At 40.5% G+C, this 72,089-nt stretch overlaps 4 protein-coding genes across 8 annotated transcripts in view; 3 read left to right on the forward strand and 1 right to left on the reverse strand.

Annotated features, from left to right (window-relative positions):
* The first annotated feature begins 245 nt into the window (after window positions 1-245).
* On the forward strand, window positions 246-21,301 carry LOC311081724 (guanylate-binding protein 4-like). Of its 2 annotated transcripts, none has more exons than XM_084112340.1 (10): window positions 246-466; window positions 1,097-1,289; window positions 1,413-1,540; window positions 16,814-16,923; window positions 17,261-17,457; window positions 17,654-17,896; window positions 18,005-18,285; window positions 18,530-18,742; window positions 18,853-18,955; window positions 20,532-21,301. In XM_084112340.1, exons 2-10 carry the CDS (start codon window positions 1,115-1,117, stop codon window positions 20,972-20,974), a joined length of 1,893 nt encoding a protein of 630 aa, XP_083968466.1. In that variant the 5' UTR covers window positions 246-466; window positions 1,097-1,114; the 3' UTR covers window positions 20,975-21,301. The 2 variants fall into 2 exon arrangements, with proteins under 2 accessions (XP_083968466.1, XP_083968467.1); XM_084112341.1 differs by lacking the exon at window positions 20,532-21,301 and adding an exon at window positions 20,209-20,512 and having other exon boundaries at window positions 18,853-19,054.
* LOC311081408 (guanylate-binding protein 4-like) lies at window positions 3,747-14,145 on the forward strand (the record flags this gene model as incomplete). Its single annotated transcript, XM_084111947.1, has 8 exons — window positions 3,747-3,948; window positions 4,845-5,087; window positions 5,296-5,576; window positions 6,518-6,730; window positions 6,907-7,009; window positions 7,302-9,430; window positions 10,907-11,014; window positions 11,374-14,145. Coding segments are annotated over 6 exons (1,488 nt in total), but the record flags the coding sequence as incomplete, so codon positions are not given.
* LOC311081723 (guanylate-binding protein 4-like) lies at window positions 16,583-40,237 on the forward strand. Of its 3 annotated transcripts, XM_084112339.1 has the most exons (11): window positions 28,430-28,578; window positions 29,232-29,424; window positions 30,159-30,286; window positions 30,592-30,701; window positions 34,823-35,010; window positions 35,299-35,541; window positions 36,014-36,294; window positions 37,586-37,798; window positions 38,674-38,776; window positions 39,343-39,825; window positions 40,123-40,237. In XM_084112339.1, the coding sequence occupies exons 2-11, from the start codon at window positions 29,250-29,252 to the stop codon at window positions 40,125-40,127; spliced, it is 1,929 nt and encodes a 642-aa protein (XP_083968465.1). In that variant the 5' UTR covers window positions 28,430-28,578; window positions 29,232-29,249; the 3' UTR covers window positions 40,128-40,237. The 3 variants fall into 3 exon arrangements, with proteins under 3 accessions (XP_083968464.1, XP_083968465.1, XP_083968463.1); XM_084112338.1 differs by lacking the exons at window positions 28,430-28,578; window positions 40,123-40,237 and adding an exon at window positions 16,583-16,663 and having other exon boundaries at window positions 39,343-40,106; XM_084112337.1 differs by lacking the exon at window positions 40,123-40,237 and having other exon boundaries at window positions 39,343-40,105.
* Window positions 40,238-70,560: 30,323 nt separating this feature from the next.
* The window catches only part of LOC311081291 (uncharacterized protein), an 8,224-nt gene continuing 6,695 nt past the window's right edge, over window positions 70,561-72,089 (reverse strand). For both annotated transcript variants that reach the window (XM_084111763.1, XM_084111764.1), the window contains one exon: window positions 70,561-72,089. This exon is cut by the window's right edge and continues 2,507 nt beyond it. The gene's annotated coding sequence lies outside the window, so the exon portion shown is untranslated.

Here is a 72,089-nt window from a genome sequence, read left to right on the forward strand (position 1 = left end):
TTGCACTGTTATCAGCATGCTCTACTGATTGAGCCATAAGTAAACATATTTTACCCAATGTTTTCATGATACCCAGGAGAAAGTCAGACATTGTTGGGAATTCCCAGTCAATTTCATTAGAAAAAAGCCCACGACAGACTAACAATGACAACGTGGTTACATATTCTGGGAAGACTCCAAGTTTCTTGTATCTGCTAACACGTTGCAGTTGCTGATTTTAAAAGTGAAACCAAAAGTTAAACTGCACATTGTTATTTGCTCAGTCAATAAAAGTGGATGTGAGTCAGCCACAGGGAATAACCAGAGAGATATTAAGAGACCAGGAACATCCCCTAACTTACTCTAGACCAATTAGCTTTAAGAGCCCGGACCTGAAGGAGTGTCTAAGATATACAGATAGAATGTGAGGAAGCTACAACATGTGTACAACTCAGATCAAGCTGCTGAAGTCAAGTAAAGCAAAAGGGTAAGTGATGTTCTTTCATCCATGGGTTATACAACAGATAATAAATATCATTAGCTCGGCATAAAAACTATTTCACAAGGAGAGTCACCAAAAGCCATATATGTATGTGTGTGTGTGTGTGTGTGTGTGTGTGTGTGAGACATGAAACTCTACACCTTGACATGTCTTGATAAAGTTTAGGATCATGTCTTGCTACAGCTTCAAATTACTTTGTTCATCAACTAAACCCAGTAAAGTTATAGACCAGAGGAGTTTGAATTGGGGCTGATATTTTAGCTGGACACAAACAAAGCTTACAGCATTTTAGTCTCATTCAGTGTGCTTGTGTCATTTGTGATGAACGTGTATGTGTGCATTAGGATGTTTGCATGTGTTGAAAGATATGGTTTATATTGGAATTTTTAATATGTGTAAGTCAGTATATTCTGTGGCTTTTGTCTGTTTCTCTTTCCACCTCTGTATGTGTTAAGCCGACATATTTTACAGAAACTTCCCCAAACAGAAAAGGAAAACCTGCTCATCTGGTGTTGTGTACTGTAGAATTACTGGAGTATTTCTCCATCTTAGACTTTTACTTCTAGTACACTGCAATAGCTTGAAGGATGTTAAATGTGTGTATCTGTTGTACAGCTGTATTCTCCAGTGATCATGGATGAACCAGTCTGCTTGATTGACACTGGGTCAGAAGGGAAGCTGTGTGTGCAGGAGTCAGCACTACAGATACTGCAGAAGATCCAGGAGCCAGTGGTGGTGGTGGCCGTGGTGGGTCTCTACCGCACCGGGAAGTCCTATCTGATGAATCGCCTCGCAGGGAAACAAACAGGTTAGAGCAGGCAGTGCTGGTAGGATCCAAAAGCTTGAGAGAAACAACATGCAGTTACATGCATAAAAGTCAATGTGGTGTTTTTTTTTTGTTTTTTTGTTTTTTCTCGTGTGGCATTATCAGGATTTGCGTTGGGCAGCACCATCGAGTCCAAGACGAAGGGCATCTGGATGTGGTGTGTGTCTCACCCCACTAAAGCAGGAACCACTCTGGTGCTGCTGGACACTGAAGGACTCGGAGACGTGGACAAGGTGACTGCCAAACTAGTTTCATCATGTAGTATCTATCTATTCATCTATTGTAGCAAATTAGCTCAAAAAGGGAAATATTAATAATTATTATTATGATTATTATGAACATTTGGATCAGTTAATCGGATTAACTTGATATAGTTATATTTAATATTACAATCAATTAATCATTTCGTCCTATGAACACTCAATATTGATGATTAATTAATTAATAGAAATTTTATTTTCTGGGGTTGGGAAATAATTGTCTTACTGTACAGTGCTATGCAAAGAATGTAGTTAGAATCTGGAATCATTAAATTGACTTTGTTTGCAAGGCAGAGAATCAGAACCAAATATGTCTTGTGCACAAATTTTATGAACTAAATAACAAACACCACTAATCTAAACACACATTGCAGTTGAAGCAGTGTGTGACATCTTTGAAGAAGATCTCATTGGTTCCGTGAGTCAATAGTTGGAGTAGCGATTAACTTCTGCATTGAATGAAGAAATTGTGCTGATGTTGTCCTTGACTGTTGTGGTTGAGAGAGTCCTCTCTCTCCTGAATGAGCACATGGCTGGTTGGGAGTCAAGGCCTGATGAGGCCATACAGGACAGCAACCCCAACATACCGAGAAGGCCAAGAGAGGGAAGGGCTTGTGTAGAGGCTAAATAAAGCCTGAGAAAGGTCCCACCCCTCTGGGTTTTCTTGACCAATGAGAAAGGTGGAATTTCCAAGCAGTAAAATTCCTCTGTTGGAGATTTATGGCTCTTTGTTTCAAGCGTGCCCATTTGCATGTGCAGCTGGATTGGTTGCTGATGAAGAAACTATTAAAGATTCTTGTAATACTAATATGTTGCGCAGCTATTGTAATATCATATACACAATCATTTCGATCTTCAAAGTACCAATTTATAGAGACCAAAACATGTTATAGATGAGGTTACATTGACCGTTGGCTCTATCATAAAATACATAGTATCAAAAAAAAAAAATAGTATCAAGACACTACACAATACAGTAATAATCATTCGCACAATGTCCTGGGGTGCATGTTCATTTATAGGTCAGTTTGTCAATAAATAAATGCAGGAAAGTCTGTTTTAAGGGCTGTTAATCTATCTCTCCATTCACACAGAACTGTGATTGCATAAATTGCTGGAGAGTCTTCTGTGTGAATGCAGGATGAACCTGGAATGCTACAAAATTCAGTCCCAGGACCAGAACCTATTAACATTACAATCAATCCCAGAACGCTTCTGTTTGAACAAGAGCCAGAGCCGATGCTGGGTATTGTGTGTCGTAGCGATGACTTTAGTTATTATATTTACCCGGGGAAAGAAGAATGAGTGAGTCTGTATACAGACAAAGATGCTCACGATCAAGGAGCTACTCTCCATCCATACAGATGGTGAAATAAACTGTGATAAAAGCAGCATGAGAATCAATATCTTCAGGATCTTAAATATCATATTTTACACCAATCTCACAATCACACGTCAATCTTAAGAGCACCATTCAATAAAATGTCAGGCATTGTGTCTCTATTATGGTCTCATGTCAAATCACCACATCCTATTTATCTCAGGGGGACTCAAAGCATGATACCAAGATCTTCTCTCTGGCCGTTCTTCTCAGTAGCACTCTAGTCCTGAACAGCCGAGGAACTATCGACAACAGGGCCGTAGAGGAAATGCAGTATCCTTCTGATCATATTTTGAATTTCATTGTCAATTTGCCCTTGTAAAAAAGCAGGAACTTAGAAATATATTGTTTTTGTTTATGACTGTCAGTATAATAATATTTCTCACTGATAAAAAATATTTTCTGGATTTACTTGTACTTAGCATGTTGGAAAAATGGTGCATGTATATTTAAAATAAATTCAAAGTAATTTGATGTAAAATGAATAGATGTACACATTTATATATTAATATTGATATATACATAAATATGAGCTGGATAATAATGACCATGCATCTGCCTCATACTATGTTACCAGGGTTAAGCAACAAGTGTAGTCACAATTCCTCTGTTTAATTTTAGAGCTTGCAGATTATATTTCAAAAAGATTTTCTTGCATTTAAATTACAAAGACTCAATATCATTATGGCCTTCATATTATGTATTTTGGAATTTGGCCATTGGCTAGATTTGGTAAATAACAACAGATTTTATATATGGTCCCTGGCTCATAGTGAATCTATCTAATCAGTTCTTTAACTCACAGTAAACATATATGTCACTGAGCTAACAGAGTACATCAAGATCAAATCACCTGATGAAGTTGTAGAGGATTCAGAGTTTGTGAAGTTCTTCCCTAGTTTCATCTGGGCTGTGAGGGACTTCACTCTGCAGCTAAAAATCAATGGCCAAGACGCAACAGAGGATGAATATCTAGAGTTTGCTCTGAAGCTAAAACTAGGTAATATTTAAAGCCTGTAAGTTTTTTTTTGTTATGCCTGGCTCACACTACAGGAGTTTTAAAATCCTAACCGATTGTAAAATCTGGTTGCAGCACACACTTAAGGAGAATCTTTGCAGATGTTCTTCCCTCAAATCTTAAACATGCTCACACTACAAGATTTGAAAATCGGGGCGCATCACACACTACAAAATGTTATTAAGATTATCGTGCCAGAGGAAGCACCTTCCTGATCTCACACAGCAGATCTGAAGCGGAAAAAGCATGTAAACACAATATCTGTCATATCAAGTCATATTTGTGAAAAGGTAGCCATGACCAAGAAAAGCGAGCCAAGATTGCTGCTCAGCTGAGTCTTGTAAAGTGGATCTCAAAGTTCAAATTAAATATTAAAATAATTAACACCTTGTTTCATTACATCTATCTTTGAATGAATCCGCTTTTTTTTTACATTTCCGTTGAATGAACAGTTTAATGACTCACTCAAAGACTGTCCCTTCCCGCCACCTGGTGGCGTAACAATGTAACTGGACTGAGTGACGGCCTGTCTAGAATGCGCAGAGACTATCAATGCCAATACTGGTGAAATATCAGCAGAAAGCCTCTCGTAAAGTGAGATTCGAGGAACTAACTGTTATATAGCAATGGCCTAACAAGCTCATTGTCAGGTTTATGTTGTGTTTAATATACAGAACAGAACTGTTAGCAAACAAAACCTTGCCAGTTTCAAAAATAGATTTTAGCTTCCTGTGTTTATCTACAGTCTATTGGTCATTATCATTTATTTATTTTTTGTAGATAAATTGGAGGCTTACAGTTTCTTTGATTTTAAAGAATTAATTTTGTACACTGTGTATCATTTGACTGAAGGAAAGCTTTGTGTTGTTCTTTTGAAGGTAACTCGAGTCAAGTGAATAATTACAACCTTCCAAGAGAGTGCATTCGTAAATATTTCCCTTCACGGAAATGTTTCACCTTCCCATTCCCAACCAATCCAGACAATGTCTCTTATCTGGAGACACTGGACCCAGCTGAGATTTCAAAACAATTCTTGGAGGTCACTGATCATTTCTGCCAGTTTATCTTTGACCAGAGCCAAGTGAAAAATCTGAAAGATGGACACACGGTCACTGGAAGAGGTAAATCAGGAAGCCTCAATGTTTTGGATTGCCCTTTTTTTATGGTGGGCAGTGTTTCCTATTTTTGCACATTTTATTCACCAACATCTTTGTGACATGATGCTTGAAAGATCAAAAACAGCTTCAGAAATTAAACTCTAAGTAGCCAGTGTCCATTTATTGTGACCTTTTTTAATTCTTTGTGTTTGACCCCTCTGCCTCCCTAAAGTTTTGGGTCATCTTGTGAAAACGTATGTGGACACCATCTCCAGTGGGGCTGTGCCGTGTCTGGAGAATGCTGTGATCGCCATGTCAATGATTGAGAATGAGGCTGCAGTGAAGGAGGGGCTTGAGGTTTACCAGAGTGGAATGGAGAAGCTGAAGGAATCCTTCCCTGTGGAACTGAATGAAATCACCCTGGAACACCAGTGTTTCAGCCTCATGGCCACACAAACCTTCATGAAACGCTCCTTCAGGGACCATGATGGGAAGTACTTGACATCTTTAGAGGTAGGTGGGAGTTGCCATACCAAATTATACCATGGCCTGTTTGAATACTTTGATTGGCTGGAAGGTGTGTAATAAAATCGTTTATTGCACAGGTAGTTCCAAGTCTACGAATCACCGTTCTATATTAATATACTGTTTTCATTGAAGCACACACGCACACACACACACACACACACACACACACACACACACACGCAAACGTCACTCTGAGATCGTGCTGCATACAAACATAAACATTCAGGATCACAGAAACTTGTATTAATAAAATAGGTTTACTATTGAATTGCTACATAATATTTCTCAATAATTAGGGGATAAAGTCACAAACAATGTGTTTGACTTGATTGTCCTTGTTATCTGTCTGTTATGTGCTTGTAGTTTTGTAGGACAGGTAGATATCTTTATCTGGACAAAGTTGTTCCAAACAGTGTCCAGTTTTTCCTATTAATCCCTTTCAAGTTTTTCTTTTTAACCAAATCCAAGAAAGCAAAGGGAAAGGAAAAATAGAAATTTCCATCCATCCATCCATTTTCCAAACCGCTTGAACTATGTAGGGCTGCAGGGATGCTGGAGTCTAACCCTGATGGATGGCCAGTCTATCACAGGGCTAAATATAATTTTATTTTATTTTATTGTTTAATTTATAAACATCTAAATCTTACTTAGAAAACAGTGGCTCAGGGTGTAGAGAAATTCACTGATAATCAAAAGGTTCCTGGTTCAAACCCTGGTGCATCCTGGCTATATACATGTATATATCAAGTGTCCTTGGGCAAGACACTGAACCCCTACTTGTTCCCAGTGGTAGGTAGAGTAGGTAGATATGACTTGTAAGTTGCTTTGGATAAAAGCATCTGCTAAATGATTAGATGGATAATGTGCAAAATAACCCAAATAATGAGCATTAAGTATCCTTCCTGTTTTTCTGTCTGCTGTGTTAGGAAGCCATCAATCGTCAGTTTGATGCGTATCTCTGGGACAATGAGAAGACTTCTGAGGCAAAATGTGAAAGTCTTATGTCAGTTCTCTCTGACCCAATGACAGAAAGAATCAATCAAGGATTTTATGCCAAAGCTGGTGGTTACGATCTCTTCTGCCAGGACCTGGAGGACATTGTGTATCAGTACAATACACTGGCCTGCAAAGAAGTCAAGGTCATAAATGTTAAATCATACAAATTATGACAATCGTATTTTCAATATTATTTAATATTAGTTGAAATGCAGCAAACCATAATTATGCAATAACAATATTGTGGTATATATTTTGAATGTAAAGTGATATTATATTTTTAACACCACTTTTACTCTTCCCTTGTGTGTCCTCATAGATTGCTGAGGTGTTGGAGAAGTTTCTACAGGAAAAGGTTGCAGTGACCACAGCCATTCTGCAAGCTGATGATAAACTAACTGAAAATGAAAGAAGGATTTGTGGTAAAAGCTTTGTGTTTTCAACATAGTAGACACACATGATGTGGTGAATAGCACCATCCCAGTTGTACAGTTGTCGTTTTCTTCAATAAAAAATGCTAGTCAATGGCCAAGAGAATCTGAGGCAATCTCGATCCATATCCACAATGTTTTGAGTTCTGCAGTTTTCAGTGTACTCATTGTAAACATGTGGGATGACACTGTAGTTGATCTATGTTAGATTGTCTCCATGATTGGACTCTTGTCTCTTCATCATCTTTAATTCACTCCTCCTTCCTTCTTTTTTGGCTCCCAGAGGAGAGAGAAAGGGCAGTCCTTCTGGAACAGGAAATTATAGCCCAGGAAGAGAGGCAGCGTCAACTGGAGGAGAAGATGGAGACTGAACAACAGAATAATGAAGAGAGGGTGAGACAGGTTATTGAAAGGATGGAAGAGGAGATGTCCCGTCAACAACAGGAGACAAAGCGTGCAATGGAGAGTAAGCTGAGGGAGCAGTCTGCCCTGATGGAGAAGGGCTTTCAGGAGAAAGCTGACAGGATGACGTGGGAAATAAATGAGTTGAAGAGAAAGAATGCAGAGGTAGAGGAGAGTGCATCGAGAAAGTATGCACAGATGATATCAGATCAGCAGCGAAGAAATGAACAGAACATGGAAGTACTGAGGCAGCAGCACAGTCAGCAGATGCAAGCAATAAATAGCAGACCAAGACCCGCATCTCGATCCTCCTGTTCTATACAGTGAAATGTGTTGAAAGATGTAGATCACTGCTTTTACAGATTTCTGAATTTGTAATTACTATAATCTCACTGCATTTGATGTGACTTTTTGTTGTTTTGAAATCATAGCTATAAACTTTTAGCTAAACTATAAACTTTTAGCTGTTTCAAGTTCTGCGTTTTGTCAATTTAATATGGTAATGTTTGGTAGCTGATCATCCATTTATGTAAATTACATAGTATTTTTAGGCTGATTTTGGAATTTAGAATCTGACAGAAACATATCTGATAGCATTAGCATTGTAGCCACTGTCTAAATGATTACGTTTGGCTTGATAAGTATTAGATTTAATTTAGCAGTAAAAACTTCATAGGCTGAATGTGAGGGTTCTGTCTAGTTTATATCTTGGTTTGGTGACAGAGCTCTGACACTCCCGGTTTGTCATAGTCCTGTTTGTTGTGAGCACATGGCTTGTCTTGTGTTTCCTTGTGCCATGTTCTCTCTCGTCAATTGTCTTACCCTTTCCATCTTGTTTCCTGATTATTGATTAATTTGCCCCACCTGCCTTCCCTCGTTACCCTCATTTTGTTTGCTTCCCTATTTATGTTTGCAGTCCTGGGCTGCGTTCTAGTCCACTTTTAGACACGCACTTGCGAACTTCCCTAAGCACTTCCCCTCGGGGGAATCCCTGCCGCCCAGTGGTGTATTCGGGGCCATACGCACGTATACTCCGTATGCTTACTTTTTCCCCAGGGCTGTTTGCGTATTACAACTTCTGAGGATCAATATTAGCGTATACCCTCCGTATACTCACTTGTTTTGCTGATTAAGACGTCCCTAATCTACTCCTGTTTTAGCGTCCCCTTTAACTGTATCCCAAGTGTTTTTTTTTAACTCGCGAACGTTTGTTGTAATTGGTGCATTTTTGTTTGAATTCTGTCGTTCCCCGCCCCCGACGACGCCGTTATCGAGCATCATTCGCAGGATGCCAGCGAGCGAGCACAGTGTTCATCGATTGACGACGGAAGATGGTTTCACGTTGAGGCAGTCAGGTAATAAACGTATTTGAAATTAGTTTAATTACAGCTACCGGTAATTACAGTCTGTTATGCCGTTGCTGATTTATGATGCCTTTGCCTCATCATGATTTCGTATATGGCAGAAATATAACGTTATTCAAGCAGCACAGGATTTTTGAAGTTATAAACATTTCAACTTGATAAAGAAGCATATACATGAATCAGAAATTGATCAGAAATTATGTTTAAAGTAGCTAACAAGCCACAGACAGAAAGTCAAATACACAAAAAATACTAAAATTGCCATCATGATGAATATTTGCATAAAACAGTCTGTTAACGTTATGTGTTAAATAAATGCAGCATTTGGGATAAAATCAGAAGGCTGCTTTGGGATTTGTGCATCTGCTACTGACTGTCATTTAATGTTTATCCAACAACAAATTTAAATTAAATAAAAATTGTAATGACACATTACGAGGTTATCCCACTGCAAATACCTTTTAAAAAGCAAACATTTGTGATGTGTTATCTTATGTCTTATGACAAAGTAAAGACTTGGGTAGATTATGCGACCCATGTTAGTTTAATGATGCATAATTCAAGTCTATCTCTGTCTCTATCTCATCTAGAAAATGGTTGGAAGAGGAGAGAAAAGGAAAGTCAGTCTAACTGACTATTTTGGAAGGTAGGCCAACTAAAGGAAATTTCATAGTGTCCCACTTGTAAGGGTAAATGTTGGCTTTTGACCTGTCAGCCAACAGCAAAGGTAATGATTACTTTTTTACTTTTAGTGTGCAGAGTAAGAGAAGCCATGTAGGCCAGTTCTACTCAAAAACCAGCACAAACCCAAGTCAGACCAGCACAGCCCAGACCTCCAGCACAGGCCATTATCAGACCAGCACAGGTCCAAGTCAGACCAGCACAGACCAGACCTCCAGCACAGGCCCAAGTCAGACCAGCACAGACCAGACCTCCAGCACAGGCCCAAGTCAGACCAGCACAGCCCAGACCTCCAGCACAGGCCATTATCAGACCAGCACAGACAGCTCAGGTCTTTCCAAAGTCATAATAGGAAAATGCTTACTATAGTGATTTAATATTTAGTAGAGTAGAAAGTAGGTTAGTATTATGTGTCACTCAGTTATAGTCTTTTGTTTGCTCATAATTTGATGGGCATCTCACAATGTGGCTGGATTTATAACCTGCTCAAGACTAGTAGTTCACTATTAGGATTAGTTCACTTTCAGAGACTAATATGTCATTTTTGTAAAACACATAATTGCAATTGTTAAAGGGATAGTTCACCCAAAAATAAAAATCCTATCATTAATTATTCACACTAATATTATTCCAAACCCACAAGACTTTTGTTGATTTTCACAACACAATTTAAAATATTTTGCATTAAAGGTTGTATCAGCGATTTCTAGCCTAAAACATAAAGTGTCAATTTCAGCTGACCTTTCTGCACGATCCGCTCGCTGCCTGCCCTATAAATTGTCTGTGAAAAAAACGCGTCTCTCTGGTCAGCCTAGGGTCCGAGATATGCCAAAAAAACAATCGGCACTACCAACCTTTCCACACATAAACAAATAGTGTTCCAACCAATCAGCGTCAGGGGTTTGGTGTTGTGGACTTTCCTACTGGTGCTGGGATGTGAGGGAGGCGGAGCGAAAGTCCAAAACACTAAACCCCGGACGCTGATTGGTTGGAACACTGTTTGTTTACGTGTGGAAAGGATGGTAGTGCCGATTGTTTTTTTGGCATATCTCGGACCCTAGGCTGACCAGAGAGACGCGTTTTTTTCACAGACAATTTATAGGGCAGGCAGCGAGCGGATCGTGAAGAAAGGTCAGCTGAAATTGACACTTTATGTTTTAGGCTAGAAATCGCTGATACAACCTTTAAAAGGTGTACACTGTATTGTCCATTACTTTCAGATGATTCAATCCAAAATATATTCATTAGTGTTTTGAACCTTACAGAGAGCCTTACAGGTTTGGAATGACATGAGAAGGAGGAAATAATGGCAGGATTTTCATTTTTAAGTGAACTATCACTTTAACATTAGTCTGTTATTTATGAAATTATAAAGCACATCAGTCTTATAGGGTAGGCTTTACATTAAAATTGTGTGCAATGAAATCATGTTTTTGTTTAGGTCCTGGCATACCATGTACTGAAGATTGGCCGGACATTTGGAGTAAAAGCCAATGGGAAGCTTTTAAATCAAAGAACCCTTGGTTGGGGTGCAAGAATAAGAGGCTTGGTATGTGATTGTTCAATCTGACTTTAATTCATATGAGCTTTTACTTTTTTCACAATTTGTAAAATAAAAGCAGAGACTATTGTTCAAGTTAAATTAATATTAAAATGACTATAGCATAACATATATAACATGGAGTTTTTTAAGGCCTATGTTTGTTTGTTTTTCTTATTCTTTTAAAGATTTTTTAAACATTTTATGCTAACAACATGAAATTCTTGACCTAGCTGTCTTTGAATGAAGCATGGTTTATGGCATTTGTGGTAATAAATTTAAAAAATGCAGCTAAAATCTAAAATAAACAAATGACAACTGAAATTAATGGCATACAACTAATTCCATTTTTACTTTCTTAATTACAGGATGCCTGGTCTGCTGTAATGCAGGATCAACAGGGGTCTTTAAAGAACAAGGTGTCCAGATTTCCATGGAGTGGTCTACATTTCAAATTCAAGGTTCTATCAATGAAAACAGGGACACTGTTTTATGTTCATTAAGGAACAAAATCAAAAGACATTATTGCTCAAAAGCACATGCTCATGCTGAAAATATAGAAAACTTAAAAAAAAAAGATGTGCTGGGAAAAAATGTGGACACAATGAACTTGTCGTTACTAAAAGAGACTTACTCAGTGTTCAGAACTGCATATTACCTAGCCAAAAATAATTGTCCCTTCACAGATCACGAAACGCTCGTATAACTCCAGCAGCTAAATGGAGTCAAAATGGGACACATTCTGCACTCTCGTTTCAGTGCCACCAACATTATTGAAAGCATTGCGAAAGAAATGCAGTGTTCAATTGTGAATAACATTATTAGATCCTCAAGCAAACTAGCTGTACTAATAGATGAGGCTTCCACCTTGAGTAGAAGAACCACCTTGATTGTTAACATCAAAACCTCTGTGCTAGGTGAACCGCCAGAGTTCATATTTCTTGATCTAGTGGAACTTAAGGACCAGACATCTGAAGGAATAACTGATGCTTTAATGAGTTGCCTAACAAAAGCAGGATTCACAGAGGAGTGGCTAAAACAAAACTGGGTATCTTTTGTCTCAGATGGTGCTAGTGTAATGTTAGGAAAACACTCTGGTGTGTCAACTAAATTGAAAATGAGATTTCCAAACCTGCTCACTTGGCACTGCATGAATCATAGGTTAGAACTGGCAGTTTCTGATGCTGTAGATAAAGTTACTGCTATAAATCACTTCAGAGTCTTTGTTGAAAAATTGCACAACATCTATAGCAAATCAAACAAAAACCAAAGAGAGCTTTTAGAATCAGCAGCTGAGGTTGGCTCTCAGGTTCTCAAAATTGGCAGAATCTTAGATGTTAGATGGGTTGCCAGCAGTTTTCGGACCGTTCGGGCTGTCTGGACCTCTTTTACTGCTCTTGCCAGACACTTTGAAAAGGCCTCCAATGATGACCAGAGGACCTGCACTGAGAGACAGACATACAGAGGCTTGTGTGACAGACTGAAGAGCCCAGAATTTCTCTGTGATCTTGGTTTGATGTATGATACCTTGCATGAACTGTCCATTGTCTCTGAGGAACTACAAGCTCAAACTATGACCCTACTCAGAGCAGATCTTCTTGTGAAAAGAGCAATCAGAGTTTTAACATCATTTAAAACTCAACCAGGAGAGAAACTATCAGCTGCCCTGGAAGCAAAGGATCATGGCACATTTAAAGATGTGCACTTGAAGTCAAACCCTAAGATGAAGTCCATTAACACTGAGGAATTCTTGCAAAGGCTAATTGACAGTCTACAGAAACGTCTTCCTTTTGAAGAAGACATTCTCAAAGATTTAAGTATTCTTGACACAAGCAGGTGGCCATCAGAGCCTAGCATTCGTTATGGTGAAGCAGAGATTTGTAGGCTTTGTGCACGTTTTAATGTGTGCCCTGACCAGGCCATTAAGGGAATGCGAGACTTAATTGAATCTCCCCAAACTGAAAGTCAGAATTTGAAACCCCTTAAGAACTGCATGCAGACTTTTCCTGTAAGTACTGCAGAATGTGAAAGAGGTTTCAGTCTGATGAATACCATCTTGACCAACAAGAGGTCTTTGCTTCTTGTTTCACATGTTTCAAATTTAATGATGATCAACCTGAATGGCCCACCAATTTCACTGTTCAACCCAGAGAAATATGTTAATTCCTGGGCAAGACATCATCGCACTGCAAATGACCCTCAGTCACGTCAATGTAAATCTGTAAATATAACAAAAAATAGTAAATCTGTTTGGAACGTACTGTAAAAAAAATGCATAATAGATAAATGTAAATAAAAAAAACGCCAGATTGTAAATGTAGTTTTAAATGTATATATTCCTAATTAACAAAAAAAACAATGACTTGTAAATTGATATAAATGTATATGAATTGATATATACCTAATAAACAATGACTTCTGACATGTTTTTGCCTTTAATTATTTTTTTCTCTGGGGGGGTGTAGTAAACCACTTTTTTTTTTAGGACTACACCACTGCTGCCGCCATTTTGAAGTGCGTTCCACTTCGTGAAGTGGACGAGGGAAGTTTATATGGACAGACCCTCGTTCCCTCGATTTTGACAGAGGGAGCGAGTCTACTTCATATGTACATTTCAGACACCTATATGTCCCACAATGCAGAATGATTGTGACGTCCCCACAGATCTCATCTAATCACCACCACAACAAACAACTCTATGATATATTAATTCTAATTATTTTTTTTTTAAACAACCCAAACACACCTATAAACATTTGGATGCTGCATTAAACAAATTCTTAAAGGGAAAAATAAATAAATAAATAAATAAACTCCACAGCTGATTCCAAGTGATCAAGGGCTTAGGTCGTTCCATTTCAGCCCATTGCAGTTTCCGCCAGTAGTGGGCACTCGTGCAACGTAAGCAATGACATACATCCGAGTGAACGAGACGGAGGGAAGTTAGCGAGTGAAGGGCATGACAATTTTGGACTGGAACGCAGCACTGTGCTAGTTCAATGTCTATGTTCCCTCCTGTTTCCTGTTTCCTGCCATAGTTCTGTTGAGCTTGATGCCTGCCTTGTTTTCCCCCACGGGGAGTTTTTTGTTTGTATTTTTGTTTTATTTTTAACACTCAATAAATACCCATTGTTCCTGCACTTGAGTCCTCGTTCCTTTCATCAACCCAGACCGTGACACAGGGGGTGCTTCTCAATTCTTATTTGTGCATCCTCGTTTCCTTTCCCCGCGTCTCAGCTCCTCCCCCTGTAGGATGCGAGGGAAGGACGCAAGGAAAGAAAAGGAGGACGGAGGAATCGAATGAAAGCTTTTTTTATACATTGGAATACTTGATCACTCGAGCGTCACTTCACTGCGTCATTGGCAGCGCTCAAATTATCTGCCCTTATGTTGTTGAAGTTTGGTTATTTAAGAAATTCATAATAAATAATAAAGCAAGATACCCTGTTGAAGTATGTGAGATGTGTGGTTTATATGAACTGCAAAGGTAAAGTATAAATGAAAATGATTGTGACCGATGTGAAGGGGGAGGAGAATTTATACGTGCGTCACAGTCTATGCGACGGCTCTGCATGGAATCCCCAGTTATAAATGTAAAGTGTATATAATCAGTAAATAATACTGATTTTTTTTAGTGATTGTAAAATAAAATACATTATATATTCTAAAGATGATCTACTTTACAGAGGTGCTGATTCTGCCTGACACACATCTCACGGGCAATGACTGTCACAATCAATCCTCTACAAACCTTTGTAACAAAACTTCCCCCACTGCCTGTAGGAGGTAGACTGGATAAACCCAGCCCGATCTGCTGGCGATTTGATTTCGCCCTGCAGTTAAGACTGGAAACCTGTACATTTATTTCTCCTGCTTCGGTTACAAATTTGTGGGAACCAATCACAAACTGGCTTATCCACTCGGCGCGCTATTGGCGGGTTTAACCCAATGACGATAGAGAAGCACACACTCTATCTGATTTACCCATCTCTCGCACCACAAACGTCAGTCCAATTCCTTTTAACCTCTTGACGATGCTCATGGCTTCTTTAGTTTAGCAAACAAATCGCTCGATTGGATGTAAATACCACTCACTTTCATGTTTTTTTTTTGCACAACCTGCAAAAATTGCTCGATGCCATTGCTGCTTCTGCAAATCGCTAATCAATGCTCCAAACCAACACGTTTGTTGACACGTGTTGCCTGGAGTTTTGCCTGGAGTTTTGCAACTCCTGCCTGGAGTTTTCGCGTCACTGATTGGTTGAAGGACTATCCAATTGCGTACAGAATTTTTTTGGGGCGGCAGTGGCTCAGTGGTTCATGTAGGTTGTCTACAAACCGAAAGGTTGGTGGTTCAATCCCCGGTTCCACTTGACCAAGTGTCGAGGTGTCCATGAGCAAGACACCTAACCCCAGCTGCTCCCGACGAGCTGGATGGCGCCTTGCATGGCTGACACCGCCGTCGGTGTATGAATGAGTGAGTGAATGGGTGAATGTGAGGCAATGTAAAGCGCTTTGGTGGCCATAGGTCTGTGAAAGCGCTATATAAAATGCAGTCCATTTACCATTTACAGAGTCATTTGAACTATGCCCGTTGATCACGCCTCTTGTACAGTAGAAAATACATAGCAGACTCCCCAGACTAATGTTCAATCTTAAAAGATTGAGCTTGGTCTGGTGATAGCCATACTATGTAGGAGGAGCACACACTAACTAAACTACCTACTTATCAAAGTTTCATGTTTAGTTTAAATAAACAAAAAGATTATATATTGCGTCTACAAAGTGATATTAGTTAACATTTGTGCTACATATGATGTAGGCAAACATATGATGTTTAATAATCAGAGTGTTAAAATCTACTCCCCAAAATCACTTACATTAGCTTTAATTTGATATCTTCTTGAACAGTTGTATGTTATTTTTTCAATATGTCAACACTGCTGAAATCACAGAAAATTCACTTATACCTTGTTCTAGAGGAAGAATCTGACAGAGAATGAGTCATTCCCTCACCTACTTTTGACCATTAAAAGGATCTGCTATCATGAGTTGCTACAGGCACGGTTTATTTACTCTTTCAAATGTTTTTTTTATCCAAACTAACTAATACATTTCTCTGGTAGAAAGTGTTTGAGTATAAGAGCTTCCTGGACATTGGACTCTTGACCTTTGCATTGTTTTACCATCAGGCTCTCCTGATTGAGTCACAGAGGTAAACATATTTCCCCAATGTTTTCATGATATCTGATACCCAGGATAAAGTCAGATATTGTTGGGAATTCCCAGTCAGTTTCATTTGGAGGGAGAAAAATAAAAACACTAAAGATTAACCGTGAGAATGTGGTTACTCATTCTGGGAAGACTCCCAGTTCTTGTATCTGCTAACACATGATAAAGCTGCTGATTTTGAAAGCGAAACCAAAAGTTAAACTGCACATTGTTATTTGCTCAGTCAATAAAAGTGGATGTAAGTCAGCCACAGGGAATAAACAGAGATAAACTGAGAGACAAGGGAAATCCCTTAACTTACTCTAGACCAATTAGCTTTAAGAGGCCGGACCTGAAGGAGTGTCTAAGATATACAGATAGAATATGAGGAAGCTACAACATGTATACAACTCAGATCGAGCTGCTGAAGTCAAGTAAAGCAAAAGAGTAAGTGATGTTCCTATGATCGTTAGCTCAGGTTAAAAGCTATTACACATAGGGAGAGTCACCATAAGCCATATATAAATTTGTGTGTGTCTATAAATAGAGCAGCTTTCTTTGAGATTAATCTCCAGTGATTGTCTTTCTCTTTCTCAGGGAGACTCAAAGCATGACACTAACATCTTCTGTCTGGCTGTGTTACTGAGCAGCACTCTGGTCTACAACAGTCGAGGGACGATTGACAACAGGGCTGTAGAGGAACTACAGTATCCTTCTGACAGTCTAGATAACTATTATGTCATTTAGCTGATGTTTTTACAAATGAAAACAAATACAGCACAACTTAGTAGTCAAAACAAGGAGACGTCCCTTTTTGTAAGGTGCTAAAATACATTTTATTTTCATCTACTTACCTATATCTACACCTACTTATCTACATCTAACTGCTTCCTTCATAGCTAGGCTATGAATACATAGATATTAAAGTATTTAACACCGGTGTTGAGAATTTGCTTAGTGCTTCATTGAATGACAAACTTTTGTTAGACTATAAATTGTGTTGTTTGACTGTCTCTTTGTGTTCACACCTAAACAAACTGTCAGATATGTTACTGAACTAACAGAGTGCATTAAGGTCAAATCATCAGATACCAATGAGGATGTCGACGATTCAAGCGAGTTTGTCAAGTTCTTCCCTAGTTTCATCTGGGCTGTGAGGGACTTCACCCTTGAGCGAAAGATCGATGGCAAAGACGCAACAGAGAATGAGTACCTAGAGTTTGCTCTGAAGCTCAAACATGGTAATTTAATAATAGTACAAAAAGATTATTTTAAGAGTCCTCACAATCACTATCATAATCATAATGAGTTTGTGACTAGATTTTGTCAACAGATCTTTTGTATTACTCTTTTAAAATTCATAATTTATTGGATAATACTTATGGTTTAATAATACTTGAATTGAAAGGAGCTACAGCATGTGCTTATTTGTTTCAGGCACATCAAAAAAAGTGATGGAGTTCAACTTGCCCAGGGAGTGCATCCAAAAATTCTTCCCTTCCAGGACATGCTTCACTTTCCCGTTTCCAACCGCCCCAGAGAATGTGTCTCGTTTGGAGAGCTTGGATCCTGCTGATCTTTCCTCTGAGTTCCTGGAGGTCACAGATCGTTTCTGCAATTTTGTTTTTCACGAGAGCCATGTGAAGAAGCTGAAGGATGGAATCACAGTCAATGGCAGAGGTTACTCAAAATGAAATCTGTTTAGAGTTAGCATGTACTTACAGATTACTGCCTGTTGTGCAATACATTTCCCCTATCATGTTGTTTGACTTCTTTCCTTCTCTGAAGTTCTGAGTCATTTGGTGAAAATGTATGTGGACACCATCTCCAGTGGGGCTGTGCCGTGTCTGGAGAATGCTGTGATCGCCATGTCAATGATTGAGAATGAGGCTGCAGTGAAGGAGGGGCTTCAGGTTTACCAGAGTGGAATGGAGAAGCTGAAGGACTCCTTCCCTCTGGAACTGAAGGATGTGTCCTCAGAACACCAACGTCTCAGCAGTATGGCGACACAAACCTTCATGAAGCGTTCCTTCAGGGACACTGACGGGAAGTACCTGAAATCTCTAGAGGTAGACCGAATCTCTTCACAGATTTTCAGTTTCAGTTAATTTAGGATGATGCTGTGAACTGTTGACTCAGTAACACTGGGCAACCAACTGAAAAATGCAATCTCTCTTCTGGCCCTTTATTGGTTCTGAATTCAAACCCAATAATCAGTGTGATTATTTCACTGTCCTCTCCTGGGGTTCAGTGGTATGAAGAGAAGTCAGAGTATACGTAGATGAAATCTCTGGTGCATGTTGTGTTTTTTAGGAAAACATTAATAAACTCTTTGATGGATACCTGTGCCAAAATGAGCAAGCTTCAAAGAGACGATGTGAGGATCTCTTGTCATCGCTCTCGGAAACAATGACAGAAAAACTCAAGCAGGGTTTCTATGCCAAACCTGGTGGCTATGATCTCTTCTGCAAGGATCTGGAGGACACTGTGAAGAATTATAACAACCAGGCCAATAAAGAAGTCAAGGTCTTGCCCATTTTACACTTATTACACTTCTATCCACATACTGCACATTACAGAAATATGATCATCATCATACTTATCCATTTTTTTTTCAATGTGTCTGTATGTAATAGGCTGAAGAGGTCCTGGAGGAGTTTCTGAAGCAGAAGTCTGTGGAATCAAAAGCAATTCTGCAGGCTGACAAAAAACTGACAGAGAAGGAAAAAATTATTAAAGGTGAGAGTCTTAAGCCTTTAAATCCCATTTTCCCTGTTTGTAAGCTCATACCAGACTCCTTTTGAAAGAGGTGCTCAAAGGTTTAGGTACTTGTGAGCAGTGTTTGGAATAACGCCGTTTAAAAGAACGGCGTTAGGTAACGACGTTATTTTTTTAGTAACGGGGTAATCTAACTAATTACTTTTCCCGTCGTTACAACGCCGTTAACCTTACTGGACTTTAAAGTCGTTGCGTTACTATGCATTGATTGAATAAACTGTGCAATCCGAACGCACCCCTGGCTCGCACAGCTAGTGAGGAGGTGGGTTAATAACGAGTTAAGCGATTATGATTGGCTAAGGCAGAGTCATGCGTTTCATGGTAGCCAATCAGAGCCAGTGTTTTTACACACATGCCAGCACACGCGCCACAGAGGGAGAGAGAGAGAGAGAGAGAGAGAGAGAGAGAGAGAGAGAGAGAGAGAGGCGCGGGCGCGATCGAAAAGGCGCAAAGTGTTTACATTTGTGTGTGTGTGTGTATGTGCGTGCGTGCGTGCGTGTGTGTGAGGTGCGGACGCGATCGAACCCTATGGATCGAACAGTGGAAACATAAAAACATACTCCGTAATTTTGTTTATGGATATTCAAACTGCAAAGTGTTTAAGTTACTGCTAATTAAAATGTTAAGGAAAACAAATATAACGTTATTAATCTGAAATGTAGCAAATTAATTTTCAATTCATTCAGGTACAATTACCAAACATATCTCAAGGTCCTTTTGTCTTTTTATTAATTTAATTAATGAACTAATTATATAAAACTATTGTCAGTGCACTACAAATAAACTGGTTCTATGCCTTTACTTTATTAATAAAACTTTTAATAAAAAGTTGAGAGCGGTTGATTTAATTTGCTAGAGTTAAATGCACTTTATATGGTGTAACTGTTTACTTTTCTTACAAAGATAATGCTTGAAGTGCAGGATAAACCTCTTGCTGTCTGTCGACATGCAATAAATATCGAAAGTTATGCACAAACACCTGTCTGTTCTACTCATTTCAACTGACTTGTGAAAACTGCTAAAAAAAAATCCAAATTCTTTGACATATAGCAACTTTTTTTTAACAGTAACGCAAATAGTTACTTTCGCTGGTAACGAGTTACTTTTATTTTATAGTAATTCAGTTACTAACTCAGTTACTTTTTGGAACAAGTAGTGAGTAACTATAACTAATTACTTTTTTAAAGTAACGTTCCCAACACTGCTTGTGAGAGTGCTGCTGGACACTGAAGGACACATGGACAAGATGAAGTAACAGCCTCTTATTTTGGTACAAGCTGTTTCAAGGGTCCAAGAATTGCACCCTGCAATAACAACTGCAGCCCATGTTTTTGAAAACAGTGCAACTTAGATGAAAATAATCTCTTTGGAAGTTGAAAGTGGAAGGAAGTGTTCCTCTTAAAAGGTGTATTAGTATGTGAATCATATATTAAATCAATATCTTATGTCTTACACCAGAATAGACTCTTAATCACATAGTTTGAGTCTCTATAATACATCTCTTTCCCTTTTTTTCTTTTTGTCAATGAATGACCAGAGGAAACAGAGAAAGCGACCCTCCTGAAGCAGGAAATCAAAGCTAAAGAGGAGAAGCAGCGACAACTTGAAGAGAAGATGGAAGCAGAGAGACGGAGTAACGAAGAGAGGATGATACAGATGAAAGAGAAGATGGATGAGGAGATGAGGCTCCAGAGAGAGGAGGCTGAGCGTGCCATGGACAGCAAACTGAGGGAGCAGGCTGATCTGCTGGAGAAGGGCTTTAAGGAGAAGGCAGACAGAATGAGCCAGGAGATGGAAGAGTTCAAGAGACAGAATGCTGAAGCTGAGAGTAATAGAGCTAGAGAGTTTGCAGAGATGTTAGAAAACTCCAACAAGAGACATGAGGAGTCTATGGCTATGATGATGCAGCAAAGCAGAGAACAGATGGAGGCCATCCAGCGGATGAATGCACGCTCTTCAGGCGGATGTTGTATCTTGTGAAATCACTCATCAGAATTTACTTATCAGAGGCATATAATTGCAGAGTGAAATCACAGTATATATATTATATAGTATATAGTATCTAACAATCTATCTTTGCACAAACTTCAGTGATAGATTAGGAAAATTACATTTCATTTTTGTATATTTTGTGTGTCCAGTGTAAATGATCCATGATCTATCATAATTATGTTTATTTGACATTGCTAAGTAATTATAAACAGTGACAAATAAGCTTAATTAGTGGTTCAACTTTATCTGGCATTCCAAGTAAGCATCAAATAAACAGATGGTATTTGTAAAAAATAAAATAAAAAATAAACAGTGTGTGTGCTTGTGTATACTGTATGTGGCAGAGGAGTGGTTAAAAATCTGAGTACTACTAACTATCAATATTCAGACAAGTAACTGAGACAAATAATGAAGTAATTAGATTTCTCCATTTCTCTTCAATGAAATTGTGCCATATCTATGCCCCACTAAACTATACAAACATTTACTTTGCAATATGCTATACATTAATATCTATATGTTATATTAAATAGTGCCCAACTCTATAAGCCCTTTAGGCTCATGATATAAAAAGAGAAAGTTAATGAGAGGGACTGAAAAGAAAAGAGAAACTATAATTGTATGTGACTGCATTGGTGGGTGTAAATAAGGCCCTGGTATTAAGATGTGCTTTAGTCATTTGGATCACAAGTGGATGATGCTAAATACAGGTGTAAATAGAGTCTAAAATGTTTTGAGCTTGTCCACTACCGACCACTTCCAGAGGTAGACAAAAACACATTTGACAGGATTGCTTTCGTAGTGTAGACGCTCACGTGGTTGAATGCATTCGAAGAGCCATAAAAGACCTAGGCCGTTTCTCAATATGCGTTATTGTCTGTACTTGTGTTCTTGTGGACTTGTGAAACGTCATCAGTCGCTGCCCAAGTACTGTCCCAATACACAAGTTTGCATTTTGGCAAGAACGGTTAAAAATCCCGGAAGTGTTCTTGACACACCCATTTTACCGAGGATGCAATGGTTGGTAACTTGTGTGAACTTGACGGCAGAAATATCCCAGCATTCATTTCGGCATTCGAGGAAGGAGTGGCAGGTCAATACAAGTCGTTTTTCTACAATTTCGTATGCTATTTCATAACTAAATTCACTTCTGAGAACATTTGATGCGAGTAATCAACTGTGTAGATTTCAAATATTGGCATTTTTACGAAAATTTATGGCGAATCGAAAATGTGCTCAAACATTTTCGGAAGTGAGAATCTCCATAAGCGCCCGTGGGTGTTAAGTTAGCTAGCGAGCCAACCGGCCAGTCTGCTCACAGACTCGTTGGGCGATAAAGCTGTTATCGTCAATAATTCTCGTTATGTTTGGGTACTGCAGATGGCGTCTGTGCGGGGGTATTATTGCGCAATACCAGCAAGAACACATCGTCTCAAACTGTCAGCAGCGTTCTGTGTGCTCGTCACCTTGTGAGTTTATTCTTCCAAGATCAACTAGCAAGAGCGTTCTCCCCAAGAACACAAGTCATTCTTGGTTTTGAGAAACACCCCTACTCTCCACCTACTGGCCAAATGAGTAAACATTATGGGAAGCGCGCTAGCCAGACGAGATTTAAACTTTGTCGGCTGAATACCCAAGTTTGGTTTGAAGATAAAAAACGTACCAAGCACAATTTTCTCACCATTCCTGATTTCCAACAAACACACTCAGCATTCGGTGTGGTCTTGTGGCTGTCAGGCTATATCTTTAACACCAAGCATATCTATTGATTTTGTTGATTTTCTCCTTGATTCTTTTATCTCAAAAGTTAAAAGTGTAATTGATTATATTGCTCCTGTGAAAGTCAGGAAGAAGAGTGGCAGACAAAAAGCACACTGGAGAAAGTCAACAGCAGTGCAAAATATGAAGACAATGCAGAAAAGCAGAGCGCATGTGGTGGTACACACTCTGTATGTACTTAAAGGTCCCATGACATGCTACTTTTTGTAGGCTTAAATATAGTCCTTAGTGGTCCTTAGTACTGTATCTGAAATCTCTTTCCAAAAATTCAGCCTCGGTGCAGAATTATAGCCACTACAAGCCAGTCCCAGAATGAGCTTCCTTCAGACAGGCCGTTTCGGTGTCTGTAGCCTTAAATGATAATGAGGAGGAGAAAGGCAGCGCAAGGTGGAGGGTGGGTGTGGCCTATGGCCATCTTGCTCAACGGGACCATGCATGTTTGTTTATGTTGGATATTGCAATGGCACGAAGACACGCAGTCATTCAAGCATTTCAGTTTGACCCAGAATCTGATCCAGATGGAGAAGCAACGGATGAAGAAGTTGCAACGTTTCCGAATGGTTAGTTTAAAATATTATGTCTGGATACGGTACTTTACTCGGATGGTTTACAGTTATCATGTAGCTAACGCGAACCTACAGTTGCCTTTTCATGAGAGATCTGTAACGTCTGTAATTTATCTTATTACAATTACATCAAGCTCTGCGATCTTGAAATGCGGATATCGCGCGCGCCATTTAACCAACAGGAAAACGGTTATCCAAATAACAAAGAAATGTACAACACTCGCGTTACAGTATGCATAACTCGAGGCTGTCTACCTTTACATTAGCGCAAGTAACTGCATAGCTAATGTGACAGCCACATTCTACGTGTAACAAGCTAGGTAACCATAAACAGTAAAGCAACACACTATATCATTTGTTGACTTACTTGTCCGACGTTCAGCAAGCCCAGCTCTGTATTGACCATTCAATGTTCATTTGTACATCCAATTATTGAGCAATTATTATGCTTCGCTCGCTCAAAAGCCATGATATCTCTCGTGGACAAACTAAAATCGCACGCGCGCGTTCTACTTTCTATTTTCCGCCCATTTTCTCATGGGCGGAAAATATTCTCTGAGCGGGCAAAGCAGAGAAAGGGGAGGAAACATTTCTCCTTATAACGTCATAAGGAGGAGATTCAAGATCAGCCCGGTTGAGCTTCCATTTTCTCAAAGGCAGAGAAAAATAGCAAAAGCTCGATTTACACCGATTAAAATTTCTAGAAACTTGGGGACCATATACAGGCTAGGGGAACTCATATTAATGTTAAAAAACCCCAGAAAGTGGAAATTTCATGTCATGGGACCTTTAAGGGAAAGTGTATACTTTAGATACTGTAACTGGTCACCATTTTTTTATCACATTTTAAATGGTTCTGCAGCATAAAAAAAGTATAAAACAATTAAAATTACAAAAAGTCACTTAAACTAAGAAAAATATAAAACTTAGTTGTGTAAAAATAATAATTAAACTTTAGCAGAAAATCTACTTGCTATTAAATGTCAAAACTAAATGGAAAATAAAATGGAACTAATTCAACTAATTCTTTGCCTTTATTACTATGAAAATAGCAGCTAAACATCTATGAGGAGCTTCTATGAAAGCAGACCTTCTTCTGGTGTCTCTGCTCCATTTCTACCAGGTGACTCTGGTGCTCACACAAGATCTGCATATCCAGCAGGTTGTCCTTCTCCTGCTTCAGCTCATCTGCAGCGTCGCACTGGTGGTCTTGCAGACTACAACCTCTGGTTCAGGTGAAAGGAAATTAGTTAACTGATAATTATAATAAACTGAACAAAAAAGAAAAAAAAAGAAAAGAAAAACATACAATATACTGACTTCTAAACCTACTTATAAAATTATTATTTGCCATATGTCATACACCGATGTTTTTAACAAAATTAACAAAAATGCAATTTTCAGTCGATATTTATTTGCGGCCGAAATTTCACTGCATCCCTACTAAATATAATTTCTTACTCTATATCTCCCAATAATACGTCTTAGTAAATGCCTCACATTCCCAGATAATCTGGGCCAAACAAACCAAAATGCCTTGAAATTACTTTTTGCAGGTTGGAAATTCTGCATTCCAGACGAAACTGGACAAGTGGTCGGATTCAAATCCATCTCGAATGCGTTTCGGAGGGCATTTACACCTGGCCTTTTCACGATCGGATAGCTATCCAATCACAGAAAACGCATGAAGTGGCCAGGTGTAAACAGCCCCGTAGAGGAGTGTCATGGGATAGGTTAGTTGTCACACCACTGTATGAACGAGGACACAGAGATAATGATAACAAAGGTTTATTTAGACACTGTATGCAGCTCCAGATAGCAAGGAAGCATAAAAGGTCAAACTCAGGGAATATAACGTTGAACTTAGAGTCTTGAGAATGCATGAAACAGATATAGTCACTCAGGGCATAGAACAGGGAATAATGAAGCTTCGCTGGTAGAGACAAACAGGACTGGTCTTGATCTTGAGGTATTCCAGGTAATCACTGATCACTGATACTGACAGAGAACACACAGAGAGTTATGAAGGTCTTGAACTTGAGAATACTTGCGGGATAACTGGGTCGTATGGGAATAGCGCTGGGGAGTCACAGACGTCTGAAGACGAGACCGGACAGTGAACTGTGAGGTGACTGGGGTTTATATCCAGAGTGAGCGTGGCATGTGAAGTGATGAGCTGCAGGTGCTGTGAATCAGAATTCGGGTGAGTGTGATCGGGACCAGGTGTGCTGAGTTGACGCTGGCTGAGGTGTGCTGAGTGAATCCGTGACATAAGTATTATTTTGCAAACAAGAGTTTTTATTTAGTGATTTCTGCCCACAGATCTGTTCTACTTTGATGTGTAATGTATAGGTGTAAGAGAGGTGTTATGTTTCTGCAAATAAATAAAACTTTGTCTAAAAACAATTTTTGTGATGGTTTGTATTTTTTGTGCACTTTATGGAACATCAATGCCTCTTTAAGTGATTAACTCCATTACTTGTGTGTGTTTTCAGGGATGATAACAGACGTTTTATACTTGCGCTACAACTGTTTGGCCTGTGCTACAAAACTTTCAACCTCTGTAGCACCAGTGCTATGTGCAAACAAAGTAAAAAAAAAGTGTGTGAGAGAGACAGAGAGAACGGTAAAATAGTAAAAATTACGCATGTAACAAATTGTGTAAAAAATAAATATATAAATAAACTGTGAGAACACCTAGTCAATGACCTTCTTCATCCTTCATCCTTGTACCTTGTGAAAACCTTGTACCTTTTTTTTGTACCGCTTTTTGAACATTGTCATGCTTGGACATTGTTTGAGCACTGAACTTAATCTGTTCCACAGCTTCACTCCACATATAGAAATACAATTTTTATTTTATTTTGTACGGACACAGAAATGTTTAAAGTTGCACTCACTCCTAAAATTATTCCTCCCTTCTCTATTAAAAAACAGTTTTTGAATATTGCCAGGAAGTTTCTTTATACATTATTTGTGCTGTTTGAACATGAACCAGATCAGTGAATTTCAATGTCTTTGATTTTAAAAAATATAACTGGTATTATGAATTATCCTTATGGCTATTTTTTGCAACATAGATACAGATGATAGTCTGCATTTATAAGTATTACCCCAAACCTCCGCACAGTAATTTAGATATGGTAATATCAGCGCACAATAAAGAATGTGGAGTGATTTGTGGTCCAGAACATGTTTTGCTTTATTCAGTACTGAAATACTTCTTGAAAGTTTATTGTGTACATGTTTTATGTGAAATTTCCAACATATTTTGTCATCTATTATCACCCCAAGAACCTTATTTTCATTAACCCTATGTCCACACCATCTACCTGTATCTAGACTTGTGTACTCTTTTTACAGTTACCAAATAGCATGAATTTGGTTTTATAAACGTTTAATGATAATTTATATCTATCAAACCATCTTTTTAATTTACACATTTCTGAAGTAGTAGTCTCCAAAAAGCTCCTGTAATTTCTCGCCAGAACAAAAGATATAAGTATCATCTGCGAATAGATCTTTCTATGTAATTCGAAGGCTTAGAATAGACCCTATACTTAAAATCGTTTTTTTTTTTTCTCTTCTTGGGCAACCAACCAATCACAGTCGTCAAAAGATTGTGTCATACGTAGCAACGGGTTCAGCCTCGCCTTCTCACTAAGATAAAAGTTTTTGTCTTTTCCTTGCTCAGAGTTGCTCTTAGATCGGTCCCAAATCGCTCTTAAGCTAAAGTCCGCGTGAACCGGAAGTTGCAAACGACTTTTCTCCAGTGTTGTGACGTATTTCCCAGTGAAAAGGAATATTGAACAGAGGGCAGACTAACGGTTTGAGAGGAGTGGTTAAGCGTTTCCCAACCCAAGTCCTCAAACCTACGTCATCAGGTAAGGTCCTCCAATGCAGAGGGGAGGGGCATTTTCAGATTTTGATTAAAGATTACAAAGCCAAACATTTTTTTTGTGTGGATTGACTTGCATGGATGAATTGTTCACCACAAAACGATCAATTTAGGCAAACAAAGTAAATATGGTCAATTTTGATTTCATGTGGACTTTAAGCTAAGACTCCTACGTAGAAGTTTTTAAGCAAAATTAGGAGTTTTCTGAGAGGATTCTTAGAAGCTTTAAGAATACGGGCCCAGGTCTTTAGCATCTATACACTATCGACACCCTACTGGGAGTACGCAGATGCGTCACGTAGGCATTAACACTTAACTCAAGAGTGCAGGACTTAGTCGTCCAACACAACCACTCAGTTGTGATCATCTGGGAGTAAAATCTTTAGTACTTCTGTTTCCAAGCTGCAGCATTCAAGAATACACTCTCAAGTTGCTCTTTGCAGGAGCAAAGTTTTATTTGACAACGGCCAGGAGCATTCAGTCACAACAACCGAAAGACTCCCAGGACAGAAAAATACACACATATCCATACCTTACAGTGGAGTCAAAAAAGAAAACAGTGTTACACGTCTTCTTCACTGTGATTGGTTATACTGATCTGGTGATTGGTTTGTAATGATCTAAGCTAATCATACGGCTGTTAGCTCTACTGTGCTAAGCGTTTTTGTTAGTCTGGTCAGATAACATGGTATGTATATAGATAATACACAGCTTATTCTATTCTTCTACCAGTACACCGGCTGTTGAAGACATAAGGTTATCTGTTGTTGTTTATGTGGCAAGGCTTGTTATTTGTATCAAGGCTTTCATGCAATCATTTTATTGAACAGTAAACTTATTGAACACATTTCTACGTTAGAAAACGTTTGAGTAAAAGAGATTCCTGGACTCTTACCTTTGCATTGTTAGTGTCATACACCACTGACTGAGTCACAGGTAAACATATTTTGTCTGATACCCAGGAGAAAGGCAGACATTGTTGGGAATTTCCAGTGAATTTCATCAGGGGTAAAAAAACACCACAGATTAACAGTGAGTATGTGGTTGCACATTCTGGGAAGACTCCAAGTTCTTGTATTTGCTAACACATGATAAAGTTCCTGATTTTGAAAGTGAAACCAAGAGTTAAACTGCACATTGCTATTTGCTCAGTCAATAAAAGTGGATGTAAGTCAGTCAGGGAATAACCAGAGATAAACTGAGAGACAAGGAACATCCCCTAACTATAGACCAATTAGCTTTAAGAGGCCGAACCTGAGGGAGTGTCTAAGATATACAGATATAATGTGAAGAAGCTACAAACTGTATACAACTCAGATCGAGCTGCTGAAGTCAAGTAAAGCAAAAGAGTAAGTGACGTTCCTTCATCCATGGGTTATACAACAGATAGTAAATATCATTGGCTTAGCATAAAAGCTATTACGCATAAGGAGAGTCACCCTAAGCCATGTATAAGTGTGTGTGTGATTGAACTCTACACCTTGACATGTCTTGATAAAGTTTAGGGTCATGTCTTGCTACAGCTTCAAATGACTTTGTTCATGAACTAAACCCAGTAAAGTTATAGACCAGAGGAGTTTGAATTGGGGCTGATATTTTAGCTGGACACAAACAAAGCTTACAGCATTTTTGTCTCATTCAGTGTGCTTGTGTCATTTGTGATGAATGTGTATATGTGCATTATGTGATTGTGGATGTCTGCATGTGTTGAAAGATATGGTTTATATTGGACTGTTTATAAGTCAGTATATTCTGGGGCTTTTGTCTGTTTCTCTTTCCACATGTGTATGAGTGTGTTAAGACGACATGAGAAACACTTTTACACAAACTTCCCCAAACAGAAAAAAGGAAAAAGCTGCTCATCTGGTGAATCACTGTATTGTGTACTGTAGATTTACTGGAATATCTCTCAACCTACCTTAACTTTTTACTTCTAGTACACTGCATTATTTATATATTTATTTGTTTATTGTCATTTTAAATGTGTGTATCTGTTGTACAGCTGTACTCTCCAGTGATCATGGATAAACCAGTCTGCTTGATTGACACTGGGTCAGAAGGGAAGCTGTGTGTGCAGGAGTCAGCACTACAGATCCTGCAGCAGATCCAGGAGCCAGTGGTGGTGGTGGCCGTGGTGGGTCTCTACCGCACCGGGAAGTCCTACCTGATGAATCGCCTCGCAGGGAAACAAACAGGTTAGATCTATACAGGCAGCAACATTCAAAGAGCAACCCAATGTCATGACTTGATGACTGTTCAAGACCAATAACCATATTTTATGCCTGTCTTAAACAATAGTCACACTTGACAAGCAGTCATGGTGATTGTGCGATAATCTGTCGACCACAGGTTTGATGGAGAAGCCAGGTTCATGGTGTGTTTGTACACTGTGCATAATATCTGGTAGAATAGCCATGACAATGTGACTTGCAGCCTACAAAATGTACTAATAAGCTACATACTAACTAGTTCACAGTTTACTTTCTATTTGCAAAAGTAAACATTATCTTTACACAATATCTAGCAATACTAGATCTAATCTTCTTCACAGTGGTTTGGAAGCCGTTTGCCAAAAGGTCACAGTGGAACCATGTTTCTTCTTTTTGCCCCTTAACTGGTAGTTATCTTAACTACTGTATGTTATCAAGACATTTGTCTTGTCAGTCTGTCAGAAGACACTGTTGTTGTCAAAATCTAACAACTACGTATCCTGGTGGAAATTTGTCAGAAAACTGTAACTCAAACCATTTCACAGATGTTTGTGCTGACCATCTGCCAAACTTTCTCTAGTTCAGCAAGACTGTTATCTAATGTGAAATTAAGCACAAAAGTTGTTACAACCTAAATAAAGCAATACTCAATTTGCCAAGGAGGTAAACAAAATATTTTGATATATTTTCCATGTTTCTTTGCTCTTTCTGTCTTTTAGGATTTGCGCTGGGCAGCACCATCGAGTCCAAGACGAAGGGCATCTGGATGTGGTGTGTGTCTCACCCCACTAAAGCAGGAACCACTCTGGTGCTGCTGGACACTGAGGGACTCGGAGACGTGGACAAGGTGACGTAACAGCCTGTATGAAAGCATACATCAGAACCTTTGATGAGAAAACTAAAGTTAAAAGTTTTCAGCATTTACAATTATAGGTGTTGGACATATTTGAGAGACCAGTTTACAGAAAAGAACCAGTTCAAAAGAACAATTTGTCCACAAACCAGACATCAATAACCATTCATGTGTTAGTTTCTGACACATTTTTACCACCAGGGTGTGCACAGTTCCACTATATACTGTCAGGGGTTTGTGTATGATAACAATCTTGTAATGTCATTCTTTGTCAAATGATTGTATCCAATCTGTCTCAGGGGGACTCAAAGCATGATACCAAGATCTTCTCTCTGGCCGTCCTTCTGAGTAGCACTCTAGTGCTGAACAGCCGAGGAACTATCGACAACAGGGCCATAGAAGAACTGCAGTATCCTTTCATTCATACATTATACAATTTTCGAGTTGATATTTCATGGATTAGTACAATGGAATGTTGGTTTCCTTGAAAATTTACAAAATAGCATTATTTTCTCAACTTCCTCGTTAGTCTTAAAAAACTTTTAGTAACCCCGGTTCCCTGGAATGAGACGCTAGGATATTGATGCTATGCTATGGGGAACCAATACCCCCTATGCCATGCTGAAGGAATACCTACCTCACTGAGCTGTAAACATACACAAACATAATCAGCATAGTTCAAATTGATTACTAAGCCAGAGTCAGAGCATGTCAACCCCAAGGGAGTATCTAAAATGACTTATAAAGACTGTATAGTGGTTCCAGTCCTTAAGCCAGTGGTTCCCAAACTTTTCCCCCTTTTCAATATTTGAAAAAATATTTTCAAGCAAAGGTGAGAAATGCCTCATCATATTTTTTGTTTTCACCGCACCGGATGCGACGGCAGTACTAAAACAGCTGATGTCTACTGGACGTGATAAAGCAAACACTGCAAATATATGTGTCCTTTGTGTAAGAGCACTGGAGTTCATCAGAAATAGCACATCGCGCCCAGTAACTTACATGTCAGTTTGTGTTTGCATTTGTTCAGTTTCCCGCCACTCCTTTGTTTCCATAGTCAACGCCATCATTAGTTAATTTTGTTCAGCTGTAATTAAATCAAATCAAATCAAATCAAGTATATTTGTATAGCGCTTTTCACAATACAGATTGTATCAAAGCAGCTTCACAGTATTAAAATAAAATAATACAACAAAGTTTGTTCCTAGTGGAATTTATTGATTGATAGAATAAAATTAAATATCCCCAAAATATCCCCAACTGAGCAAGCCAAAGGCAACAGTGGCAAGGAACCGAAAAAACTCCATCAAGCGGCCTAATGGTGTCCTAAAACTCCATCAGGTGACCTAATGGAGAAAAAAAAAAAACCTTGGGAGAACCCAGGCTCAGTCGGGGGCCAGTTCTCCTCTGGCATTTATGAACTAGAGGCCGGATTGTAGTTTGAAACTGTGAGATTAACAATATTATATGAATGCCTGGCTGAAAAGATGCGTCTTTAATCTAGTTTTAAACTGGGAGAGCGAGTCCGAGCAACGAACAGTATCAGGAAGGCTATTCCAGAGTTTTGGAGCCAAATGTGAAAATGCTCTCCCTCCTTTGGTGGATCTGGATATCCTAGGTATGACCAAAAGCCTTGAATTTATTGATCTTAAAGAGCGCGATGGATTATAGGGTGATAGAAGATCCGTTAAATAGACTGGAGCTAAGCCGTTTAGGGCTTTATAAGTCAGTAGCAATACCTTGTAATTAATACGGAACTTTATAGGTAACCAATGTAGTGATGATAAAATCGGTGTTATATGATCATATTTTCTTGATCTAGTAAGAACTCTAGCGGCTGCATTTTGGACTAACTGTAGCTTGTTTATTGAGGATGCAGGACAACCGGCTAATAAAGCATTACAGTAATCTAGTCTCGAGGTCATGAATGCATGAACTAACTTTTCTGCATCAGAAACTGATAGCATATTACGTAGCTTAGCAATGTTTCTAAGGTGGAAAAAGGCTGTTTTTGTAACATACGAAATATTAATTGACGTTTGGTTGTGTTTTCCTCCATAGTTTCTCCTAGTTCCTAGTTAGTCTTCATTCCAAAGTTATTCCTCATTGTACGTATTTCTTAGCACCACCAATCGTAACAGATTTAACATAAGTTGGTTCTATTTGATTTAGTTTGGTCGCGCCTTCGCACCTGTTGTGTAGACCCTTTGTTTTGGTATTTGTGAATCTGAAGTATAGGCTATTCATCATCTGCTGTACATTTACCATTCACTAGCAATCCTTTCACAAAATTGCCCATGCTTAGTACAGAACCATGCATCATTCATTTAAATTTCTACATGGATCCCTGCAGTACTCAATTCTGATTCTTCAATCGCACCATCTAGTGGTGTGTTATTGCACAACAACAACCACTACAACTGATAACAGAACGTTCAAGCGTTTACTGTGTCATTTTGAGATAATAAATAAATATTTTGTTCAATTATTTACTTATCTGGCAAGTAGCCGCACAATGGATAATTACACAGTGTAGTCTTTTATCACCCTGCAGAGGTTTCTTTTGCATAATAATCTGCTGACTGTACACTATTCCTCACCTTTGCCATGCCAGAATTTTGTTAAGTTTAGTGACAAGTTACAATGTTTACAAGGTAGAATGACTGGTAGGCTACTTTTTTTATTATTGCTCGACACAAATTTCACGATTTCAATTGTCTTGTGATTGGATTCCGATCTTGATTCATTATCGATTCATTATCGATTTTGGATAGATATTAGGTACAGTAGATACATGTTAATTTTTCTCAAGAAAAAAAAATATCTCACCTAATGCTTTAAACATACATAGAGCCCTGGCTTTAAACATACATAGAGCCCTGTCAGCTGGTATTAAAGGTTAAACATAACAACTCAAATTAAATAAAATGTGTTTTTTACTAGGCTATAATAATGTTACAATATTTTAATGATACAAGTAAAAATATATCAGCTGGTATTAAAGGTTAAACATAACTCAATTTAAATAAAATGTGTTTTTTACTAGGCTATAATAATATTACAATATTTTAATGATACAAGTAAAAATATAATTATTTAATATAGTGCACATATTAAGCAAAAATACTCCTCCATCTATATATAATTTGTCTAGCCAACTAACGTGCTATCAAATGGCTTTCCTGAGGTAAATGTAACGTTCTGTGATATAATTGTTCTCCTGCGGTTTTATTGACCTCTTTCCGTGGTTGAAAACACTGATTGATCGATATTATGTACGAGGCATAAACATTTCGGGTAAGTTGTACTGTATCTTTCAACACATTGTTCATTCATGTTTATTTACTATTAATTAGTAAAAAATAAGAGATGTTCGGTTCACGACCACGATCTGTAACGTCACATTTACAAGCGCCAAAACGTTTTTTTTTCAATTGTTTGAATTTCGTGAATAGAATTGACAGAATCTGAGAGCTGATATAAGTGGTCTGTCTACTTTGTTGGTCTCTGTGTCCTCTTTGCTTCGCGATTTTTCTCTGTGTGAGAAAATGGATGTGTGGCGTGAGAGCGTGTGAAAAGTGTCAATTGCATGAGTCTCATGCTGAATGAGTCTCTCTGCTCAGTGTCGGTTATCTTATAGCCAAAATATCGGCATATAACAGAAGTAGAGGTTTTCTTGCCACCAGTTCAGTGTCCTTCTGCTTGGCATCCATCTTCACCTGTTCTCCGCGCTGCACAGCGGGAAAAGTCATGATGTGACCATACGCGCCACACATGCCACTGCCTAAACTGAAACTGATTGACTGGTCTTCTTTTTATTAGCGGTGTAGAAAATGGGCAAACAGCTCTCAGAGAGAATGGATTGTCATGTCCACACATGCATTTATTTATTTTTTAAAATCGCAGCATTTTGCGTCATATAATCGCATAGGCTTGACATCGCGATTGCGATATGATTAATTGTGCAGCACTAGTCCAAACTTAGTCCCGGAGGGCCTCTGTCCTGCAAAGTTTATATCCAACTTGCCTCAACACACCTGCCTGTAAGTTTCTAGTATGCCTAGTAGGACCTTTATTAGCTGGTTCAGGTGTGTTTAATTGGGGTTGGAGCTAAACTCTACAGGACAGTGGCCCTCCATGAGCATGATTGGACACCCCTGATCTATAGCAAGGGAAGTACTGGCCTTTACAACCTTCCTCCCTCCCTGGCAGGACAGGTGTTAGCCTTATAAGGCCCCAAGAGCAGAGCTCTAAGACAAATGGCTCCTTGACAAAGCGGCCGGTATGGTCAATCAGCGGCTGCAGGACCTGAACCATGAGGTGTAGACGCTCGACATACAATCAATTGGCTTCTGATGACAAAAAAAGATGACGTGTATTACAGATGCCTTTTTTTAACTCATGGACACTCCAAATATAACATCATGGACTGCCATATGCCAATGATTACTCTCAGATAGTTCTTTGTTTTCTCTATGCCGTTTTTTCTGTTCTCCGTTTCCTTAGTATTCAAACCTAAACCGCTGCCAGATATGTCACAGAGCTGACTGAGTATATAAAGGTCAAATCATCTGATGAGGATGAAGACGACTCAGAGTTTGTTAAGTTCTTCCCTAGTTTCATCTGGGCTGTGAGGGACTTCACCTTGGAACATAAAATCAATGGCAAATACGTGACTGAGGACCAATACTTAGACTATGCCTTGAAGCTGAAACCAGGTAATATTTAAATTGAGCTTTTAAATGACCTGATCAACATTGAAAATAGTGTGTAATAGATACTGTACAGCCAGCCAGAATCACAAAATAAACCCTGACTGGAAGGTCAGAGTCTGTTTTGGATACAATTTTAGAAAATATCACTTGAGCCTGGGAAAAACTTAACTTTAATAATCTAATTTCTGTTCAAGCATGCAGGCAACCAAGAGCAACAGGGAATAGCAATTTACAAGCAACACTGTATTTTCCTAACCTCTATGACAAAAAGGTTTTTCGTATCTTTTAAAGGCACTTCAAGAACAGCTAAAGAGTTCAACCTTCCACGGGAATGTATCCGAAATTATTTCCTGTCCCGGAAGTGTTTTACTTTCCCGTTTCCAACCAACCCAGAGAATGTGTCTCGTCTGGAGAGCTTGGATCCTGCTGAGCTTTCCCCAGATTTCCAGAAGGTTTCAGATGATTTCTGCAAGTTCATCTTTGACAGGAGTGAAGTGAAAAAGCTGAAAGATGGACACACAGTCACAGGCAGAGGTGATTCAATAGGATATATTAAATGATGTGACGTGACAAATTTGCAAAATAAACATTAATTTATTATTAACTTACTATATTCAATTACACAAGTGAATAGCACAGCGGTCAGCTGTTTTGTAGTAACCAGGCACATGTATTTCTCCTGTAGTTGTTGCCAAACTGCTGACAACTAGGAACCATTTTGGGTTAAAAACCTAAGCTTCTCTTTATTAGGTTGTGTTCTCATTTCACTAGCAGGAGGAAAAAGACTAATTTTTAAATCAAAATGTTCTTCCATCTTTGTGATGTAATTGGGAGACACAATATAAGCTCCTAATCTTCAGAAGAGAGTGGCAAATTGTAATTATTCCCACTAAAACTAGCATAAATTAAGTTATGACATTGTTAATGACACTTTCTGGACTGCATGTTAATAATCTATAGCTGCCCAGTTAATTTTCTTGTGTCTGACCCTTCTCCTTCCCTGAAGTTCTTGGTCAGCTGGTGAGGACATACGTAGACACAATCTCCAGTGGTGAAGTTCCATTTCTGGAGAATGCTGTGATCGCCATGTCAATGATTGAGAATGAGGCTGCAGTGAAGGAGGGGCTTGAGGTTTACAAGAGTGGAATGGAGAAGCTGAAGGACTCTTTCCCTCTGGAACTGAAGGAAGTGTCTTCAGAACACCAACGTCTCAGCAGCTTGGCAACACAGGTCTTCATGAAGCGTTCCTTTAAGGACAGTGAAGGGATATTCATGAAATGTCTAGAGGTGATGCCCAGTTAATAATGTACAATTCCTATTAAATTGTTATTCAAGAATCTATCTATCTATCTATCTATCTATCTATCTTAATTAATTAATTATGTGCCGATTAATTTAATTAAAAAATTACCCCCAAAAGATCACTTAAAGTCAAATGAGAACAAATGTGTTAAATGAGAAAATCATAAATTAGACATTAAAAAGTAGCTTTAGAAATAAAGTTTGTTTGATTCAACATTGAATTTATTATTTAAAAAAAAACTTTAGACTACAACAGCCAGGATTACTAAACATTCTTCAAAATATCTTCTTTATGTTACATAAATGAAAGAAATTCATTGCAGATTTAAAACAACATGGGGATGAGTAAATGTAAATAAACAGAATTTTCATTTTTGGGCAAATTTAAGAGATACTCTAAATAAGAAACTAAAACTGCCAGTAGGTGGTGGAAAATGTCTAAATGAGTCATTCCTTTTCAATGGCGCTTTATCAATGAGCTATTGTATAATTGGTTCGCACAATAGTTCTGCTCTGGCTTTATAGGTAATATTTTCCTTATTTATTGAACTGCTGTAGAAAAACAGTATCAATTGCACTTGTGCTATTTGGGACAAAAACAGCACTCTTGTGATATTGGGTTCGTTACTTGTTTGTTATTGTTCAACTATATCATACATAAATATGTGCCAAAAACACATGACCTCTACTGGCTTAACAAAAATATTATGATTTTTATGATTTTTTATGAAGAAAAATAAGAAAGTATTGGTGAATGAGGCCCATTGTTTTGACTGTATTAAGTAATGTATCTGAATCTGAATCAAAAGCTAAAAACTAAGATTATTTTAAATGGCCATTGTATATTAAACCATTTTTCAATAGTTGTAGACTCTAAATCAGGGGTGCCAAAATCCTGCTCCTGCGGATCGACTGTCCTGCACAGTTCATCTCCAACCCTAATCAAACACACCTGAAGCAACCAATTAAGGTCTTTAGGATCTCTTAAAATTAAAGGCAGGTGTGTTTGATTAGGGTTAGAGATGAACTGTGCAGGACAGTCGATCGGCAGGAGCAGGATTGGGCAACCCTACTCTAAATGATTTATTAAGAGGTGTATATATACAGCAGACTTACCTCCGTTGGTCAAAAGTTTAACAGCATCCCTCCACCACCCCATCTCTTCACTTCTAGTCTTTACTCTTACAGCACGCCAAATACGCATAATCTTTACTCTGTTTAATTTCATGTAAGTGTGAACTCGTGAAATGGTATTTAAAGTTTTCTGTTGCTGCAGGAAGACATTAATAAACTCTTTGATGGATACCTGTGCCAAAACGAGGAGGCTTCAAAAAAAAGATGCGAGAATCTCCTGTCATCCCTTTCTGCACCAATGACAGAAAAACTCAAGAAAGGATTTTATGCCAGATCTGGTGGTTATGTTCTCTTCTCCCAGGACCTTGAAAACATTGTAAAGGAATACAAAATCCAAGCCAATAAAGGAGTCAAGGTGAGTATAAACATTTTACACAATTGCTGTAACATCACAAGGCGCGTTTCCATTAAAGATTTGCGCAAAAGCTTTTGCGAAAATTTTTTTTTTCTAAATATCGCTAAAAAACTATTGCGAAATGACGGCGTTTCCATTAACCGATGTTATGCGACTAAAACGTAATTTTTTCCTCTCGCGATAAGTCATTCCAAAAATCATGGCGACAGACGTTGGTAAGTTAATATATATCACAGCCATGTACCGCACTATTATTAATGGAAGGAAACGTAGGCGTGTTATCCAAGCATTAATGGCAAGGAAAGACCTTTATACTGTGAGCGGCACATATGAGGTGTTTCTGGGTTTTTCTCACTCATTTCTGCTCTGAGGTCTTGATTGTGGCATTTCTTTGAGGTTTAGAATCCAGTATTTCTAAGTCAGGTGACCTCTAAATGCGCACAAATTGTTTCCATTGCAGTTTTGCGAAATATTCCTTTTTCGAATTGCCTGAAAAACCACCTCATGCGAGCGTAAAAACTTTTTTGCGATAAATGCGAGTTTTTGCGAAATTGACGTGTTTCCATTGGGCGTATTTTCAATTCGCAATTTCAATTTGCGCAATTTGAAGGGAAATGGAAACACGGCTACAGGTTTCAGATGTTTTCAATTTATAAGAGGTTTGTCATGTTTTCCTAGAATATCTGTTCATAGAATGTGGGAAACAGTGGATTAGGGGTAGAGAAATCAACTGGAAACAAGTAGATTCCTGGTCTGAATCCTGGTTCCTTGTGGAAGAATCCTTATGCAAGACATTGAGTCCCTGGTTGTTGGGACATGGACACTTGTAATAGTAGTAGCAGCAGTTTTCAGATTATCATGTCTGTTGTCCACAGGCAGAAGACACACTTGAAGAGTTTCTGAAGCAGAAGTGTGTGGATTCTAACGCCATTCTGCAGGCGGACAATAAACTGACTGAGAAGGAGAAAAAGATTATGGGTGAGAGTCTTTTGCATCCTGGATGAGGCAACAATAGCACCAATCTAGTGGAGAAAGCCAGTACAACTGTGATCTGTGTTTCAGCTTTAAGAGTAAACATTTCATACAATGTTATCAATTTGATACATTTCTTGCATGCCAAATATTGTTTAGCACTTAGTTTTGAAGAACAGTACACAATACCCTTGGCTGGCTGATCATCTGCATAAAGTTAACCTTTGCAGTAATGTCTTGCTAGACTTGCTAGATGTCTTGTTGGAATCATGCAGAACTCTTCAATTTTTAAGATGTGCATCACTTATATAACATCTCACAGATAAAGCCAATTTGTATTGAGTAATACAGATGCATGTTATTCAAGAGCCTTGTGCTGAACAGTGTACAAAATGAACATGAACAACTCTACAGTAGGTTGACCAGTCTTTAACAACTCTCAGTGAAATGTGTCAATGCCTCGTTGAAGTGAAAAGTCAAGATATTAAATGCGATGCAAAATTGGGTGGAAATTTACAGGTTTTTTTGCACTTTCCATTGAATTGTATTTCATTTGCCTTAACATCTTCCAGAGGAAAGAGATAAGGCTGTTCTCCTGGCTCAGGAAATAAATACCAAGGAACAGAAGCAGCAACAACTTGAAGAGAAGATGGAAGCAGAGAGAAAGAGTAACGAAGAGAGGATGAGACAGATGAAGGTGAAGATGGATGAGGAGATCAGGCTCCAGAGAGAGGAGGCTAAGCGTGCCATGGACAGTAAACTGAGGGAGCAGGCTGCTCTGTTGGAGAAGGGCTTTGAAGAGAAGGCAGAAAGGATGACTAAAGAGATGGAGGACTTCAGGAGGAAGAATAAAGAAGCAGAAAAGAAAAGTGACCAGCTGTTTAAAAATATGATAGAAAACATGAACAAAAGACATGATGAGAATATGAAGCTAATGATGAGGCAACACAGTGAACAGATGAAGGCTATCATGAGCATGCCGAGGCCTAAGTCAGACTCCTCCTCTCTAATCTTGCGTCTGATACTCGGCGGTCTCAGCAGTGTTTTTTTCTCAGGTTCGTGTCCCCGTTAATGCAGCTAATCTCTCGATATAGCACTCACCCTTGGCCTAGACTACTTCTGGTACAAATATGACATACAAAAATGTTTGAAACAGCTTCACAAACACACACATAGGTGGAGCTTTCAGGGGGCCCAGACCCCCTATTGGCTAAAAGATGTTACTAAAGATAAAAATTAAAAAATATTCTCAACCCCAAAATAGATATACATATTGATGTAGGTATTATTTTACATTTTAAAATGTTATTTTCTAAATGAATCCAATTAAGTTACTAACCCCTCCCCCAAAGGTTGACCCCACCTGTCACACCGCCTACTACACAGCATCTCTTACTGTCAGCAAGAGGTACGCCGAGTCAGAGTTCTTCACATTGAAGCAGACATTACAGTGACACTCCCTGGGAATTTTTTTTTTTTAAAAAAAAGGTGTTTAACAGTTTATTAAGTCAGACACTGTATATTCATCCCCAAAGCACCATGGCTTTGTATCTTTGTATCATTTGGTATATTGAATAATACAATGTTCTTTTTAAATGCTAGATAACATTGCTGGTCTAAGTGTAAACATGTTTCTTCTGGTCATAATATTTGTATTTATCACCTGTCCATACACACTGCACCAAGTCCTTGTGTAGTGGTTTCTCTTTCAATATGTAACTAATTTAATTAAATAACCACAGATTTCCAATTATTGTGTTGTGTTCTTTGAACAAATTTAATGATCAGTACTGTCATTCGTTTCCTTCCGAAGTGCTGTTTATATGCATATTCCACAGGTGTTTATCCGTATTTTGAATCAAACAATTGAATTAAATTCATTGTGAATTTGTGTTGTGTTTTAGGAGTGAAGGAAATGTCTGTAAAATGAAGAAAATGAAGCCTGGAAGAAAATTACTGGTATATATTTTTTTTAGTGTAGTGGGTTAGGAATTTAATCAGTCCAATTACAACTTAAACTGGCAGAACCAGCAGCAGCTTGCCGCAGAACACCATCTTTATGTAGTGCTAAATCTCCCTTGATTTAAAATTTTTCTTATTAAATGCCTTGTCTGGCAGACATTCTAGTGGTTACCCAAGGATTTGCCACATTGCCACCAAATGCTGTCTGGCTCTGGAGTGGGTTCATCCCTGTGTAGCAAAACAAAACAATATCAATAAATTGGCAATCATTGTGTGCCAATGTAGTTATGATCAGTATGATCAGTGTGTGTGTGTGTGCGTACATTATATATATATATATACAGTATATACACACAGACACACAGACAAACCAAAGTTTATTCAGACACCTTAAACATTTCTCACATTCACAAGAACTCAGAGTTATCAAATCAGTTGATATTTCACTGGTTTTGTTCATCCTTCTGTTAGACTGTCTCACAAATGAATTAAGTTGAATAGATGTCAGCTGTTAAATTTAAAGGGTAACTAAACCCTAAACCAACTTTTTTTAGTTAATGGTCTGTAAGAATGGGGCTTTATTAGTGCTGTTCATTGATTCGAGTAACTTTTTTGACATTTGGGTATAAAGTGTATTAATTCTACAATATATGGTGTAAAAACGTCTGAGTGCTGCCCTCTTCAGGTTGAACGGTGGCTACTGCAGTTGAATTTTCCTATTGGATGTTTGTGGTACTGCCAGACGTAAGCAGGTTCCAGTTCACCACACCCTTGGTACGAGCTACCACGCATAGTATTGCATCAGTTAGGATAGCTTCAAGTTAACGTAGATTTATCTGTATTTAGTACAGTGGTCAGGAGGGTATGTAGGTGTAGTGTTGCTGGTTGCAACAGCACTGCTGGACTGCATAGCTTTCTAGCAGACTTGGAAATTAGGCGCCAGTGGTTGCATGCACTTGGCCTGGAAGACCGTGAGTTCCCGCCTGGAGCTCAAGTGTGCAACCTGTATTTTACGCGGGATTGCTTCTCCAACGCAATAAAGGTGAAAATTGTGGGATTAATATCCTGCCATGATTCAAAACTGAAAATAAAGTTCTGAAAGGTTGAAACTAAGTGTTCGAAAACTCAAAATCTTACAAAAAAAAGTTTTGCAAGATCGAAACATAAGATTTGCAAGCTTGCAAAATGTAAAAAAATAAAAATATCTCTGCAAACATCAGTGTTCTCCCACTGTATTAGTTGGTTTTCCAGGTTTGAAACCTTGTAAATGGTTATCTGAAAACTGGTGTGCGAATGTGTGAAAAAAAGTTTTGAAACTCTGAAAACAGAGTTTTGCAGGCTTGCAAAGTGGTAAAAAAAAAAAAATCTCTGCAAACATAATTTTGTTTTTGAGTTTTCCTTCTTCAGAAGTGCAACACTCTTTCTCTTACGAGAGGTCTCTCGTACTGCGTAATATCTTGCGCTAGGGGAAAATCTCATTTCCGCAAGATATTGAAGCCAAAAATTATTCTTAATTTTGAAATAATGTAAAACGCGTTGTGGCAGCATGCAGACATAGGCAAGACGGCTCGTGCGCCTATTGGCTGCCCTGCGGCAACTGCAGCAGCCTATCAAGAGAGGCCCTTCGTGACGTCAGATCCAATAGGGGCGCTTCGCGCCTACTGCGTCACGTCCCGCCGAAATAGGCGTGGCTTGGGCCTATAAATACAGCTCGACAGGCTGATAGAATCTGATTTTTCATCTCTTCAGCGAAGCTCTCGCATCGCTGGATCCTGAGAGGAAGAAGCCGCGCCGCTGAGAAAGCCTTCTGCAGGACGAGCCATCGCATCTGAAGCCGCTGGTCGGCAACTTGCCGCCTTCAGTCGCCGTTCCTGCTACGCTTCCGGCGTATATATATCCTTTTTTCACTCTCTTTCTAAAAGAGCCGAGCGTCTTTTTTAAGATGCCTCGCACCTTCTGTGGCTCGTATCGAGCCCCACTCAGCGACGGGGACCGCCATGTCATCTGCGTTTCCTGCCTGGGTGAGGAACACGCAGCTCTCGTGCTCGCTGACGGCGGCTGCCCTCACTGCGAGCTGATGCCCATGGTGACTCTGAGGACTCGCCTGGCATCTTTCACCGAGACTGCACCTCCGCCCGCTGCGGTGCCACGGTGTAAAAAGCGTTGTACTCAGCGGATCCCGAAATCTCCTCCAACCCGCAAAATCTCGCCGGTTTGCCTGCCAGCTTCGCCGTCTGCTTCGCCTGAGTCTCTCACTGATGGACAGCGGCCGCCATCCGCCACCACTTCTATCGTGGATGACGACGAGGAAGCAGCGTTTGTGGAGGATGACAGCTGCTCTTTTCTGGCGTCGGGCAGCAAGGACCGGTCGAGCTCTAAAGGTGCGGGTTTTGAAGACGGCGAAACGCGGTCCCCTCGCAGGAAACAACCATCCAGCCAGTTGTGCGCAGGCTCCTCGGGCGCCGACCACTCACGGCCGAGGCTCGCTACGGCCTGCATGAGCAGACGCATCAGCTCTGCTTCAATGCTAGCCCTTTTCCCAGAAGGCTCGCGAGCAGCGGGGGCGAGATCCCTGAGCTTCACGAAGAAGTTGCAAAGTCTTGGAACGCCCCCTTCTCAGCCAGAATGCGTACCTTTGCCTCAGCAGCATTCTCCGTGGTGAACGGTGCTAAAGACAGAGGATACCATTCTCTTCCTCCTGTGGAAGAAGCTGTAGCGGCCCATCTTTGCCTGCCCTCCGCACAGTCGCGCTTACACTGCTGCTGGACAGGCTGCATCCAAGCCGACCTTCTCCGTAAGCTGGATGAGGAAGGACCGGGAGCTATCAGCGTGCTGGACTTAAGGAGCGCTATGGACCTAGCTCTTCACGCCACTAAGTCCGCTGCACAGTCCATAGGGCGGAACATGGCCTCTCTCATCATAGCGGAGAGACACTTATGGCTGACGCTCTCTGAGATGTCGGACTCAGAGCGCACTGCATTCCTCACGCCCCCTTATCTTCTGCTGGCCTCTTTGGATCGTCCGTCAAAGATTTCGCGGACAGATTCGCTGAGGTGCAGAAAACGTCACAGGCCATGAAACATTTTCTGCCTAAGCGCTCCAGCTCTGCAGCAGGCCGCCTGAAACAGCCATCTGCTCGAAGCTCCCAGCCGCAGCCCGCCGCCGCTTCACAGCGTTGACAGACCCGGGACAACGCTCTCGCTCTGCTGACCGCCGCCCCCCTCCGCGTGGGCCCCCGGTCTAAGAATGAGATAAAGCCTGAGGCCTCAAAGTCTTCCTAGCCCGCCTAGGAAAATGACGGTGTTCAAGTCCCGCTGCGGCCAGACTTCCACCGAAACTTCTCGCTCGTTCAGTTCCAGAAAATGCGACTGTTCCAGTGTATTTTGCAGAAAACAAGCCGGTACCACAGCCCGTTTGCCTGCACACAAACACCGTTTTTACAGCGACCCAGATAAATCCCATAAAGAGTGTATTTTCTGGTATTCCGGCCACGGCCGATGGTGTTATGAGTGTAGTAAAAATGCCCACGGCCCAGTGCTCATTCCTACACACAAGCACAGCCCGCCACAGTCCAGGGCTTGCACACATAAAATCGACTCATGTCGATTGTGCATTAAATGTAGTGAATGTGCCCACGACCCAGTGCCCACAAACACTACACACTGCATGTCTCACGGTTTCTGTAAAAACGAAACCAACACACATACAGTCAGCTCAAGCCGACGGTGTTTTCAGTGTAGTAGATGTGCCCGCTGTCCCGCGCCCACATTCACTCACAGACATGACAAGCCCGACGGTGCTCGCCCCGCTCGCTCTCTCTCAGCAAGCCGCCATAGGAGAGTCGAGCGCGGGCAGGCTGCCCGCTGTGATCAGCGTGCCCCCCGCCTCGAATGCTGCAAGCACGGCGTCTATGTTACAGCATACCGAAGCTCACCGGTCGCCACCATGTCGCGGCCAGAGCCCAGATCTCATTCAACCCCTAGCTATTCATGCAAGTGCATGGGCAAAGCTTCCCGGGGTATCAGAATGTGTGCTGAACATTATAAAGAGAGGCTATTCGCTACAGTTCGCTCGTCGCCCCCGCCGTTATGCGAATCGAAACTATGGTAGAAAAGGAAGTAGCACATCTACTTCGAGCCGAAATAGCGAATCTGTTGAGCAAAGGGGCCATAGAGCCTTTATCTCAAGCTCAGAAGGGGGCCTATACAGCGGATATTTTCTGGTACCGAAAAAAGACGGGGGTCTCAGACCCTTTCTAGATCTAAGACAGCTGAACAAAGTGCTTTCGAAACGCCGGTTCAGAATGCTCACAACCAGGAAAATCCTCACGCAAATTCGCCAAGGGGACTGGTTTATGTCAATAGATCTGAAGGACGCATATTTCCAAATACAAATAGCGTCACGTCACAGGCGATTTTTGAGATTCGCCTTCGAGGACCAGGCATATCAATACACAGTCCTGCCGTTTGGCCTGTCCCTAGCACCCCGTACATTTAAGATTTGCATGGACGCGGCGCTTGCACCCCTGAAACTCCGGGGCATGTGAGTTTTGAACTACTTGGACGATTGGCTGATTCTAGCTCGATCTCACTCAGAGCTCATAGAACACAGGACCATATTACTCGAACATCTCGAGAATCTAGGTCTCAAAGTCAATTGGGTGAAGAGTTCACTGTCTCCCAGTCAGAGAATATCTTTTCTGGGCACAGAACTGGACTCGCTGTCTATGACAGCACAACTATCGCCACAGCGCAGACTGAATATTCAGCAAATGATGAAATCCTTCCGCTGCGGCACTATAGTCCCGCTCAGGAAGTTTCAGAAAATGCTGGGTCTCATGGCCTCAGCGTCATCAGTACTCCAGTTGGGTCTGCTTCGCATGCGCCCACTGCAGTTCTGGCTAAAAGCGCGAGTACCGCATAGAGCATGGGCCTCCAGTCTCTTTCGCCTCAAAGTCGATCAGAAATGCGTCTCAGCTCTGAAATCTTGGGAGAGCGACCGACTGGAACAGGTCAGGTGTAAGCCTGGGGACTTCCACGAGTGTGAAGGGGGTGTCTACGGACGCCTCCACCTCGGGATGGGGAGCGCTGCTCGAGGGCAGACCGTTCTTCGGCCAGTGGTCAGAACGGGTAAAGCTTCTACACATAAACTGCCTGGAGATGATGGCAGTCGACAACGCGCTGAGGCGTTTTTGTCCCCAGATTAAAGGGACACCACGTCTTGGTCCGTTCGGACAACATGCAGAGACAATCACGCTCCTGCCTCAGGTACTAGAGCGAATCAGGGAAAACGGATGCTCAGTGCTACTTGTGGCCCCGTTCTGACAAACACTGCCCCATGGCCGATACCAGTGAGGAGGGACCTCCTCTCTCAGGCCAAGGGCTTGATCTGGCATCCTCGCCCAGAGCTGTGGTCCCTACATGTGTGGGCCATCAACGGGTACCCGCTAACCTCCCGGTGGGAGTGTTAAACACGATCACGCAGGCTAGGGCCCCATCTACTAGACGGCTCTATTCCTCGAAAATGGTCTGTGTTTTCTAGCTGGTGCACAGCTCGTGGCTTATCACCCCCGGACTGTGGGGTGACGGAAGTTCTCTCCTTCCTGCAAGAGCTACTGGATAAGGGCAGAACCCCATCCACGCTCAAGGTTTACGTGGCAGTCATAGCAGCGTTTACAAAACCGTCGCTTGGCCAGTCACTCGGGAGGAACGATCTGGTCATTCGCTTCCTTAGAGGAGCTAAGAGGCTGAATCCTCCCAGACCTCCCTCAGTTCCCATGTGGGACCTTTCTATGGTTTTGGAAGCCATGAAAGGTGCCCCATTCGCGCCAATCCAATCAATAGATATCAAACACTTGTCTTTCAAGACAGTGTTTCTTCTGGCTCTCGCTTCGGTAAAGCGTATAGGGGACTTGCAAGCGCTCTCAGTGAGCGCGACATGTATGGAATTTGGGCCAAATGACTCGAAAATCATACTCAAACCAAGGCACGGGTACGTTCCTAAATCCCTCAACACACCGTTTAGGGCTCAGGTCATTTCCCTGTCGGCCCTGCCGGTCTATAATGAGGAAAAGGACGCAAGCTTCCTTTGCCCGGTCAGGGCATTAAGGGCTTATGTGTCTCGCTTGACTGTCTTCAGACAGACAGAGCAGCTCTTGTTTCGTTTAGTGGACGTTCTAAGGGACTAGCTGCCTCGAAACAGAGTCTATCCAGGTGGATAGTTGATGCTATAGCACTGGCTTACACTTCTAAGGGCTTGCAGTGCCCGTTGGGTGTCAGAGCGCACTCCACAAGAGGCATGGCCTGAGTCGCTCGCTGTGTGAGGAAAGTGAGTTGCCAGTTGAGGAAAGTGAGTCGCTCGCTGTGTGAGGAGAGTACGTATACAGATCCGCCACTGGCATATCAGTGGGAAAGTGAGTAGGTAGGGGCTATAGTATAGTGACTTCCTTACGACAAATCATTAATCCTATTTTTGGACCTTCCGGCCCACCATAGGGACCACCTTTTTAATTTTAGTATTACTTTATCTCTACGCTTAATCTGACTCCAATTTCAAATGATAATCAAATTTAGATCGTATTTCTGATTAGAAAATAATCAGAAATATTGATTATGAATTAATTTAGATCTTTGATTATTCTAAGTATCCCATACTTTCAATTATTAATTCACTAAGGGACCCGATGCCGCACAGAGTCACACGCCTCGGGTTTACGTGGATCTCACGGACACAGCCTCGCCAGTCTGATCTTGGTCAGAGGGTGCAGGGTTTGCTAATACCTCTTAAGTCGGTTGCCTACTGCTCACGCACACACAAAAAAGTGTAGTTTATTTAGCCACTTCCGTACAACTTGCCAAGTCAGTGATAGACAGAAATCAAAAGGTCTTCAAATGACGTGCCTACTGCTCCGTTCATATGCGCCTTTAGTTTGACCTATCCTGGACACAGAGCTGCGGTAGCACCAGCCTCTTCATAGTCTACTAAAATAATGATTTCAGAAAACTTCAGAATAAATCAAGATGTAACATTTATTTGTCAGGTAAAAATGCATCATGCCAATTACAGAAGTAAATTATTAAAAGCCAATTCAGAAATAATAAATACATGACATAATTTACTCAAAGATGACTCTAAAAGTAAGTAATGTAAGTTTTCTAAAAGAAAAAAAACAGTTTAAAGTCAGTGGCGCGTTGCGCATATTATTCATATGCTATTTTAAGGGCCATTATATAGCGTGTGCACAACGCGCATACACTTTGATTCTCTCATCTACACACAGATGCAGCAGTTATCATTTTTGCAAATCATACATTATTACGATAGATAGATAGTTTATTATAAAAGCATACATCTAGCTTACACATTTACCCAAATTATCATACGCCTGTTTAACCGAAGTTAATTTGGGTGTGTTTCTCCATCCCCAACGTCCCTGACGAGAACGTCGGTCTCCTCGGCTGTGAACCGCTCCTCGCGTGCGCCTGGCAAATCCGCCGTTATAATAGAAATCCACTTTAGAACAAGCGCGCCTGCTCTTAAAGGGAATGTGAGATGACGCTCTGATTGGTTTATTTCACGTTACGCCCAAACCACGCCTATGAATAATGAAGCTACTTCAGACCAACCCCTTTTAGATTTGCGCCGGGCGCAAGAGTCATTTATCCCGCCGTGAAAATAGCAACAGCGCCCAAGACCCGCCCACAAAGTTACTTGCGCTTTGCGCTTGACACTTGCGTTTCAGATCGTTAAAATAGGACCCCCAGTGATGATACCCTTCTTGAGCTTGTGCCAGTCTGATGTTGTAGACCCCGCAGAGACTCTCAGACTGAAACTGTCGTAGTAGTCCAGAATTAGGTCTCTAAACTTGTCTGGGATGTGGTGCTGGTGCAGGGCCTCCTCAACCAATTTGTGGGGTATGGACCCATAGGTGTTTGTGAGGTCCAATCACAGCACCACAAGGTCTCCCTTATTCTCCCGGGCTTCCCTGACCAGCTGTGTGACCACGCCTGTGTGCTCCAGACACCCCGGCACCTTAGGGATCCCTCCTTTCTGGACCTAGGTATCAATGTACTTGTTTCTTAGAAGGTAGACAGTCAGCCGCCTAGCAACAATGCTGAAGAATATCTTTCCCTCAACACTGAGCAGCGAGATGTGTCTGAACTGGTCAATTGTCTTCGACTCTTCCTCCTTTGGAATCCACACCTCTTCTGCACAACGCCACTGCTAAGCAACCTTTCCCCTCCTCCATATGACCTTCATGATCTTCCATAGCCTGTGGAGAAGCTTCGGGCAGTTCTTATAAACCCTGTAATGTACCCCACTATGTCCTGGGGCTGAGCTTGCACTGGCCTTTTTGATCACCTCCTTGATCTCCTTCCAACTGGGTTTTTGCACACTTTGCCGCAAAAGCATTGTGCACTCTTCGTTGTGTTTTCGTCGCTGTCTGTATATTGTATAATACAATTTATTCCTGTGATCAAAGCTGAATTTTCAGCATCATTGCTCCAGTCTTCAGTGTAACACGATCCTTCAGAAATCATTCTAATATGATGCTCAAGAAACTTTTCTGATTATTATCAATAATGAAAACAGTTGTGCTGCTTCATGTTTTTGTGTACACTACAATTCAAACATTAGGGGTCAGTAAGATTTTTTTGGAAGACATTAGTAGCAAGAATGCATTTAATTGATAAAGTGACAGTAAAGACTTTTATAATGTTATTAAATTTTTTAACTTTCATGGTTTACACAAAAATCAGAAGCAGCACAACTGTTTTCAACACTGATAATAATCAGAAATGTTTTTTGAGCATCAAATAATCATATTAGAATGATTTCTAAAGTATTATGTGACACTGAAGTAATGATGCTGCAAATTTTGCTTTGATCACTGAAATAAAATACATTTTAACATATTCACATATATTTTTGTTTTTTGTATTTTTGATCAAATAAATGCAGCCTTGATGAGAATACATGACTTTCAAAAAAATTAAAAGCCATAGAATAGCAACATTAATAAAGCACTCCTCTGTTTTAGCTGCCTAAGAAGGACAATGAGGTGACAGTGCAGCTCGGGATAAGGAAGAGGGGGATAAGGAAGAGGAAGAGGAGGAGGAGGATGAGGAACACGTAAATTAGACAATTTTCTTATGCCTTTCTAACAAAAAGCTATAAACCTGACTGCAGTAGTATAGTACAATTTATTTTCCAGCTTCCAGCAAATATATAGAGTGAGACCCTCCTCCTATCCTTGCCTCAGAAGACCCTTCCCTCTGCTGGTGGGGTAAGAAAGAGACTCTTCCTCTTCTCTCACAGCTCTTCATCATCCCCCTCTGCCTCCTCAACACTGTCTGAAAGAGTGTTTTTCACAGTCAGGAATGAGACATCTCAGATTCTTTCTGAGAAAGTCATCATGCTCATTTTCTTGAACAAAAAACTCTTGATGTACATTTGGGTGGGCAAAATAATACAGAAGAGATGCTAGAAAACGAATATATATATATATATATATATATATATATATATATATATATTAGTGGTGGGCCGTTATCGGCGTTAACGTGCTGCGTTAATGCGAGACTCTTATCGGGCGATAAAAAAAATATCGCCGTTAATTTATTCTCCAAGTTGGGTTGGGAGCTGCATCTAATCTATACTACACAAGCTATGATGACGCAATCTACCCGCGGCCGCAAGGTACACCCGGCTGCAACGCATCATATTCGTCGTCATCTTAAGTAAACACAGCTGAAAGTGAAAGCTGGTGAAAAAGATCGGTGCAACATCCATTATTTGGACTTGGTTCGGATTTAAGCTGTCTGACGAGCAGCAGCAAACTATATAGACAGAGTGTGTGGGGTAACAGTTCGGTAAATTAACACTAATCCGTTCTACCACCTCAAATTCAAAACGAAACCTATCACTGAATACCAGCGCGCGCGTATTATTCCCAATATATCTTAAGTGGTGTAGCACATAATCTCTGTCTGCGCCCGATTTTAAGAATCGTTGTTGTGTTTCTTTTTAACTGAAAAGACATCAGTTAGACAATATTCTAATTTTAAATTTGGGGTTTCATAAGCTCCAAGCCATAATAAACATTAGACCTACTTAAGTCTCTGCAGCTAGTGTACTTAAATTTTATTTATCTGCAAAATTATGTTGTATACTTACAGTTTTGCACAATATATGTTCTCAAAACTACATACACCCTTTAAAAAAAAATGGTTTTATTATAATATATATCGTTATCGCAAGAGGCTGCAATGTATATCACAATATGGATTTTAGGCCATATCGCCCATCCCTAATTGATAGCCTATAGTAGTTGATAATAACATAGGCCTACCTAATGTTGCCTACGGACGGTAACAGTACAGTAGTAACCTTTTACAGTCAATGAGTAGAACAGCTTTCTCAAGCAGTTTGTGATGCATTTTGGAAACAGGAGATGAGCCCCTGGTCTAATGCGCCACCTGGCTTGAGAAACCTGTTCTAAAGACTTTTATAGTCATTATTTGGGTAGCACACATATTCTGAATGCCTTCGGCAGAATTCAAATAAGCCATTTTAATCTAGATTAATCTAGATTAAAAAAATTAATCTATGCCCACCTCTAATATATGTATATATATATATAGCTTGTCAATGACAATAGGTCTTGTAATTGTAACATTGTCCAGGTTATGCTACTGGTAGTGAATCAATGAATCACATCACCACCAGACATTTGTATCAGGTGCCTCACAGGACACTCAGGAAACAATTGAACCTATTTCTGCAAATAAAATTATTAATAAAGAAACTGCTTAATCTTTTTATTTCTTTTTTTAATGTCTTTATTGTTTTTGCACCAAATCATAGAGAGTAGTGTCAGTAAGATTATTGATGAGTATCAGTGATAAGACACTTTTTTCAATAAAAATTAATAATAGTTGGTTACATTATTCATTGATTGTATTTTTGATTAATTAATTGACGTGTTTAATTTCTGTACTCATAACTTAACACTTTACATGGTAATGTTCAAAATGTATTGGCTTAGTAATTGTACAAAGTAACACTGAATAAATGCTGATTAATAAATGAATGTAGTGTGGTTTTGGGCCATTTTCTATTTGGAATGTAATAGGGGTATGTATTGGTTTCCATTACATATATGTATTAATCCCTAAATCTAAATCCCTAATTGAAAACAATATGCAATTCCCTATTAGAATGTATAAGGTTTTACAGCAGAGAATGAAATGTTTGAGTTTATCAGTTCTATGCTGGTTTCAAGGTTATGGATCAAGCACATCTTCCAGGACTAAAGGTGAGAATTAGTAGTGGGAATTTTGGATCATTTTACCGACTCGGATCTTTGAATCTCATTTAGCAAAATTAACAAATCTTTTTTCGATTAATTTCGTTCATTTCAGCAGAATATAATTAAAATGTCATGTTAAATACAGTCATTTTACCTGATGAAATGCCTTTAAATGGCCGATAAAACCCAGAAAATACCATTTTAAACTTGCCAAAAAATTATTAAAAGCCTCTACTTATTGTGGGAACTGTTCTGTTCTTTTTTTTTTGAAAATGCCATATTATGGGTTGTATTGACCCTTTAAAAGGGTTTGCAACAGGTAAAATTAGTGTATAAACTGTAATCTGTCAACTATAACCCTCACGAATGAAACCATGCATAATCAGTTCAAAGATAATAGATACATCCATCAAATGCTCTAAAATAAAGAGAGAAGATGCAATACCTTGACATTATAAAAAACTACATGACGCGAAGTGTTTTGCGTACACTTCACATAACAGGCTAATCTGGGTTACAGAAAACACTCCCTGCTCTTGTTGCATTTCATTATATAGACAAACCAAGGCAGAAACCTCTTTTCAAATGTAAACATGAGTTCACAATGGGAATTTACATTAATCACCACCCCAGACTTACTGGGGGCAGACATTGATTTACATGGAACCATTTGCTAACAATGGGAATTTGGATTGAGTTTACACCTTCTGAGAGCTGGAGACCATTTGCCTGGAAGACACAACCTCCTCTGAGTGTGAAGTTATCTCTAATCTCTTAAATACCTTATTACCTTTTTGCTTTTACCTTTTACTTCTTTGGGAATGAGACCTTTGTACCAGTCACACACATTTCAAATGATATCAAACGTGTAATACTGTATGATAATTATTCATATTAAACTATATAGATTCTTTGGTGAATTTCAGGTGATCTCAGTTTGATAGAAAGAGCGAACGGGGAATGGGTGTTCAAGGGAAAAAGATGTAGATTAGGATTGCTTAGGTGCGACTTGTGTCTAGAATGGTGCACAAGAGAAAAATGCAAATGTTAATTTGCCCTCTCTTCCAGTTCTTCCAGTCTTACACCTTTATTCAGTCTTTATATTTGCTCTTTAAGTCCCTCAAAAGTGCAGAATGAAATTTGAGGGTTCTCTGTGCGTGTGACTGCTCAGATGGTGTTTTCAGATGATGCTTGACTTCAGAAAATGGCGAAGCTTCTTTATTTTTTATATGAAAGAACTTTTTTTTGTACCTCTCTGTCTTTTTTCTTTCTTTCAGCTTTTTCTTTACTTCCTCAAGTTCAAGTCAGAGCCTTTTTCTCTCCTTCTTTGATCTTCTACCCTTACGACGTTGCCTGCAACACAATGAAATGCTGATAATCTACTGATTATCATCTATGTAACCAATCTCTCTTTCTCTCTCTCACTCTCACACACACTTTATCTCTCTCTCTGTCAAACCTAAATTTACTTCATGTAATAAGCCATAACCTCTGTCCTTGAACTCTAACCTTGAGGGCCCTGGAGCTGGCTCTGGACCTAAGGGAGTGGTCATGCACTGCTCTAAGGTAGCTGTAAATTGTGCTTTGGCTCTTCTGGATTTCTGCTCTCCAGTATTTCCGCTTGGCTTTCATCTCTCTTTCATTGAATTCTCTAATAGATGGCTTTTTTGCTGGCGTCTTTGCCTTCCTCCATCTATCCCTCTCTTTTTCTAAATACTCTTGTCATTTCTCAGAATCAACATTCCTACGCTGCCTGTATCAGCACTGTTTTTCTGCTGCAGAAAGAGGCATCCTAACAAAAACATGTAAAATACAAATGCATATTAAAACACCTTTCTTGTTCACAATAAGTTATTTCATATTGTAACTTATATTAGTATGATTTGAAGAAGTTTCAAAACCAAACGAAATTATATGGGTCAATACACATTTCTGTTCAATAACCTATTTGGTTATTATTTATAACAATTTGGTTTATCAGTTTAATGGGCTTACAAATGTATTTAGGGACAAAACATGTTATTCATAATATAAATAACATAGTCTACATAATACATAATAATTATGTATTGTATAAATAATTCTGGTTTTGGACACACAATAAATATTGGGATATGGCAGGGAAAAGGTTAACAGTAACAGGGTTGACCGTAACGGGGTTGATGAAACGCTGAGGCAGCTATTGTGAATAGTTCATGTTTCCATTGCAGCGTTAAGATCCAGAATTGCTTACCTCAAGGGAGGTGCAGTCCCCTTGCCTATGACCCGATCTAAAGCTTATTCTGGACCTCAGAATAGGCCTACTTTGGTGCTTAGCCAGGGTGATCTGAGGGTTACCGTTAGGGCTTCCCCGCCGAGGCAATCTCCGTGGGCCCCTCACACCTCACAAACGCTGCCGCCGACGGAGCCTCCAGAAGAGCATGCTGGTCCTTCACATGGATGACCAGTCGTGTCTCTTGGAGCAGATGTCGTTTGCAGAGTCGGAGGGGGAGCTTTAGTCCTCTGTAGATAAGGATTCGGCTACGTTACCCCCTTCGAGGAGTGTAGCGTTGCCTGAGTCCGATTCAGAATGGGCAGCTATGCTTTCCCAGGGGCGGGGCGGGGCGGGGCGTGCTGGTTCTCAGCGTGCTGCCCCGTTACCATTTTTTCCAGAAGTGCATGAGGAGCTCACTGGGAGGTGGACGGCACCATATAGTGCCAGAAGCCGTCCTAGTGGCTCCTCCCTCCTCACCACCCTCGATGGCGGAGCAGATAAGGGGTATGTGGATGTCTCGCCGGTGGAGAGTGCCGTTGCGATGCAATTGTGTCCAGCGTCCACTTCCTCCTGGCCGGGTAAAGCACGCCTCCTGTCCAAGGCTTGTAAGTTTTCGTCCGGTCTCACGGCAAAGGCTTACAGGTCCTGTGGACAGGCTGCTTCCGCTCTCCATGCCATGGTGCTCCTGCAGGTCCCAGGCGCTTATGGACATGCACAAGAGTGGTTCTGACTCAGAGCTCCTCCAAGAGCGGCACACAAACCGCACGTTCCATCGGTCAGGCAATGTCCACCTTGGTGGTCCAGGAACGCCACCTTTGGCTCAACCTGGCGGATATGAGGGACACTGATAAATATCGGTTCCTGGATGTGCCTCTGTCCCAAGTTGAGTTATTCGGCAACACGGTCGAGACCTTTACCCAGCAGTTCTAGGCCGGCCAGAAGCAGACGGACGCCATCCGGCACATCCTGCCCTGGTTGAGCCTCCATCCACTCGTCACCGAGGTCGACCTCCTGCTGCATCCTCAGCTCCTACTAAGCCACAGCAGCCTTCACCCAGGCTTCAGCGTGGGGTAAGCCGCGGGAAGTCGGCCCCAAGACGGGCGACCCAGAGGTGGATCAGATTGCTCTTCAAGAGATGGTGAACGCACCACTCCTTCCCCCAGTGGATGGCAGATAATCTTTTGTTTCCTTTTCTTTTTGTTCTGCCAACAATTTCCACAAGGGTAGGTGGTAGATTATTTCCACAAAACTCACAATTTCAATAAAAGAGCAATTTCTTGAACCTCTGGCTCCCAAGAGGGTGCTATGCCTTGTCACCCTCAGCCCCCTCTTTCATCGCCAGCGAGCAGCAGTGGCAGTGTCCCGGATGCATTGACGCCTCTGCACACTCACTCTGCCCTTCAACGGAACCAGGTACATGTTGCACCACACATTCAGACCCCACTCCGGGCTGCTATGCTGTCCGAGTCGGGTCCCTGCATTTTGCCGCGCTGCCCCACCGTAGGTACGCCTGTGGTACCATTGGTCTCGCTACCATGGTGTCTGGGATCCTGGCTAGCGCTTCCCAGCCCATCTCGCTGGCTCATCCATACTATCAGACTCGGCTATGCGATTCAGTTCGCCCGGCGCCCCCCAGCCTTCACCAGTGTTCTGGCTGACAATGCCCCTGTGCTCCAGGCAGAGATCGCAGTACTACTGGCAAAGGACGCATTCGAGCTGGTCCCTCCAGCCGATATGAAGACCGAGATGAGATCTGGCTCAGTCGAGAGAGCAGTTTTGCGAACACAGGGACATGGTGCTCGGCCACCTCAGCCACCTAGGGCTTTGGGTCAACTGGGAAAAGAGCAAACTTACCCCCGGGCAGAGGATCTCTTTTCTTGGTGTGGAGCTGGACTCGATCAACATGACAGCGCTTCACTGAGACCCGCGTCCAGCCAGTGTTGAAGTGCATGAGCTTGCTCAGACGCAGAATAGCTGGACCACTGAAAAGTTTTAAGAGGCTCCTGAGGCATATGGCATCTGCATTCGCGATAACTCCGCTCGGGTTGCTTCATATGAGGCCGCTCCAACACTGGCTCCACAATCGAGTCCCGAGATAGGCGTGGCAGAGCGGTTCGTGTCGGGTCCAAGTTACCCCGCACTGTCGCCAAACTCTCCGCTTGTGGTCGGACCCTTTGTTCCTGCGGGGAGGTGTTCCCTAGAACAAGTGTCCAGGCATTCTGTGGTCACCACGGATGCCTCTGCCACTGGCTGGGGGGCCACGTAAAACACGCATGCAGCTTCAGGTCTGTGGACGGGCCTCAACTGCATTGGCACATCAACTACCTCGAGTTGGTAACAGTACATCTAGCGCTGGGCCGCTTCAGAATGCCATTACTAGACAAGCATGTACTGGTCAGTACGGACAGCACTGCAACCTTTGGGTACATCAACTGCCAGGGTGGTCTACGCTCCTGCCGCATGTCACAACTCGCCCGCCATCTCCTCCTCTGGAGTAAGACATCTGCGGTCGCTTTGGGGCCTGCTAAACCTGCCAAACTTGTTGCGCCATATTGGGCCAACCGGACCTGGTTCCCGGAAACTGGTCCTCCTCGCGACAGCCCCTCCCTGGCCCATTCCTCTGAGGACCTGCTCTCTCAGAGACAGGGGACCCTATGGCACCTGCGTCCAGAACTCTAGAAACTCCATGTCTGGTCTCTGGACGGGACGCAGAGGTTCTAGGTGACCTATCCCAGGTGGTAATTGACACCATCACTTCCACTAGAGGCGCCTCTATGCGTTGAAGTGGAACCTGTTCGCTGAGTGGTGTTCTTCTCACAAGGAGAACCCCCAAACTTGCTCGGGGCAGAGCTGTCTTTTTCTTCCTGCAAGATGGAACCTTAAAGTGTATGTTGCCGCTATTGCCGCACATCACAATGCAGTTTGAGGGTTAGTCGCTGGGAAAGCATGGCCATCCTCGTCAGGTTCCTGAGGGGTGCAAGGAGACTAAATCCACCTCGCCCACTCTCTATACCCTCTTGGGATTTGTCTCTGGTACTTTTGGCACTTCAGAGACAAACCTTTGAGCCTTTGCAGTCAGCGGAGTTAAAAATTCTGTTCTGTAAGACAGTACTCCTGGTTACACTGGCCTCCATCAAGAGGGTAGGGGACCTGCATGCATTTTCGGTCGACGAATCGTGCCTAGAATTCGGCCCGGCTAACTCTCACGTGATCCTGAGACCCCTGCCCGGATACGTGCCCAAGGTTCCTACCACTCCCTTCTGGAACCAGGTGGTGAACCTGCAAGCGCTGCCTTCGGAGGAGGCAGACCCAGCCCTGGCTTTTCTTTGTACGGATTCGTGCTCTTCATCTGTTACGGAGGCCAGCAGAAGGGTGGCCCACTGGATAGTGGATGTCAAGGCGTGCCCTGCCCGCCCGTGTTGAGAGCCAACTCCACTAGGAGTTTCTTCTTGGGCACTGACACACGGCACCTCGCTGACAGAATTCTGTAGAGCTGCAGGCTGGGTGACACCTAACATGTTCGCTAGATTTTATAGTCTACGTGCTGAGAGCCCACTCCACTAGGAGTATCGCTTCTTCTTTGGCACTGACACACGGCACCTCACTAACAGAATTCTGTAGAGCTGCGGGCTGGGCGACACCTAACACGTTCGTTAGATTTTATTGCCTACGTGCTGAGCCGGTTTCTTCCTGTGTGCTCGCTTCAGCCAGCCGGTAACACCGAAGTTCCCGCTCTAGTGTCGGCTTGCTGCGGCTTTTCCTCTGGCTGAGCTCGCTCTGCCGTTACTGTCCGGTGTTGCCTCCCCATTCTCAGGCTGGAGCCACCCCAGTGACATTCCATATGTTGCAACTGCCCTTAACCGGCCAGTCCATATGTGTATTCTCCACGTTACATCCCTTCAGGCAGGATGTGCCAGGTGATTCTATGAGAACGTGCCATTTTGTGTACCTGACACAAAAACGTCTCGGTTACTAATGTAACCCTTGTTACCTGAAGGGAGACGTTACGTCCCGTCGCCACCGTTGCTGACCATCGCTGTATGGCCATCACGATCTTGGCTCCTCCGCAAAAAACAATGAATGTGTGCGCATGCTTCCTGTTTATACCCGCGCTGTGGGGCGCGTGATGCGATTCACGCACACCAGCATTCATTGACTCGTTCTGTAGACGCTCGAAGATGATTAGGCTCCCTGAAGTGATCCCAATTACGTCTCCCGTTCCCTCCTTCAGGGAACGAGGGTTACATTAGTAACCAAGACGTTTTTGTGTCAGGTACACAAAATGGCACGTTTTCATAGAATCACCCAGAAACTGGGGCGATACAACTTTAACACGCTGCGTGCGCTACCGCAGACGGCTTTTGGCAGACGATCACTTTTCAGCATGACACCGTGGACAATCGCGCTTGGGCTTGGACCTCAGCAAATGAGCTCAGTGTGAAAGCACCCTAGATGTCATTGAAGGCAAACAAAACTGTAGATTCCATTGTTTTTTTCTCTGTAATTTGTCTCTCTTGGTCACCTTTGTTTTGATAGACACTTTCTTCCTGCATATCATTGTCCTTTGATTCTATATTTAGTTCTCTTTTATTTGTTTTTTTTTCTGTGCATTTGTGTTTTACATGTTATCAGTTATCTCCTTCAGACTAATATGGATCAGTGAAATTATGTTACTGTCAATACTGGTAAATCCATTTGTAAGAAAAGCACAATAAACCACTTAGTGATTTTGCACCATTTGACTAGAATCTAAATACACAGTAATGGCAAACAAAGGGTAAAATATGAACAGGATATAGATGTGCACATACAACAGTAGTATATCTTACAGTGTACTTTTAGACAGACTACTCTGATTATGAACCAAAACAGAAAACTTTTAAAACTTACTGCACCAATGCACTTTCACCAAATGATACGTGCACACATTTATTTACATAGCTAATGCTGACAAAAACAACTCAAGATGGAAAAGTGCAAAATTATTCATTTTGTAACTATCTTAAGGAATTCCCTTGGCACTTTTCCCTTTTGTCTGCTCGTGTTTTAAAATACTATTTTCTCTTCTTTATATGTTCTTCTCTGTGTTCTGTAAACAAAGCTGTGCAACAATGTGGATATAAATGGCTTTGGATTAAAGCATCTGCAAAATGTGTAAATGTAAAATTGTTGCACTCTGACATAACCTATGAGTAAGTAATAATTAACAAAGATAAAAACACAGTTCACATTATGGTACTGTAAAAAAGTCTATGTCAATGTTATCATTAGTGCATAGTCCACTTTCCCGAAATCTTTGACATGAAAAGTTGTAAAGCGGGTTAATAATTACATTTAATGTTTTATACATGTCATTCAATTATTTTAAGTTAACAATTTTTGTGAATTTATTCAGTTTTACATTTGTTGATACAGGATGTTTGTTGCATGAGGAGGAAAAATAACATTTAAATTAATTTTGTGAATTCAACAAGTTAAACTCCATTTGTGGCATAATATCCACAGAAATAACTCAACTCATTCTTTAGTTGAAAAAAAATTGTCAGGCACATACAATCACATAAATTGGCCAAGATTAAAATACACACCGTTTCATTAGTATAGCCACAAGGCTTAAACCTTATTTATGTAAACCTCACTTACTAATTTTGTCTTTGTAAATGTATGTGCAATGTTTCCTCTTTTTATGTCATAACATAAAGCTGATAAACCTGGTAACTGTTGTAAGAAACACACATGGACACCAGAGAGTCCATCTCTAGGATTCTCCTGACCATCTATATAACTAGATGTACCGCATGGCGGTACAAAATATGACCGCCGCTCAGGCCTGCACTGGCTTTCCACAAAAATAAATGACGTGGAGCAATTTGGCTGTATTGCGTGTTTATGTATATACCTAAAAAAAGTAGTAGTATGTGCATGTCTGTCTGTCTGTGTGTGTGTGTGTGTGTTTGTGTATCTGTGTCTGTGCGTGTATGCATGCGTGCGTACATGTGTGTGCGCGTGTGTGTTTGTGTGTCTGTGCATGTGGATTTGTATGTGTGTGTATGGGTGTGTGTCTGTGCGTGTGGATGTCAGTGTGTGTGCATGCTTGCGTTTGTTTGTATTCCTGTGTGACAGTTAGGGTTGCCAACTTCAGAAAAGGAAAATGCGGGACAATCGTGGTTATTTATAGGAAAATGAGGGACACTCAAAATATTTGTACTGTATCACACAGTGTACGTCATTTCAGTGTCTGCAGTTAAGTTTGTGTTTAAAAGGTTATCAGACATAAACACATTTGTATTGCTTAACCTATTTATGTATTTAATTCTAAAAATAATTTTAATGTCATACATGAAAAAAGTCACATTACAAACAAACCATCGTTCAAAATAACAGCATTTATCTAAAATAGAAAGCTTTTTTAACATTATACACTAGGCTTACAGTTCAAAAGTTTGGGGTTAGTAAGATTATTTTTTGGGAAAAAAAATAAAGAAAGTAATTGCCTACTTTTATTCAGCAAGGATGCATTACATTAATCAAAAGTGACAGTTAAGATAATGTTACAAAAGCTTTCTATGTACTTTCTAAAAGCTTTAAAACATTAATAATAATCAGAAATGTTTTTTGAGCATATTATTCCCTCAGGTAGATTACATGTTTTCTTGCGTGGCTGGATGTTAGACTCATGAACAATAATCACGTTGTTTGCATTCGTCAAAATTGATTAGCCGAAATCAAAACGTGGACAGTGAAAGGAAATTACCGTTAGCGCGAGACGAGTCCGGCTTAAAGCGGAAGCGACCAGACGGCAGAGGATGTTCGCAAATCAAACAATGATTTGTCTCAAAACAGAGATTAAAAAAAGCTGTGATTGGATGATGACAGGTGTCGGTGATCATTCTCAAGTGTCGTGGTCAGCACTGCTGCTGTTGCTGTTGTATCAGTCAGTGGTTTATCAGCTTGTCAAAAAACGGGACACGGGAGGTCACGCACGGGACAAATAAATTAGGCCCAAAATACGGGACGACCCGCCTAATTCGGGACAGTTGGCAACCTTAGTGACAGTATCATCCTAAACCAGCAACCCTTCGCTCAACAGCACCATCTACAGGCCGATGAGTGTACAGTCACTAAATGTGCACATAAATGAATTTATTTTATACCCCCCCATGGATGAAATTCTACGAAACTTAGCATACCCCCAGAGGATGTCAAGTTAATCATACACATGAAATATGGTGCAGTTCTGAACATCTCAACTGAAGATAGGGGCGATTAAAGCAGAATAATATTGCATTTTCATTTTTTATGGGAGGGGCGCAAATCACAAATGAGTGATTATGGGCTAGGTTGATGTGGGCCCTTAAGAGCAACATACCATAAAAATTTCTTCATCCTCGGTGCCACGGTTCAGGTAGTTATTTAGGAAAAACTGCATTTTTTGGGTTTGGGGGGGCCCAGCGCGGGGGGGAGTGGCCCCCAGTGACCAAACAAAATTTTTCCGTAAAAGTCTAGTGGGGCTACATGCCCACCAAATTTCATGTTCCCCGGTGTTTCGGTGTCCCTGGTATCGTTGACGAAAAATTCAGAAAAACTTTGACAATCCCTATATGACCGCTTTCGCTAGCTACGCTAGCGGCGGTCATAATAAGTTAGCAATATATCAGAGGTAAGGATAATCACTGGCACGTGACAATAGCTAATGTATATAATTTAAATAAAGTCACTCAAACTTTCATATGGACGTACATTTTGAGGTAATCATCCTCAGTCACACAGCCTGTTTTATTAAGACTGTCCAGTAAATACTATTAAAGAGATCCAAAAATCCATTAACTCGACTGGAGGTTTCTGTGATTTTTCCCTTCGCATGCTATAATGATTCCGACCACTGTTCTATATAATTTTGTTTTTTTTAAAGGGAGAGAGATGAATCAGAGTTGTTTTCTGTTGTGATCAACATAGTGCCGCAAATGTTGCGAATAGAGTTAAACATCTACTGAACCCTGAACATCCCTTTGATTATGATTAACAATTAACTTGAACTACTTTTTTTTATCTGAAGCAATATAGATAAAGTACAAAAGACAGTAATTCAGGGCACTATAAAAAGATCATGAGAGGCTGTGAGGATGACAGAGCAAGAGCTGGAAACAAACATCAGTGAAGAATGAAGGGTTTAGTATGTTTACTGCTGCTGTTGGAAACCTTTGTGTGTGTCGTACAGCATCAGGTAGATGGAGGACTCAATGAGAATGAGATCAGTCAACAGCTCAGATCTGAGGACGGAAGACAGAATCCACCTCAAACAGACACTTTGAGAGATGAAGCTTCAACTGACAGCCAACAAAACTGCCATCTGTGCTTCACTGACATCCATGCAGCGCTGAGAGAACTGACCGCCACCGTTACAGAGCAGAAAGTGAACATCAGAGAACTGACCGCCACCGTTACAGAGCAGAAAGTGAACATCAGAGAACTGACCGCCACCGTTACAGAGCAGAAAGTGAACATCAGAGAACTGACCGCCACCGTTACAGAGCAGAAAGCGAACATCAAAGAACTGACCGCCACAGTTACACAGCAGAGAATGAACATCAGAGCTTTAGAGACGCAACTGAGGGAAGAGATGAACAAGAAAAATGATGGTACCTCACCAAAACATTCACTCTTTTATCAATGATCCTCAAAGTAAAACCAATGGAATACATTGCATAGTGTAAAATGTTAGTGTAAAGTTAAGTATATACTATGTAAATTTTGTTATCTATTACAATAAACAGTGTAAATGTCATTTAACAGAATCTTTATTCCTTCACAGAAATTTCAAATCTTACTCTGGGTCAAGTGGAGTTGAGAAAGGAAAATAGAGGTGAAACTGTGCTTGAATGATGTTAAATTCAGTGTATACATTCACAGCGTAATACAATAATATCACAATATTGCTTATGTTTTTCAATAACAGACAGAGAAATAGCTTTTTCAGCTGGTCTGATGCAAAGCGGTGGATATATTGGTCCTTTTACCACTGAAATCACACTAACCTACAGGAACGTCATCACAAATATAGGGAACGCCTACAACCCAATCACAGGTAATAATTAATAAAATGGAGTCATAAAACTCAGTTTATAGTAATGAAAACCCTTCTGCTCCATTCAGACCTCTCTGCAGTTGTGTAATGTGTATAAGAGAATTAAACGATCTGCCAACTTTCAAAACTATTGCACAGTGTGTTTGGTAATAAAGCAATCATACAGGAAACAGCTGATTCTGTATCTCTTGTTATTTGATTTAGGTGTTTTCACAGCCCCACTGAAAGGAGCGTACATGTTCAGAATCTCTGTATTTAGCCATGGACCAACTGTATCAGCTGCATTCATTGTTAAGAATGGAGAGCGTGTGGTTGTAGCACATGCTCATCAGCCTCAGGGTGATTTAAACTCCTCTAATGGAGTTGTGTTGATCCTGGAGGTTGGAGATGTTGTCTATGTGAGACTTTGGTCTGGCATGTGGATATATGATGACGGAAATAACCACAGCACTTTCAGTGGTTTCCTACTGTTTCCCTTAAGATAACAGGAGCTTTGCAGAATGTGATTCCAATCATTCTGAACCAGCGTATGATGAAGAATCATTAACATGATTAAGCAATATTAATGAGGACTAATGTGTGTTTGAAATTTGTAATAGATTAATGTATTAATGTATATATAAGTCTGAGGTGTTTATACATTTTACAACTTTGTATAAAGTGTTTCAGCACTGAGACAGACAGGAGCCATGAATATCACCTGTGACTCAAAAGTGTTTTGTTCAAGTAATAAATCTAATGTTAAATAATATCTTTTTGAGTGTAGTTTGTTGCTGATCCTTGATCTGTATCTCTTCACCCTACATAAGAGAATAAAGAGACTTTTCTTTTCTTCATATTTTCATAAATATTTCCCCAACAATGCTTGCTTTGATGCACTTGTTGGAAACTTTTTCTTCAGAGACCAGGAGACGTTGGGATATCTTTCAAGCAGAAGTTACTCTTTATTGAGAACTCGCCATGAGTCGCTGTAGTCATCCAAGTCTAACTAAAACAGTATACATTGTAATTTCTATACATTTAGGGGGAGGGATTTACATAGAGGTGGCATGTAAATGAAGTACAGGAGTCAGCTTGTTTCCCCTGCCATGATCTCATCAGCAGAACAGTGTAATTCAAATGCATTGATGCTAATCCAATCAGCCTGATTCATTTAAAGCAGGGGTGGGCAAACTTTTTGGCTCAAGGGCCACACTGGGTTTTCAAATTTGACAGAGGGCCGGCCCAGTAGCAGATTATTTCAGATAAATCTCTGAACGTGCGTATCTATACCACTAATTTTATTTCTCGTGCCATTTATATGCCAAAAATGTTTTTTGCGTGCATATGCTAAACCCCTTGGTTAGGATTAGGGGTGCGGAGTGCGTGCCTATTACACGCCATAAAGTGCGTATCATATGCACGTGAAAACTGCGTATCATAAGCACTACAAATACAATTCGTGGTATTCGCACTTTCATGAGATCGGGCTGAGCAAACAGACATTTATGTTGTGGCAACGTCTGTGCGAAATTCAACAACTGAGAGACGACATTCTGACAATACATTTTTTTATGCTAGATATCGCCCATTTAGCATGTTATGTCTTGATGTTAATTTTTAATTAGTCAGATGTTAGATAATTATAGCCTATACTTTTTAAATATTGTTTATCCTTATTATTATTTAATGGGCCTAAAAGTACATTTGTTATGTTAATTCAACTTTATTAAAACTGCATGGCAATTTGCAATTCCAAAAGTCATACATTTGTGGAAAAAAAACGAAATAAACTAATATACAAATTTATTTTAAGAATAATAAAATAAAATATAAAAAGCAAAGGCAGATCAGAACATTTAATGAAAAAAAAGGAAAGGGAAAGGAAAAACTAAGGTGTGCACACGGTTACCAAAAATTTTTTTCTCTGTGAGTTTCCAAAAAAGGAAAAAACATTAACGTGCAACAAGTCTATGCGCTTAAGTCGCTGTCTGTTTGGTTTCCATGGTGACGCGTGCTTGTTACGTGACGCACGCACCGCAGCCACAACAGCGCTGAATGAATGATGATCTGCTTTTATGTAACGTTAATTTTTCCTTTTTTACATTTGTTAGCTATGGCATGCAATATCTGATATTCCGATTGTCAAATATATGCAACGCAATATATATATATAACGCAAAGTATTGCAAGAAAAAAGGCTAAATTAATGCAATCTTAAGACAATTTTTAAATACTCAGCGGGCCGGATTAAACAGCCTAACGGGCCGTATGTGGCCCGCGGGCCGTAGTTTGCCCACCCCTGATTTAAAGGGTACATAACATACACAGTTTCACCTACTCTCATGTTAATCTTGAGTACCTATAGAGTAGTAGTGCATCCTTCATATCTCCAAAAAGTCTTTAGTTTTATCATATTTATAAAAGAAAAATACAGCTTTCCGATTCTCTCCAGAAAAAGCCGAGCTCCTGGAGGCGTGCCGTGGGCGGAGCTATAGAGTCAACATATATTCACTTATGTGCTGATTTCCAGCAAAAGACAGAAATCTGATCAGTTGTACTTACATGAATGGGGTCTTTTATCACTGGGAAAGCTCCACGTTTTAATAGCAAACGATTTGCAAATCCAGTGTCGACCTGGGCCTTGTTAATAAAACATTCGTCACTTAGGCCCCGTTTACACGTACATGGTTATTTTGAAAAACGGAGATATTTCCCTTCGTTTGCACCCTTCGTTTACACGCAAACGGAGGATTCGCCAATGAAACCGATTCTTTCTAAAAACTCCGGCCAGAGTGGAGATTTTGAAAATCTTCGTTTGCACGTTTGCATGTGAACAGAGAAAAACGGAGTTTTAGGCAGCGACGTCACAGAATGTGACTATTTTCAGGATTCTGATTGGCTAAGGTGGGCTTGAGCTTCTCGTTACACTGCCACCTACAGGTTTGGCATGCTCTTGACAGCATATACACAGGTTCGTGTGCACGATGTTATTTTTGAAAACGAAGAGGGGAGAAATGTCCGTTTATGAAAATAGCCATCCACGTGTAAACGTAGCCTGAAATGACCAGAACACACAACCGCACTTGCTACACTCTGTTGCTGCCCCGGAAAAACAAACTGCATCCACTGTTCCTGCAACGCTGGGTTCTTTGGGAAGCTGAACACGATAAGCTTTCCCTCACATCCAAAAACACACTTTGAAGAGACATTCTTGAACAAATCCTATGCAGCGCTGGCGATGATTTCCTGTTGAAGCGCGTTGATGTGCGCGGTCTCGCTCTCCTCTGGTCGACGTGTGCGCGGGCGCGCTTTTCTGAGAGAAATGCTCATATAAGGAGTTCCACTCTCGTCTACGTCATTAGATCCACGATCGAAAAAAATCAGCCGAAACTTGTACCAACCAATTTTCGGCACAGAAATTCTCCGTTATTCGTCCAAAATATTTTTTTAAAACTTTGGCCATGTTTAGCATGAGAATCCATCTCTTTAACACTGTAAACAACTCTGAATACATGAAACACCATTGTACCCCCCCTTTAACTTACAATAGAGCGAAACAGGACTGGCAGGAATCTCATGCTCAAACCGCTGATATCATCATCATCATAACCTTAAATGCTAAATTCAATCTCTCTACCTTAGTTTTTCATGTGATGTTATGTAAAGAAATACGTATGTTTAAAAAAAAAAATTTAATAAATTTTGGTGACATTTTTTTCCCAGGCCCCCGTACATTTCCAACCTTGTTGTGATAATCAAAATGTTGTATTTCCAGGTAATTTGGCTGAAACATCAGCTGCGTCACTCCTGTTTCACCTTGTAAACAATCTTTGAATTGTAGTCCGTCACACGTCTTTTGCACTTGCTCTGACTGAAGCAAAGTCTTTGACTGAAAGCGTAAAAAGCAACCGATCGCAGTTACGAAACGTAACTGCTGCTCAGTGTGCATTTTGGGAGCTGTACTTTTTATTCCGAATCTATTACAGATCTATTCATGAGAATCGATCGGGTCACTCGCACCGGTGCGCCCAAATATTTTTTCACAGTCACACGCAGTAATTTTCAGTCGCAGTGTAGAGCCCTGTAGAGGGGCGATTCTAGGATTTTAATTTTAGCCCCCCTAAAATGAAAATCCTAGAATCGCCCCTACACAGGGCTCTACACTGCGACTGAAAATTACTGCGTGTGACTGTGAAAAAATATTTGGGCGCACCGGTACGAGTGACCCGATCGATCAGCCGGGTCCAATGAGGGTATGATTTATGATTTGAGGGTATCATCAGCCCCCAATGAGGGTACGATTTAAAAAAAAAAGTAACACTTTAGTTTAGGGTCTAATGCTCACTATTAACTAGTTTAATTAACATGCGTATGGCAGTGTTTTATAATCACTGAGGTCCCGAATGTGAGGTGGGCTAGTTAGGGGGGTTCGGGGGAAATTTTAATTTCTCTGATCTACATATGTGCATTTTAAAATGTTTTGAAGGCCAAAAAAATTGGATAACAACAGCTTTAAAACCATGTCAGTGGGCAGCTGATTATTTTTTTCCTCCTCATCAGCATCACTCTCTTTTTCTCTTTGTTTTTCTCTTGCCCTGTCTCTTCCCCATCTAAAACTGAGCTTTGACCGATATAGGCTTTTCATTTTTGTCAGTCAGTCAAGAAAGTAAACATAGGGTCAACTTATAGGTTGATTTATGAATAATTTTCTAAGACACGTTCATTTACTGAAAGCGACTAGGAAAGCTAGGTAACTAACTTTATTAAATTCATTCACAATATGTAGGCTACTCATTCATTAATGATCTTATGGTTAATACAGGTCTTTATAATCAGATAGGTCCTAAATTTGAGGTTGTTAGGGGGTTCAAATTTTTTATTTCTCTGATATGATGATTTCAAGATGTTTGAAGGTCAAAAAAAGGATAAGAAATAGCTTGAAAACCATGTCAGCGGGGCGGTGGATTATTTGTCAATATACCTGCTCTCTCCTCATCTTCATGACCCTTTCTTTTTCTCTCAGTCTTCTCATCTTGCCCCGTCTCTTCCCCTCCCAAATCTTTTTTATTTTTTTATTTACTGAAGGCTACAATTTGTATTAAATTCATTCTCAATATGTACACATTCATCATTAATCTTGTGCCTAACATGATAAAAACGGCTTTGTTAATGTGTCTTGTCGCCTAACAATGACAGTAAACTAATTACATTAGCCTACATGAGTCACGCTACATAGGCCTATTTTCAGGTCAAACTGGCGAAATTAGACAAAAGTTTATTAGTTTGCCTGATTACTTTTGTCATTCGTTAAACATTTATGGCCTAAAACAGATGTCAAATATGAAATGTTTGGTTTAGCTACTTACATCTCATCTCGCACTCGACCGTATTAAACTGAAGCGTCGAGTCGCGCTGCTAAAGTTTGCGCACTGCAGAGTCTGTGAACATAAACCCCGCCTACTTTGATTTGATTGGTCATCTCAAATATTCTGACATTGACGAGCAGTGACAGAACAATGAAGCTCAGATGAACACACACACACACCCTTGTCCTCTGTTTCTGACGTGCGCTCTGCTCAGCGCCGCTGCGGATTGCAGATGAAGAACGCGCTGAAACTGATTATAACAACACTGAAACAAACACGAATCTGTGTAGCCTACACTTAATCACAAATTTTTAGGGGGGCTAGGCAGAAGTTTAGGGTGACACTGTGCAACCATATCAATTCGAACCGGACTCGGACCCGGAACACGATGACGGCCCCGAAGAAGTTCGACAATTAAGGCTCGAACAGGACGTTTCTGAATGGTTGATTAACGTAATGTCTCTTTTATCTATCTTTGTGTGTACTGGCAGGGTAGAGTAGTGAGATACGAACGCTATGTGTTTACTGATGTAAGTTATACGTTAGTGAAATGACAGATTGATGTTACAGCTCATGGTCATGAAAAAAAAAAAAATCGGTAAATGTAGGCTTGTCAGTGATGCGTAACGTTATTTATGCAGTGTTAGATACAACTGTCAGGGCTGAAGCACTGACATGAGGTCACGGCAGGAATGTTTTTAACAGTAGTTGAAGGACACCTAAGACTTTTTTTTTTTATGTACGTTAAAGGGATAGTTCACTTTGAAATAAAATGTTGGTATGTTTTAGCTTACCTCAAGGGCATCCAAGATGTAGGTGTCTTTTTTTCCGCAGTAGTTTCAATTTTGATATTTTTAGGCAACAGTCTGCGTACACGTCACACAATAGGAAGCGCCCACGCCTTCAGATCACTTGAACGTGGCTGTGTTATTAGAGGTAAAAACGGTATAAATACTGTTCGTTTTCTCACATAAACCGCTCGTTTCGTGTCTTAGGCCATCAGTGTGTACTTACGATGGGGAATTGTTTAATTTGGACGATGGGGAATTGTTTTAATTTGGACTCTGTGCATGCTCTTTGAGACAGTGACCGTAGACCTGCATTATAGGACTGACAGACAAGAACGGTTTGACCTAAAAATATCAAAATTGAAACTACTGCGGAAAAAAAGACACCTACATCTTGGATGCCCTTCAGGTAAGCTAAAACATACCAAAATTTAATTTCAAAGTGAACTATCCCTTTAATGTGCAGTGCAGTACGAAAATGTTTTATGTTTTAAGAAAACATTCAAGTACATCTAACATAGTATTGTAACTTCATTGATATTCCTGTTCCAGGTGTCTTTGTGGAAATTGTGGGCAAATGCCTACAGAGGCTGAGAATATATGCTACAGGGAGATACCACAGGTACAGTACTTTTCCTAAATTGTATTGCTATTATGCAATTATCTTGTAAAAATATCAGGGCAGTTACCATATTCATAATTTGTAGGTTTTAAGAAGATTACAGCAGCTGGAAAATCCACCTCAATGTATGGTTGATCATCCAGGCCTGGAACCTGTTTGTTTAAATCTGTTCTCGCTTCAGAATGCATTAAACATCTACCGAGCAGACTATGGGCCTTTAGGTTTAAGGGGAATGGAAAGGTAAGTTGTGTTTTGATTTATTTCAGTCATAATTTTCTATTGTAACATAAGAAACTGCAGTGCAAAGCATAAAGTTCACTATGGGTAACTGATCAACTCTAGTGTAATTATTAATAACCACGTAACATACCATTCAGCATTAAATACCAAATAATGAATAGACACAAAACTGTTTGGACTAACATTTATTGACAGAAATACTGTTTTACTAAATTCCACAGAGGTATGTAATAAGTTATTAACAAACAAAAATGCAGTAACAGCAAAAATAATTGCCAAAAAACAAACAGCAATAAAAAAATGAAATTATGACATTAGATAACATTAATTTTCACAACAAAAAATGGTTAAATTTTCTCAGCCGTTACAGGTTTTTGGCATACAGAAGTTTCGTCAGCTGGTGTTGGGGCATTCTGGGCTGGAGAATCAGGGTTGTGCTGCCCTCCTGTGTGGTGCGACGAATACGGGCAGAGTTCCCTAATGCACATGGACAATATGTAGGGTTCAGACCTGCCCCTTGATTAAACCTAGACACGTAGCTGTTTATCACTTCCTGTTTGTCTGGTTTGTCAAACTGGGACAAGAGATTCTCAGGTATGGAGATCTTCAGGATATCATCCATGTAAGGGGTTGGGTCCACAACAACGTTCTCAAAGATAATTTCCAACAGGTTGTCCACGTAAAAAAATAAAATAAAAAATTGTTGTTATTTTCAGTTTACTCTGAAGTTGAGTTGCTCACTTAGTGTTGTGGCTACATGGTTTTGTACATAAAATTAGGGCTGGGTAAAAATATCGATTCATCAATGCATTGCAATTATTTGTTTCTCAATTCAATATCGATTCATCAAATCCTATGAATCAATTCAGCCCGCCGGCCAGTGGCGGCGCTGTGGGCAACACACTAGTGAGAGCGTTCAGCGTTGTACAAGCAAGCGGCAACCTCCCCGTCTCTTACAGCAGAAAAAAACATGTTTACAGCCTGGATCTCTATGTGGCTTCGGGTCTATACAGCTAATTTTGCCCTTCATAACAACTGTGAGGAGGGTGAATTTTTTTATAACTCATCCGTTTAGTTGATTAATATTTAAAGTTCTGCATAATTAAGGGTGTAGCCACTTGAGTGACAGATGGATTCCCGCTGATGTCAATGCTAGCCGTTTGTCTGCTGTTAACGTTACTAGCCGTCACTTCACCTAAGCAAATGTTGCTGCTGAACTTGCCATCTCTGCTGTGTTTTGTGCTTTTTTCCCGGGATTATTTCATACAATTTAATACACCCATTAATGTTACTTCGCCCACGGCTTAGGATTCCGTCGTTGTCGTCGAGTATCGTTCAAGAGAACAACCAGCGCTGTATTACAGTTGTTTTCCTCTGTGAACATGCATTAATGGATGTCTGACAATTTCGTTGCTTTTTGGAGTTTTCAGATTTAAAAACGTCAATAAAGGCTCGTTCGTTCTGCTCTCACGGAACAGATCGATTATAATATGTTTATACCGTCAGGTTAAATCATGCAGGCGTCGGCGCTTTCTCCGTCCATGCTATAAATGCACATCCACGAATGAGCGCGGATTTTTTAGCGCATTTACTTGAACTTCATAGGCAATATATCTACGGTTTAATCCATTTGAGAGGCGGCCAAAATCAGAATTTAAAGTGGACTGAATAAGCTCTCTACGAACTTGACGAGCGATGCCGCGCTGACA

This window comes from Abramis brama, assembly GCF_963993115.1.
Source record: "Abramis brama genome assembly, chromosome: 4".
NCBI lineage: Eukaryota > Metazoa > Chordata > Actinopteri > Cypriniformes > Leuciscidae > Abramis > Abramis brama.

Coding starts and splice junctions, on each gene's coding strand:
- LOC311081724 (XM_084112340.1), top strand. CDS start 1,115: ATGGATGAACCAGTCTGCTTGATTGACACTGGGTCAGAAGGGAAGCTG. Junction 1,541..16,813: donor GACTCGGAGACGTGGACAAG/GTGACTGCCAAA, acceptor TCTCTTTCTCAG/GGAGACTCAAAGCATGACAC. Junction 18,743..18,852: donor AGGCCAATAAAGAAGTCAAG/GTCTTGCCCATT, acceptor TGTATGTAATAG/GCTGAAGAGGTCCTGGAGGA.
- LOC311081723 (XM_084112338.1), top strand. CDS start 29,250: ATGGATAAACCAGTCTGCTTGATTGACACTGGGTCAGAAGGGAAGCTG. Junction 30,702..34,822: donor AGGGCCATAGAAGAACTGCA/GTATCCTTTCAT, acceptor AACCGCTGCCAG/ATATGTCACAGAGCTGACTG. Junction 38,777..39,342: donor GAAGGAGAAAAAGATTATGG/GTGAGAGTCTTT, acceptor AACATCTTCCAG/AGGAAAGAGATAAGGCTGTT.